Consider the following 72,089-nt stretch of genomic DNA (forward strand, 5'->3'; position numbering starts at 1 on the left):
TTTAGAGATAAAACTATTTACATTCGATAATCATGAAAACAAATCTCAGATAACGGTTGACTAGGTAACAATGTGTAATTAGACCAAAGGTTCATTTTGCGCCGGAGTTCTCCTTTAACCCTCTGGGGACTAAGTCCTTTTTGGTCCGTTTTCTCTATTTTTACATTTGGGCTTATAAACCATATGTAATGGAGATGGATCACTATGTGTTTGGTATCTATGGATTCAGAAGACCCTAAGATAACATAAGCATGCATGTAATGTGTTTATAAAGGAAGTATGAGTGAAAAATGTACTATAAACTAGAGAATTTCAAACACGGAAATTCAATTTCTGAAAATCACACATCACACAAAAATAGTGAACAGTTTTTGAACAAAAAATATATTTGTCAAAGCCTTTCCTTGACAGACATGTGTAATTGTTAAATAAAATGTGTAAAGAACAATGAAAAATTTAACTTTATTTACAAATAGTCCCAGGCGTTTTTCTTAGGAATGCTTAGAATTTAAGCAATGCTTTCTCCTCGTCACTCTCCAGTAATTGTTCCAGAGCTTGTTCCACCGTAAATCGTTTACTGCTTGCCATCATAAAAGTGCTAAAACAATAAATAATGCTATAATTGTATGTATGCGTATATAAATATATATATTATAATTGTTCTGTCTCTCTCTCTCTCTCTCATCTAAATCTCTGATAATCTGCTCCGTAAGGCTCCGTTCGCTGTCTTTTTTTTTTTTTTTTTTTTTCGCTCTCTCTCCTTCTCTCCATTCAACGCTGTTTGCGTCATATCCCTAACTATATAGTACCACCCCTTGCAAAGCTACAGAGTCCTCTGATTTGCTAGAAAGGTCATGGTAACCTTCCTCTGATTGGGTAAGAAAAATATGTCTCCATCGGCAATTTTTCAATTGGTTGTTGTTCGCGGAATCTGCCAAACAACATCGATTTCATTGGCCTTTTACATAGTGGTATTGCGCAACAAGGAAGTGTGTATATTTACAAAGCCGGGTATCACTGTTTTCAGCGGAATCTGAGGAAGACGGTAAAAAAGACCGCAGCTCTCTATCATTAATAGTTTTTAAGATAATTACACATTTGTAAAAGTATGCCATTTTGGGCGGTACCGCCCAATCCGTCCCCAGAGGGTTAACTGCCTTTATATTTAGTGCTTCACTTTGTGCCCGTTTTAATTCAACCTATTTCTGTGGTAGCGCTATTTTAATCCATCACTTATGTTGCGAGCGAACTGATTGCGCAACCTGATGCTCGAGACAGACATCCCAAGTCTCGCGGAACTTCCGGAAGTCATCCGCATATTGATAGCGGCTCCCTGATGCCCGCAGAGCGCGCATGCGAGACAGAAGAGACTGTGCTCCAAACATATAGACTGTAAAAAAGATCTCGGTCTCTGCGCACACGGCAGATCGGTGAAGGGAGAGAGACCTTGCGTGTGTCTCATGAACCGCAGCGCATAGACCAACGCTACTTTTGCGTCATCGAAGGGTAACGCCCCTTTTTGGGGGAAAACAAACGGATTCCCCTGAGAACAGAACTCGCTCTAGATCTGCTAAGTTTCTTGATAGCAAAAATGGCACAAACATACACACTCTCTTTGCCGGACGAGGACCGTGAGCGGTATTTAAAGAAGCTACTGGATACGGGGTTACAGAGGTGTCCCTTTGAAATGGTCGAAAACTGGGTTAATGACCCCACGCAGTGGCCAAATATGGACTATTCAGACATCTAACGTTACCACTATCTCGTGGAATCACCAAGTAAGTAGCCTATTTTTGTTTGTCATTAACACTCACAGTAAGACAAACTAGACGATGAGGCCATGTCACTTGGATCATATTTAACTTGATTTAAGCTATTGACATCGACTAGCTATACTATACTGTTGAAATAGTGGCAGGCTAGGACTAAAGTGGAATTGGCTGGTTTCTGCTTGTGTCTAGAAAGTGCTAGGACTTTGAAAGTTGTAAAAAGGTTTACAGTGTACGGCAAAATATGTATAGGATATGTATAGGACCAATGTATGTATGTACGGGGCTATCAAATTGGATGTTGTGACATTACGCTATCCTATCTAGCCTAGAAGGCTTGATCTACTGCCGTTCGTGTTGTTACATGTAGCCCAGAGCAGTGCTCGTCGAAAAGTCATAGGCCTAAAGCACTTTCTAGACACAAGCAGAAACCAGCCAAGTCCACTTTAGTCCTAGCCTGCCACTATTTCAACAGTCAAATCAGTTAACAGCCAAGGTAGCGAGAGCTAATCACATAACGTTAGCTGCTAGCAGCTTCGTCTTTCTAACTAGTATAGCTAGTCGACAACAAAATTATGTCAATAGCTTAAATCAAGTTAAATATGATCCAAGTGACATGGCCACATCGTCTAGTTTGTCATGCTGTGAGTGTGTTAATGACAAAAAAATAGGCTACTTACTTGGTGATTCCACAAGATAGTGGTAGATGTCTGACTAGTCCATATTTGGCCACTGCGTGGGGTCATTAATCCAGTTTTCGACCATTTCAAAGGGACACCTCTGTAACCCCGTATCCAGTAGCTTCTTTAAGTTTGTGCCATTTTTGCTATCAAGAAACTTTGCAGGTCTAGAGCGAGTTCTGTTCTCAGGGGAACCCGTTTGTTTTCCCCCAAAAGGGGGCGTTACCCTTCGATGACGCAAAAGTAGCGTTGGTCTATGTAAGACAGAGAGCATCGTGATTGGCCTGTTTCAACCAATCACCAGTAAACGCTCCCCGTGACGTAAGCAGACCAACTAATCGATAATCACATTCGTTGACAACTATTTTAATAATCGATTTTAATCGATTCAATCGATTAGTTGTTTCAGCCCTAATGTACAGCCATGGTCAGTCATAATGAAATATTGTTGTATGAAAAAGAACTGTGTGCAAATCCTTCAGAAATTCTCCTTCTTCTACTTCTGTGTCAATAAATGTACCGAACATAGTATTTTCAGTTAAATAATGATGCCTATTAACTTAAGGTCAACTCTGTAATCTGGCTATTTAAAATGTGTTAACGTTTGTTTATGATTAAATGACAAATGATATGACTATTACTTTAACAATAACAGCAACTTTAAACTGTGGATGTTTCCCAGACTCAAAAAGAGCTTGTATTGAGATGAACTGCTCTTCAAGGTACATGACTCAAGTGATTTGGGAAGTGCTTCATCTGCTTTAGAGTGAGACCGAATAAACAGTAGACGAATAAAAGCAGGCTTGAAAGAGAAGTCAAGTACAGGTATGACGGTTATTTTTACAGCGAGTTATACGTGACAATATAGTGTTGTCTAGTAAATGGCTTTCTGTATAAAGGATAATGAAGGTTGATCAATGCCTGCTGGAGTACTAGTGGCCAGGAAAAGTTGTTTAGGATGCAAGAAAAGCATCCAGTAAATGTCATCAATTTTAATCAAGATCAAAGTGCCCTAGAAAGAAAACAATCAAAGCAAAAGCAAGAAGGCTTCCTGTATCCCGCAGTAGCAGAAGGATAACACAGAGTCCTCAACAACCCTGGGCAATGAAGCGCTGAGAGAGAAACTTTATGTCTTTCACAAGTTGTTATCGTAAACCACCAGGGCTGCATTTCAGTTTCTATGCTATAGCCCCAGCCATAGTCAAATCTCATTGGTCCAAAATCGTGTTTAAACCAATGGAAATAATCAGCTTAATCACTGCTTAATCTGCTCCCATGAAACTTTATTCAAACGAGGTTCAAACCAAACAAGGTCTTTGACAGGCAAGGAAATCATGCTTCACTTCACTATATATCGACACTAACGTGAAACAACATTCGCAACACTTCTTACTTCCGTAATGGGACTAGATTTAGATTTGGCAATCATTCAAATAGGTTTATGAAGTCCTATGCAGTTTATGAAGTTTCTTATTTTCACCCTGAAATTAAATTGCATTAGATAATGTCACAGCAAGAACACTGCAAAAAGGGAGGCGGACGTTTCAAAGGCGGAGCAAGTTGTTAATTGTTTTTTGGAACAACACACATGAATGGACAGATCATAATACAACCAGCAATGTGTAAGTAAATAAAGTCACATTTTGATTGTGTGTTGATGCTAAAAAAAAAAAAAAAAAAGTTCTGACTGGCTGTGAATTTATCTGTTTGTAGCATTTTTGCTTTTAACAAAGACAGAGAAACTACTTAACGTTGGAAACCTGATGTGTTGTGCCTGGTTGACGAGGTGTAAGAAAAGCTGGGAGAAACTCACAGCAATCATACCAAATATGAAAAAAAAGGGAAAATGAGTGGAGAGGGGGAACTCAACATGCTGGAAAAGAGCAAGCTGGCAACCTCTTTAATGCAATGTGATAATTAGCTGTCTGTTAAGACACTTAAGCACAGAAGGATGCAGTGAACCAGTCATGAGATCGGCTCAGAGCATCTTGACACCAATCCTGGGGGGCTTCAAGTATCTGACTGCTATCATTCCAATTTCTCCAAGTCTAACCTGCTTCAATTACTGGTGTCATCATTCCGATAAAAGTCATTCATTACATCCCATCTTATCCTTGACACTACGGTCTCTATGACACGGATGTGAAGGAATCTAATGGCTTGAGAGACTCTCTGGAGGTGATGCTGGAACTCCTTTATTTAGCAAGTAAGCGTGACCAAACAAAATCACAACTTACACCAGAGGCAAGGCCTGGGCTGAGACTGTGACAAGAGCATCCTAGCAAAGAACCGGAAAGAAGTGTTGACACCAAAAGAAACTGAAAGAGCAAGGCACCATTTAGAGTTAAATTAGATTCCGGCCCAAGGTGTTTGGAAGGGCAGAATGAAGGGGTGACCGTTTGCAACGACAAAGTGACCAAAAATCTTTGCTTTCAATGAGAATGGTCCATTTAATTTGAATAAAAATGAGCTGGTTAGTTTTGGCACTTACTGTAGCGACTGCTCATAGATACCACCACTTAGGGGTGCACCATATGTATATACAGTCAATCTTCAATATATTATTTTTAAAACAATAATCTCATACCATTGTTTAGTGTAAATGCCATCGTTGACTGTATTGCAGTTTTAATGCATCTAAATGTTTGCTTGCTTTGCCACTTCTCCAGTGCAAAAATGGATTTTGTTGAAACTGATTCCATTTGATTTGTAACAACATAATGTCTTATTCTAATTGAATTTATTGATTAAATGTAAGAATTGTACCTAAAAGATGAGGCATACATCTCATTAGGTTAGAAAAAAATCCCTTATAAGGGTGTCCCTGGAAATCAATGTAAGGTGGCAAATATCGGCCCTTAAGGAAACAAGTTTATTTAATTACCGCACAGAATATGAAAATCATTGGGAGTCACCTTGCTGCTACACCATTATGCAAGCAAAAAAGCATGTTCCTACATTGACGGCAATGCAAAAACAAATTCTGACCAAATATGTTCTGACTAAAAGATAAAAGCATCGCAAAGCGAGGTCATGGGTTATGGGATTCCCAGGGAATGAAAAAAAAAAAATGATGAAATGTATACTTTGAACGCAATGCAAGTTGCTTTGGATAAAAGGAAATACTTATAATTGATGTTTGATCAGTTATATTGTTCCTGATTATGCATTATGCACTGATGCAATTAAAATACAATCACTATCTCCTCCAGAATAATTTATTTTCAGTGGCTAGGCAACTGGTTTGTGGTCAAGATAGACTAACATACTATTTTAAACACCAATACATACAAGATTTTCAGAAGGGAAGGCCAAATCAAATAACAATATAGCCACTATAGTCCTCCATGCAGTGATACAACTGCTGTTATAATGTACCGGGCATATAGACAAAAGTCTAGCAGACACAATATACTGTTGAAAAGCATTATAGCCTCCTAGATCCTTCAAAAATGTCAAACACTTGACATGTTTATGATGATCAAAGGGTGCAATTTTTATTGCATAACATATGCCCACGACAGTGTATTAGTCATCCAAAAAAAGTCAAACATCTAAGAAAACACAACTGAATTTCGGGTCTATGTTTCTCACAGATCTTTTGCCATGAATGAGCTCAAAACAAGAGGTCTGTCTGATCAAATGAAATAATCAGATTTCATCATGTAATATCACAACACACTCTCATATGGAATCATCAAGTCGATATACATTTGGAATGATATAGGTCTACTGCTTATTAAATAAAACAAACACACACACACCGATAGACATTAGAGGATTTTGCATTGGAGGAATGTTTTCATAGTTCCTAGTTTTGCCTTGGAGGAATGCAAAGTTTTAGATTTGCATTGGAGGAAGTCTGCTTTTTGCCGTGTTAGCAATGCAGGAACTAGGGATGATTTTAGTTATAGGAACTCTTTTTGAGGGACTTTTGGCTCCTCCTTCGGAGTAGGGTCTAACTCAGGACAATATAGGAACTACCAGTGACCAGATCGTAAACTAATGAAGATGGAGAATAGGAGCACTGTGTACTCATACGCTGGTGTTCCCAGAGCCGTCAAAATAAAAGTCCCACACTGGCCGAAAATAAAAACCAGAGCGGCAGGACTCAAGTGAAGGCTTACAACACTTCATATTTCTATATGGCATTGCGAATGCAAACAGGAAAATAGCAACCATTCCTAACTACCCGGTGTGAAAGCCCCTATTTAACAACCATATGAGAAAAAAACAATCTAAGAACACTCAACTTAAAGGGGCAACAAACACAACACCACCACTGTAAATAACACAGTGAAATAGTACAGCAATGCATATCAAAGTAGCATTTCCAAATGATTTATGCATGCTTGGAATCCTGCCATAGAAAGGAAAATATTACAACATTATTATGCAGTTATTGTTCCTATACAGTTAATTTTGCAGCTGTACATTAGACTATGTAAAATGAGCATAAAAGCCAATGAAATGTATTTAGTAGTTACATCATTTCTGAAGGACAGTTAGAGGGACAGTTAGAACAGTTAGAGGGTTCACAGATGTGCTGGTTGTGAAGTCCCAAAGCATTAAATTGTCACGATTAAATTGATTCAAATGTCACAAGAATACTTATCTATCTTTCCATCCATCCATCTGTTCTATCCATCGTTCCATCCATCCATAATAATTATACATTTCACTTTTTTTCTAAACATTTAAATAAATAAATAAATAAACATATATTATATATTTATTTAAAATTACATATTTATTTTGAAATTTGAACAAAATCTCACTGACCAAAATAATGGCATCATTTATGTACCCTCATGCAAAACGTGTGCTTGTCCTGAGGCTTTGACACAACGGCACATCTTCCTTATGAGACATGATGCACTCTCTGAGAAATCATCCAAGCAAATAAGCCATCATGTTAAAGTCATGACTGTTTTGTCAAAGCATGTCAGAATGAGTCAGAATGCTGTGATTCACTGACATGATCATCTCATGTACGATAGGGTTAAACCGCACAGGAGAGTCTCACTGAACGGGTGCAGTAAATAGAGAACTGGAGTATTCTATTATTCGCCGTCACAGCACGAGAAGGGAACTCAATATAGTGTAGTGTACATCCCCAGGCAGCTTTAAACGATCCAGTTTATTTTGACCTTCAGTCGTCAGGGCGGAGCGGAGCATCTCAAATGATTGAGGGGAGTGAAGCCCGCCAGAGACGCACGGCACAAGGCTTTGTGGGAATTGATCATGAACCTTCTAAATGCCTTCAAGGCAGAAGAAGGGAAAAGATGATGAGTAGGAGGAGAAAGCTAAACGTTTTACGCCGGTTCTGACCTGCTAACTTCATCGAGAAAAATGACACAAACTGCAAAGGTTTCAATTAGAGACTCACATAACAAAAGAAGTTTGGAATGTTAAAGTCTTAAGGTGTTCCTTCAACTATGGTACTTTTATGTCCCTTTTTTTTTTTTTTACTAAACCTTGTTTACTTTTCTTTTTCTTTTGTTAAATGAAGGTCAGAAAAAAAAATGCTTTCATATATTTTTGCAAATGCCTTTAATGTACGGATTGTGTTGTGATGTGTAAAAAATAAAATAAAAAAAGATATCATACAGGAGTTTCCAATTAAGTTATGCAAAAAGTGTGAGAATATTAAACTGTTATTTGCGAAAATAAAATCATCCTTAGTCTGCCACTAAATGCCAATCCCCCCCACCATCATTTCCATTACAAAACATAAGTAAACTATACATTATTGGAGATGCAGTGGAAAATAACATGTTAACAAAGAAAATAGAAATAAAGACAAGACAAATATACTACTAGAAGGAAAAATAAACTTGTTAAATTGATAAAAGTTCTTATTTTCTAAACATTAACAGGGATAGTGCCCATAGTTGAAGAAACACCTTTTTATGTTTCCTCATAAACAGTTCATAATGGCACGGTGTACAAATTGTGCATGCTGTAATGCATTCACACTGAAAGCAATGCAACATAAGAGAGACATAACTGCTGAATATCATCAATCTAGGCAGATTATCTAATTTCATGGGTTAATAACAATTTCACATGGCTGCACTTTCCATTAACATCAATGACCTCACAATGTGGAATGCTAACCATAATTAGTGACTATTCAGACAATGGCACACAATGCTAACCTTCAGCTAATGGACGTCATGGAGGATAAACAAAGCTTAAAATCACTTACGAGTTCTACAAAAACACTCCATATGCAGATAAATGAATGGTCACTTCTTAAACTCTCCACATGGAAATTAGTGAATTTAAACACGGATGTATTCGTTAAGACCCATTCACTATAATAACTATAATATAGATCTAAAATCATTCTCAATATTAAAGAATAGCAGAGTCCACATCACAACTATAATGATAGCTGCACAGAGAAATTATATCGTTGGAATCACTTTCAGAATTATTTTTTCTTTTTACGTTTAATCAATAAAAAAAAAAAGTTATTGATGAATCGTGATTTGTTCGTGAAATCATTCAGATTTCATGCACAAATTTGTGCGTACGCATAGTTAGTGAATGAGACCCAGTGTGCTTCCTGAATAAATCAGCCCGATCTCATGGCAATTCGTACGAATTTTACGAGGTGGCTAATTCGTACTAATTCATACGACCTCACTCGTACAAATTCGTACGATTTTTGCTAATTCGTACATTTTTTACGAGTTACCAAATTCGTATGAATTCGTACGAATGACCTACCCCTGACCCCGCCCCTAACCTACCCATCACGTGGGTTTAGACCAATCGTACGAATTCGTACGAGTGAGGTCGTATGAATTAGTACGAATTAGCCACCTTTTAATCACTCGTACGAATTCGTACGAATTGGTCGTGAGATAGCGTTGGAAGAAATGCAGAAGCAGTTGTAGCGTCATAGCCGGCGATCTCTGGTAGCACCTAGCAAGCTACAGTTGTTTGTTTTACACATTCCTGATGGACCACAAAAATTCATTATCGGTTGCTGTGGGTTCTGTCAGCAAAGATAACCCCATAAAGCAACTGTTGAGGTGACCATGACAAATCCCATGATTCTACAGTCCGTCACAGCGTCATCAAACTTTTTCTTTGTTATTATTTTGAATAAGCGACCTCTAGTGGTGAAACATACATCATATTGTGCCTTTAAAGTGGTAGTCGTCAAAACTGCAGTCAGAATAAATAAAACAATATTGTGTGTTGGTGTGGATGCTAAAATATTTATCTTAATATTTATCTTTATAGTTATATTTTCCTGGTGTGAACCTTTACGGTCAAATCACATCTCAAATGATGAAATAAAAGCATATTTGAAATTCAACTTCAATATGATTTGGATTAACGAATAAGGATAGTTTTCGAATCGTTTATAGAACGGATCATTTGTGAACTAGCTCTACTGAATCTCTCTACTGAATAATTGAAAAGAGCCAATTTAAGAGAATGATATAATCAAAAGTTTGTCCGTTCATTCGTTCATTAATTAATTAATTAATTCATTAATTAATTCATTAATTCATTCATTACACAAGCAATATCCAGCCAGTATGACTCTAAAACTATAAAAATGTCCATGACTTAATGCCCCGTTTACACGAAGGGAAGACGCAGATATTTCCCTGCTGTTTGGCCTCTCATTTACACAAAAAAAACATTTTTATCACAGAAATCGATTATTTCTAAAAACTCCGGCCAAAGTGGAGATTTCGGACAACGCTGGTTATGCGTTGCCGTGTCGACTGGGAGAAATGGGGTTTTAGGTTCTCAAACATCACATTACGCGCCAGAAAATGTTCCAGCCTGTTCTCACGTAAATGCGTCTCTATAGGACGCATCGTGTCTTATCGTGCGATTTATACGCGAAAATTAGTTTTTACGTGCATATGATACGCAGTTTTCGCGTGCATTTGATACGCAGTTCATTTGCGTGTAATACACACGCACCCCACACCACTAATTCTACCCAAACGTATAATACACACGCACCCCACAAACCTACCCTAACCAACCCATCCGTATCCTATGCACGTAAAAACTCATTTTTTTCGTTTAAATTACACGATAAACACACTGCGTGCTATAGAGACGCATTTAGTGTGATCGGGTTGGCCGCCCATAGGTTTGGCATAGTTATGATGGAGCTCGATGGCGCATTTATGCGGGTTGATGTAAATGACAACTTTTTTGAAAACGATGTTGTGTGGAGAATTATTATTTGTTTCTCTAAATACCCGGCTATGTGTAAATGTGGCCTAAGTATATAACGGAATATTTCACGTAGTTTTTGTCCAAGTCAAGTCAAATCGAGTTGTTCAAAAACTACGATAAAACCTGTTGGAAAGCATCTTTTGCAGCGATTTTTGTGTGAGCATATCAGTGAACACCCCTGACCACTCGGTGTGTTTAACGTCTTTGTGAACTAAAGTGTAATGCGTTTTAGGAAATTTCTCGGGACAGCAGCATGTGTCCAAATTTTAATCTTAACCGTTCTATTTCATCAGAAACAATCTTGAAACAGGGCTTTAAGTGTAAAATACCGAACTTGTCCTTTAAAGGTGCTCTATGTAACTTTTAGCGGCCTCTAGTGGTGATGTTTCAGATTGCAACCAAATTTTACAAGAGCGCTCGTGCTCGAACTCATAGACAATACCGTCTATTACGCAAATATCTCGGCGAATAATAGATGGATTCGGCGAGCACCGAGCTCGTTGGGAACATCTAGTCGAGCTGAAAAGAACCATTTAAGTTCCATAGTTTTTGGTGGTGTTTTCACAGAGATATTAGCAGAAAACCATCGGGCGCCGGTGACGTCACGATCTCAGAAGAAAATCGCTCGTATCTCTGGAACGCAAAGACCCAGAGAGCTCAAATTCGGGGGAGGAGGTCCCAGGGGAACCCTTGCCCGAACGCTAGAGTGGCGGGCCTCGGGGATGCCCCCTACCGGATCGCCGTTCGCTGGGACCCCGATTTCGAACGGCTATAACTCGGGGAGCCGGGCGAGTTGGACCTCGGGGGTGGGCTCGTTCGAAAGGCCCCGTCCAGCACTACGAACGATTAGATTCTTGGGAATATTGATCACAGATTGACTGAGATATAAGCCGAAAAACGTGCGCCTTTAACCGGACGTAACTCCCTGACCGTCTACAATAGACTGTATATAAGGAGAGAGGCTCGGGAGCGTGCATGCACGTCACATCCGTTGGATTTCGCGGTAAATCCGACCTGGAGACTTCACATAGAAATAGGAATACTGGCCTTTAGAGGTAATAGCAAAACTCGACAAGTGGATCATTTTAATGTGTGATTACAACCCCTTCACACACAGGCAATAAAAAAAGGATTAATTTTAGTAGAAGTTACATAGAGCACCTTTAAGTCAACACCGCCATTTTCTGTCAGCTTTGTTGATGAACTGTAAGCTATATCTACTAATAAACCAACCATTTGGCATAGAGCAACATTAATTATCAAATGTTAATATATCAATCAAGCAGACTTGTGACAACTTAATGTTTGTATATTGTTTTTATAAATGAATTTTGCCGGGTTAATGAGGTTCCAGAGTTTTAATGACAGCCTTTCAAACAGAGCTTTGCTTTTACTTTACCTTGATTGATCCCATTTTCAAATTCGCATTGGTTATCAGTCATGTGAAAAGTCTTTGTTTTTAAGTCCATTAATATTTTTTTTCTTTCAACTTAATTTATTCTGCATGTACAATAGTTTGGTTTTTAATTTATGCGATATCTCTTCATTATTTAACACCCACAAACACGCTTCCGCTCATTATATTCTGTCAATCTTAAGTCTCTAAAACTACAACTATGATTTCATATTTAATATTGCAAATATATATGCATCCGCACAAACATCATAAGTGTGTTTGAAAGAACATTCACTTTGATTTTTTCAGAGGCAGAGGTCAAACTAAACTCAGAACACAGAGCAAAAACTGACTCCACATACTGTATGTGGGCAGAAGAATAATTATGTGTGTTACACAATTCAGACATGATACTTTTTCATCACAATGTCCTCACTTTATGATGTCCTCTAATGTGCACACACACATCTTTAAGACGATAAATGATTCGCACACAAGATGAAATTACAACTTAAAGATTGCATAGCAGCCAAACTGCTTGAAGTATGTTTTTAATTAGTTCACTTCATCCAACTCAACATTAAAAAAATAAAATGTTCCTCTTAACTATTTCCAAGACTTCTCACCGCGTGTCTAAATAAGAACTAAAAAATAAAGAACAAGAAGCAAACCGAGCTAAACACAGAAAATGCCCTGCGGTCTTTAAAACACTCTTTTAAGACTCACTAATATGCGATGTTGCAGTGCAGATGTTATAGCTGGAGCACTGACCTAAATTGTACACATAAGGTTATGATTGTGTTATGATGCACTGTCTCCTAATGACTCGTTAGGCTCCCTAGCTTTGAGACGCAGCCACGGTTTCACCCGAGGCTCAGTGGCTTGTTATCCTGACCGACACACAAATGCCTTCATCATCCGGGGAGTTCTGGAATCAAGCAGGCAGAGGCCGCTCGCATCTTACTGGGTTACAACCCAAAGGATCTTGTGTGTAAGTCCTGTTACGCCACGGGGAAGAACGAGGCGCTACGGAAGAAGCTGGCGGCCTGTGATGGCCTCTCATTACAGCGAGGCAAAGCACACCCAAGGCTGTACGTGACACAAAAGTGGACTCTAGTACTCATAAATAAATATAAAATAATAATGAAAAACACATGCAAAAGCCGCATTGCGTGATTCCTCTGATCGTATAACAAGGTGGGAATAAAAGCAATGGTTATGTTGCGGAAAATTGCTGAGAACTGTAAAAATGTGCTATAGTGTTTCTAAGGGTCATTAAACTATTGCTCTCAAACTGTTGTAAAAGTTGTCAAGTGCCTCCAGGATATATGGTTTCTAACAGAGTTTAGCTATTTACAGTATATGCTTTCATGTCCCCCATCAGACATGCATTCAACTCATAATGTTTCTACAATGAAAACTAATTCAAACAATAATAAAATTATATTCAAATTAATGAGATGAAACGTTTTATTTTAAATACAAAAAACAAATTGTGTGTATTTGCATATGCTTTCTTGCCTCCCTCCCTCACAAATGCATTAAACTCATATCATATTGTTTCCACAATGAAAACAACAACAATAATAATAATAATAATAAACAATAAAATAGAAAAATACTATTTAAATTAACAGGAAATAAATAAAATAACCACGAAAACACACCTTACATACATACATACCTAGCATTATTATGCTAGAATATCACTAATTATAACTAATTAAAAGAAAGCACTACAGAGTTGTATAATGCTCCCTTGAAGCGTCAAGAAAGGTTGTATGGGTGTAAGAACAGCCATGTTGGATTCCTCTCAAGGTTAGTGCGGTCACTGTATTTAGTTAACATATAGATATCATATTAGATACAATATATTGTATCTCATCAATAAAGACTATAGGCTAGAGATGTGCTAGAGGCAAAACAATATTCAAGTAATGTGGTTGACCATTTTGAATGTACAGTATTGACATACTGTACATACATATATAGCATTATGCTAAAATATCACTAATTATTACTAATCAAAATAAAGCACTACAGAGTTGTATAATGCTCCCTTGAAGCGTCAAGAAAGGTTGTATCAATGGGTGTCAATACTGTACATTCAAAATGGTCAAAAACATTACTTGAATATTGTTTTGCCTCTAGCACATCTCTAGCCTATAGTCTTTATTGATACAAGATATGATATCTAATATAATATCTATATGTTAACTAAATACAGTGACCGCACTAAACTTGAGAGGAATCCAACATGGCTGTTCTCAAAGTGATGCTGGCCTGGGCGTTGGTGTCTTTTAATATGTAGCTTTGCAAATAAAGGATTTTTAAAGGGATAGTTAACTTTGAAATAAATTTTTGGTATGTTTTAGCTTACCTCAAGGACATCCAAGATGTAGGTGTCTTTGTTTCCGCAGTAGTTTCAATTTTGATATTTTTAGGTCAAACCATTCTTGTCTGTCGGTCATATAATGCAGGCCTATGGTCACCACCTCAAAGAGCATGCACAGAGAAGTCCAAATTAAACATGATTTAATGACTCGTAAATGTAAGTACACATTAATGGCCTAAGACACGAAACGAGCGGTTTGTGTGAAAAAACTAACAGTATTTATATCGTTTTTACCTCTTGTAACACACAGGCCGAAGCGCCCGCGCCCTCAGATCACTTGGACGTGGCTGTGTTTACAAGAGGTAAAAACTATATATATACTGTTCGTTTTCTCACACAAACCGCTCGTTTCGTGTCTTAGGCCATCAATGTGTACTTACATTTACGAGTCATTAAATCATGTTTAATTTGGACTTCTCTGTGCATGCTCTTTGAGGTGGTGACCATAGGCCTGCATTAAATGGTCTGACAGACAAGAACGGTTTGACCTAAAAATATCAAAATTGAAACTACTGCGGAAACAAAGACACCTACATCTTGGATGCCCTTGAGGTAAGCTAAAACATACCAAAAATTAATTTCAAAGTGAACTATCCCTTTAAATACTGAAGTGCCTGGACGTGGAATTGCGTCTCTTTCATGAAGAAGGATCCGCTTATAGTTGTTTACATTTTTGTAAATCACTCTATGCATAGTGTTCATTAGGGAGAAAATAAGAAGCATCACCAACTCCTGCATTCTCAAATGAACTACTGAGCTTAAATGTGATTGCACCGTAATTGCATTGCCCAATATTAATCATGCTGAGTCAAGCAACACCACACCGACCACTGCCCTGTCATTTCGACTATAATGCCTGCAATAAACTGAACAGAAAACAAACAGATGGACAAAAGGATGAAATTCTCGTTCAAGATGTGCATATTCCACAGATGCAAAATGATATCCGAGCTGCGGCTGTCATTGGTGCGACTGAAGACAAACAGCTGCGGCTCTGCTGCTAGGAACAGGCTGCATGGAAATGGTTATTTTGGAAGAAGAAACTCCTGCATGCTGACAATTCCATTAAAGCACTAAATTGGTTTTTGAATCAAAATCAAATCAAATGTTGGTTGTCAAGTGTCTCTCGTAGTTAACATATCAACTAGTTGATCGGCTCCTAATCTCTAATCATTAAAACAATAATTAGCATACACTGCGTGACATTTCATAGCCTTCAGCCTGCACATAACGCCCCTTCCAAAAAGTATGGGGTCGTAAACAACCTTTTCCTTCTGAAAACAATTTGTTATACCTTAATCGCTTGCATGGTTCAGTAAATGTGTGACATGATCATATCTCATGAATATGTTTATCCACTTATGCTTGTGACTAATTTTATCGCTTGATGGAACTCTAAAACCCTTAATCATTTATCCATTATGAACAACTCTTTTTTTTTACGTTAGATAAGGATGTTTATGCAACAATGTTCCCAAACAGGCGTCCAATTACGAGGGAATGGAACAGGAGATATTTATCATAAATATCATTGTGCATATTCCCAAATCAACAGCAATACATGTCTGAGCAAGTCCTGCTAAAAACCCATAATGGCATTTTCTAATAATTATAGCATTGTGCCGTTTTACTGAGGAAAAAAAGAACCATGAAGTGAAAATATTTATCAAAATATTCATGAAAATATTTCAAGCCACTTTGCTCTCCAAGGTGAAATATCATTGAACAGTGATTTATTTCAAATAGAGCCTCATTATTATGAATGATTACAACATTAGCATTTGAAAACGAGGGAAGGCCCTTGCCTTTTTTTCGAGTGCCGTCCTCGGCAAGGTTGAAATGAACCAACCAGGTGTGATACAATCTGTGACGTGGGTGATGATATGCATGCAAATACCTTCTTCAAACACACACACAATCAATAACACAGAGGCTAATTTGTATGTTTGAGGAATTCATAGAGATTTGTTTCTTATTACCGTCCATATCAATTTGTTTCATGTCTACACACACAATTTATTTCACAATATGAGTTTATCTTTTCTGTTTGACACATTTTACTGGAAGCTGCACATAACTCAATGTAGAAAGGTGCCATATTGTTGCTAGGCAACAGCTCATAAAGGACCCAGAGATTATAAGCAATGTTTGCAGATTACAAATTAGCTTCCCTTTGTTGCCAGCAGCAATATGTACTAGCTCGTGGCGTAAGGAAGGTCAGCCAGCGTAATACAACATACACACAAACACACGATCACACACACAGCCTTTTTTTCTGTTTGTGCAGAGATTCCCATGGTCATGAAAAAAAAAAATTTAACCAATTTGTCTGCAAAGCTACGCAAATAATTTAAATCTAAAAAAGTTGCATACACTCAAAAAAATTGATATGTTGGCTTTACTTAACTTTTTTATGTAAACAGGTTCCACCGGTTCCACATAACTATGTTTCGTTAAACAAACATAATATGTTCATGTTACTTCAACATCATGGAATTTGGTCATTTTAAGCGACCCAATTAAACTCTGAGCTAAAGAGTTAATTAAGTGAATAACTGAGTGATGATTGAGCATTATTGAAGACACCTGATGTTAACAAGCAGAATCTCTGAAGGAGAAAACCGGAATGTTTAAGTCACCATTATGGAGATAAGTGTGTGTTTTAGTTGGGCTCTTGACCATTAACTTATTAACTTTAGATTTTGTTTGGTTGCTGTACATGAGTTATAACAGCCGGATGAACAATAAACAAAGGTCATCTGATGGTGTTGGTTGTGTTTTAACATAATCATTATTTCACAATCATTTGACTGTCACTGAACTTATATTAAACCGAATTTCTGAGTTAAGTTAACCTTTCGAATAATAGCAGCATTGTCATTGTAGAGCATACTATTTTTAGACTTTTCAATGAAATTCAAATGATCAAATCAATAAATAAAAAATAAACTTCTTAAAAAATATTTTGCGTAGGCACACATACATCAAGAATCAGCCTGTAAATCTCAACAATGGTGACAATTATAAAGCATGTTGCACTGCATTCTGGGTGCCACCAATGAAAACTCATTCATGGCTCCCATCATGCATTGCTGCAAGAATAAATAATGAGCTTATGATCTGTTTGTCACCATTGCTGAGATTCATATGCTGATTCTTGATGTCTGTGTGTGCCTACTCAAGATATTTTTTAAGAAGTTTATTTTTTATTTCTTGATTTGATCATTTGAATTTCATTGAAAAGCCTAAAAATAGTATGCTCTACAATGACAGTAAGGCAAACTTAACTCAGAAACTGGGTTCAATATAAGTTCAGTGATTGAGGTCAAATGATTGTGAAATAATGATTATGTTAAATCACAACCAACACCATCAGATCTCCTTAGTTCATTGTTCATCTGGCTGTTATAACTCATGTACAGCAACCAAACAAAATCTAAAGTTAATAAGTTAATGGTCAAGAGCCCAACTAAAACACATATCTCCATAATGGTGACTTAAACATTCCGGTTTTCTCCTTCAGAGATTCTGCTTGTTAACATCAGGTGTCTTCAATAATGCTCAATCATCACTCAATTATTCACTTAATTATCTCATTAGCTCAGAGATTAATTGGGTCGCTTAAAATGACCAAATTCCATGATGTTGAAGTTACATGAACATATTATGTTTGTTTAACTAAACATAGTTATGTGGAACCGGTGGAACCTGTTTACATAAAAAAAGTTAAGTAAAGCCAACATATCATTTTTTTTAGTGTAGTTAGCAAACTTAGCATACATTTTTCTAGCTCAGCTGTAATACATTGCATTGCTCTTGATCTCTGAAATATCCAGTAATAACAAGTGAATGGAAAAGCATGTTAAAAAAATGCTCTGGTCCAACAATAAATAAATAAATAGGGAGCTAACTGAAACAAAAACATAGATTGCATAGATTGACATAGATTGTAATGATTTTAAGAATTAGAAGTACATTTGAAGCAGTTGGGAAATGCAAATAGCTTTTGAAATGTGCAAAGGCTATTTGCATTTTCCAACTGTGTCAAATGCTCTCAACTCAAAATAATTTCAGCCCAACATTCACTTGTTTTAAATCTTTCAATCATTACATCACACATTCCCTATGAGTTCCATGCACACGCAGTGCTGAAGCTTTAACATCATTCAAAAGCCCTCCACTGATGGAAATGCTGTTCCTATTTGTTGAAATCTCCTAAGAATGTCTGGGCGATAACAATGGTCTGTTTCGCTTTGACCCCAGGGAATTATTGTTGGGTGCTGTATGAATGTAACTTTGCAAGAAATTAACATGAATTAGCATTTGTCTGGCTTTAAGAAATTCCCTGTGCAATGCGGCTGGCACTAACCTCTCAGTGGATTGGCATAAACCGAAAGGTATAACAAAGCACCGCATTTAAATAAGGGCTTTAGACATGGATTCAAACAGTCCAATGCCCAAATAAACCCTCTACAATGCGAGTAAATCACCTGCATATGCGACTAAATCTTCACACTGGGTGACTAAATAATGTCTATCATTAGACATTGGCTAAAAAATCTTAGATTTTACTCGCCAGTGTGTGTGTGTGCGAGGCTTATAAGTTTAGCATAGATATGTTTTCACTCGCTGAACACTCTGAAAGAGCGCTGTTCTGTTGCCAAGGTGTGAGTAGAGGGTTGCAAATACATAAATATGAATATGCTGCAGTTTGGAAATATGGATATTTAACAGATATACCCAAATCCCAAACAATTACAGACAAATCAAATATGCCTGCTGCTTATAACCTCTGCTTAACTGAGTGTTCATGACCTCATTTAACATCTCTGACAAATTGTGTTTGTGCATGAATGTCTTAATACTCTTTACAGTCCACAGATACTTATTTATTTAACACTAACAACATGGAGCTGAATCTTATGCAAAACCTGCCAAGAACATCTCAAGTCATATGTCAAGGCATTCTATTTTATAAATAAAGTAATTCTATTATTTCTATTCTACTCGATTCTATTCATATACCATAGCAGCCAAGGCAGTATATTTTGTAAATAAAGAGATTATATTATATTATACATACATATATGCACATCCTTTAATTTCTGCAATTCAACAATATGAATTCAACAATTATGCAATTCAACAATATGTAAGGATTCAGGGGCGGATCTAATCCGTGGGGAATTTGCATATCATAATTAATAATTGGTAATTAATAATTATTCATACATGTTTGGAGTAGATCAGTCTTACATGTTAATACATCTCCCGATAAGGGAGGATCTGTCATTTTACCTGCATGCATGCATGTGAATCCCTGAAATTAACCACAAGTTGATTGCAATTAATTACACGGACCACGTTTCACAAAACAGGTAAAATGAATTAGCTCAATTGTCAGGATAATATTTGTGGGGCTCCACAATATCATCTTACTTTATAGGATTTCAGGAAACGCAATTCTCTGGCCAGAAGAATTGGGTTTCCCGCCCTATGAACACATACTCTTTAAACCTTAGTTGGCAAAGTTTGAAACGTTATCCCATTAGAGTTGTCGAGAAACATAGACCAAACCACAGAAAGGCAATTCATGAAATAGGGAACTTAGATACATTGTTCATGCAATTCTCAAGTGGATATATAATAATATATATATATATATATATGAATACAGGATTCATTTCTCCTCCTTGGTTAGAATTCAGAGAGAGCCACAGTTCTGTGAACATTCAATGTGACATGGGCAAATGGACACACATAAAAACACATCTAATATATCTGGTTAAATGTCTTTTTAAAAAGAGAAGTTTCCTTCTCTTGAACATCAAATTCCAAGTCAGTCATAAAAGTGTCTCGTAGCTGGAAACCACGCTCTGTCCTGAGCAGGCTTCACTTGTGGGGGATGTGTGTGTGTGTGTGTGTGTGGTGTGTGTGTGTGTGTGTGTGTGTGTGTGTGTGTGTGTGTGTGTGTGTGTGTGTGTGTGTGTGTGTAAATTTACATTCCAGGCTTTTTGGGTCTTTAGCAGGATGTATTTAGTCCTTTCAGATTCACCCTCGCCCAGTCCTTACAAATATCAAATGAACTGAAGAACTGAAAAAAATCTTTGTATTAGTACATATTACTGCATTAGCACATTGTATGAGTTCATTGTATAAAAAAGTAAACAAACAACAACACAAATATAAGTGCATAACAGTGTTAATATTACTATAACATCAATATTTACATTCATATTAAAAACATGTATGTTCATTGAAATAAAGCTGAAATAAAATTCCATACAAATTACAAAATGTGCCTTGGCAATAAACTGAAATATAAGTTTAAGCTGAAGCACTAAAGTTAACTGGAAATAAATAAAAACTAAAACTATATAGCTAAAAACTGAAATAAAAATAAATTAAACCTAAACAGCAACTAAAACACAGAACTAATAAAACAAAGAAAACAAATAACTAATAAAATGACAAAAGCACATAACGAAATGACTAAAATTTAAACTAAAATTAACATAAAAAAAAAAAAACTATAATAAAATCTAAAATAGCACTGGTACATTGTAAACAAACAAACAATAAATAAATAAATAAAGCAAGCCTATATTGAAGTATTAAGATTACCGTGAAGAAAAATGGAAAAGGGGAGGAAACATTCAAATCAAAATAACATTTTGGGGGAAAATGTAATTAACTGTCCTGGAAATAATAACACAATGTCATTTCTTTTTGTTCTCAAGGTGAAATGTGACTCTTACATGTTTTGACCGCATGCTAGAGCTAGATCAATCATCTGGTTGAAACACGAATAGTCAGTCATGCATCATAAATATAAACTACTGCAACACCGGAGACCGTAAAGCGAAGCAAACATGCAACAGGGTATCGGGATATGCTGTTATAAAAGATGGACATTCCAAAGGTTAAGGCGAAATGTGCACTCTGGACAAACAGAGGTGTAAATTAGACACTAGGGGCGAGAAAGCAAGCAACAATATTGAGCTCATATCGGCAGGAATGCTGTAACTCATGCTGTTTTCAGATTGATGCTTCTCTAATTGCAAGTCTGAGTGTAAAGGTCATGACCTAAGGTTACAGGACGATGATTAAAAGAGCTAAAATTTATCACGAATGATCAACTGTGTCAGTCTTTTGGTCTATGTGCAGCCCTGCTGGTGTCACCTTAAGAATGTCAATACAAAAAAAATGGGAACATTCAAGGACACTGAATTCAGAGGTCACAACAACTAACTATCTGTGCATGTTTATGAACCTTCACTGGAGCTTACGGTGCGCCTCATTCTAATAACTAGTTCCCTGGGTCATTCCTGCTATGCACTACATTTTTATGTCCCCATCAATCTGGTCCACATCAACACACACACACAACTGGAAATTTATTATGAAATATCCCAGGATTCTTCAATTTTACCTTTCTCTCGCTCTCTCTTTGCTTGCACAGTAATTCATTTCTTGTCATTGTTTCCCCCCTGTGTCCAATAGCGGTTCATAATATTAACACCAAAAAGCCGGTTCCTTTACAGTATCTTCCTCCACTAAGTGACATCATCTTTTTGAGGGAAAACGAAAGAATTAGCCCAACATAAAAAATCAATGCCTTCATACACATCTTCTGTACACATCTATACTGTATTCAAAAGAGAATGTAACATTTTTTAACCGTGTTTAATGTTGTTTTTCCACTTATTTTCACCAATCCTGAATTTATTAGATATAAAAATACAGTAAAGCATGTGCAATATTATTATAATAGGCAATAACCATTTTATATTGTAATATATTTAAAAACATAATTTATTCCTGTGACGTCAATGCATGATCCTTCAGAAATAATAAAAAAAAGAAAAAAAAGAAAATCATCAATGTTGAAAACAGTAGCGCTGCTTAATACTTTAGTGGAAATCATGATTCATTACGAACCTGGTCGACTTGTTTTCCCTGCTAACATCATAAAGACAGTGCTGGATAAACACTATCAATATGCATATCAACTAGTCTGCAATCAATAGTGTGCTAAATCCTTTTGCAAACACATGGCCATCATTTGAGAGTGAGAGTGTGTGTGTGTGTGGCTGCAGTCTAGTAAACTTCAGTGGATCATTTACTGATACTCACACATGACAGACACATGAACAACTAAGTTGTTTATTTGGTATGTAAATGGGTCACTAAGTATTAATTGCATTGCTGTGATTTGTGTGGACGTGATAAATATACCAAAGACGTGGTGTGTGGCATTAAGTGGAGCCGGAGTCATAATTCTTCATCTTGCATCTTGTGGCGTGTGTGACAGTGAAACGGCAAGCAGGAGAGAGAGAGAGAGAGAGGCAGTCATGCACATTTCAATGCCAATTCACATCACATTCATCGCATATTCTCTGCGGCATTGGCGAGTTCGCATGACTGACTGACATGAACGCAAACTCAAAACACACTGAAATGAAGCCAAATGAGTATTTCGTAAACACATTTCCTTTAGATTTGGACCGTCAACACTAGAGGGAGATTGGGTTAAGAAAATCTCCACTGTGTTTCGTCGTTTCCACTCGCTGTATCGCTTTTGCCAACGCACGATTGGCTTGGGTGAACTCGAGCCAAGATGAAAATCATTAAAGGCCCTCCTCCGCTTGGACTCGGGCTGTCGGTGTTCATCAAGGGAGTGTCATCATTACAGCAGCCAGTCAAAAGGAATTAGGGTGACATTTGGCTAAAGACGCAGCTCTGCTGGAAGCCGCTCAATGGATAATCACTCCTGTTTTTAGGTGTTTGCAGATTAGCCTCAACACGATCTGTGATGTTCCGGGGACAATGCTGAGATGAATATACCTGCATCCCTCCTCACATGTATATGGTATATGGTCATACTCAGGGATGTAGTGGAGGCTAAACGCACGTAAACGCCGTTTACGCACCTCCCAATATTCGGAAATAGCGTTTACCCACCTCCAAAGTGCGTTTACCCACCTCTAAATTGCGTTTATCCACCTCTAAATAGCTATAAATTAAGCTTATGTCGTTTTAGTTTCATATTGTTCATTATTAGTTTCATAGGTTGTTAAACCTAAGACGAACTCTTTCATATTGCGCTGCATTACTGTCAGTGTTGTTGACTTTTACTGACGGTTGCGCTGTTGACGCTCGCGCAGCCTCTCGAGGAGAAATCTACACACACGAGCGCAGCACACACACTCAGTTAACAACATACTGCCTATAAAAATCTAAATGTGGAGTTTTTATATTTTTAACATATGTTAAGCAACCTCAATTTTTTTTTCCTGAACACCATCACGATTGAAAATGTGACATTGATTTCCTACAACAGTTCAATAAACAGTTAAAATTAAGTCACTTACATTTTAGATGCAATATTGGGTGTTTTTGTTCTGTTTCAGCAGCGAAAATAGTTCCAAACAAAAATCACAGCAGAATTACGGCGCATCTCACAGGAACACTCGACCTGTTTTCATTACTGAATGATTCAGCATTTTGAACGAATCGATTGAATCAAAGATTCAATGACCCATTCATAAACATCTGTTGCCCTGTCCCAAATGGAACCCTAAGCACTCATGGTCTTCCTCTGAGTCCGCACTTTCGCGACGTAACGCCGCTTTGAATGTCGGGAAGAAGTCTGCTGTGGATTCCTCATCAGCGTGGGCTCGGCAAAAGTGCGCATCAAGGGCGCAAATCGACCGCAGAGGGGGCGCTCGCGAGCACCCTTCTGAGATCTAAAAATGACAAATGGGACACACTGCGGTCTCACGGACTTAACGGACATGCGCACGCGGCAGCCATTGTAAGTCCACAAGACCGAAAGTGCACATGAAGTGTGCCATTTGGGACAGGGCCTGTCTCATTCTTGAATGAATCAGCCGTTTGAACAAATCGTTGAATGAATCAATGACTCACTCATTAAGACGGTCGACTGCCGCCACCTACTGGCGGTTTCGTGTTATGTTTAAAAGTAGATCATTCTTTCCAACGTTTCTTATTTGTAAATTTAAATCAATTTCATAACATTATTTTATGCAATTGGAATTTTTCAGTGTAAATGATTTAATTTGATCAGCCCTACAGTGTCTTATTATTCGAAATAATTGAATTTATTGATCAAATTTAGGAATTTAAAATGAAAGATGAAGCATACATTTAATAATATTGGGGGAGGGGATGCCCTTTAAAGGTGCAGATATTACAATATGCCGATTTAAATATCAAAGCTGATGAAACACTGATGAGAATATTGTTTCAGAATAAATTAACAAAAAAAAATAAAAAATCCGGACGAGAAACTTTTTTACTCGGACAAGTGGATGACAGATTAAGCGTATGTCTTATATATTGACATTGCTATATAAGCCCTCCCTATATAGCAATGTCATCAGGAGATACAAATACACCGGTAGGCAGTGGCCCACCTTACCGGGTGACCACGTTGTGGTCCACCAGAATTTATAGTTTACCCACCTCTTTTTTTACCACTACACCTCTGGTCATACTCATAACGTTCTGCTCTGTGTGTCCAGCTTGGGTCAGCTGAAACGAAATACCCAACGGTCTCCACTGTGGTCAGTTTCCCGCTCTAAACAGCACATGTTCATCTCTACTGCACGTTTCTTAAAAAACATCATTATCCAAAAAATGCCTCAGACCACTTTTAAGCCCATTATGCACAACTTTAAATGATTTTTTATGCTTGCTTTCACAATTTATCAGAGATAACAGAACATAAAATAAACAATATTAATGCATTTTGATTACGGCAAAGCCATTGTACACTATACCTGAAGATGGATAGATGGATAGATGGATAGATGGATAGATGGATAGATAGACAGACAGACAGACAGATAGACAGATGGATAGATGGATAGATGGATAGATAGATAGATAGATAGATAGATAGATAGATAGATAGATAGATAGATAGATAGATAGATAGATAGATAGATAGATAGACAGACAGACAGACAGACAGATAGATAGATAGATAGATAGATAGATAGATAGATAGATAGATAGATAGATAGATAGATAGATAGATAGATAGATAGATAGATAGATAGATAAATAGATAACCTATCTTAACCCAAGTCAAAATCTTCTTACTATTAAATAAAGATTTCATCTTGACAAGATAACACAACATGTCCATGTTTGGCAGTTTTTTTCCCACTACTTTACTTTTAAGGAGACAAACTCTTTGATATTTTGACAGTAATTTGCATAGTTTTGGCCTGACGGTGTCTGTAACTGCGCTTCGACATGATGCTTTGGGACACAGCTGTTGCTCCATAGTAAAATAATGCATCGATGTAATTTCCAACATTACCGTGTTCATTCATGGACCCGTGTTCATAAGCGATATGAACATCAGGGTGCATCCTATATAGGGTTGGGTACCGAAACTCGGTGCCAATAGGGAACCGGTTCCGACGTAAACGGTAGTAACCAGACCGAGTAAGAACGAAAATTTCGGTGCCTGATTTCGGTGCCTAACTTCATTAGGCACACACGCGCACACACACACACACACACACACACACACACACACACACGCACACAAGGTCTCTCGCTCGCTCTCTCTCCGCCGTGCGTGTGCTACACAGTTTGGAGCACAGTTTCTTCTGTCTCGCATGCGCGCTCTTTCTCACAAGGTTTGGCTGCATTTCACGTGTAAAATTACGTGTCAGAACGCCCTCTGGGTGTGCCGATAGTCTGAATCCCATATAGAATCAAGCCAATTCATTGGCTGATGGCGCGGGCGCCGCATCGACGTACTTACGTCGTCATACTATGTTACATCTGCTCCTCAGATTTCTTTGCCGAAAAATGAAGCTGGTCGGCAGCGCGAGGAGCTTGGCAGCGTCCCGTTCCCTATTGAGAGAAATGTTACACCAGTAACCAGAGATGTTCTCTTTCATAGGTTCACTCAACGCTGCGTAGCTAAGAAGCAGTGGATTTGTAGGCTGCTGTATCACGTGCCGTTTGAACTGACGCGCTACAGCGATCTGTCACATTTCAAAGAGCCAAAACGTTATTTATTGTGTGAATCTCGTAAAAATATTGACAGAATCTGACAGCTGTGGATTTGTTCCATATCAAAAGTTACCTTCTCTGTCTTGTCTGTCAGTGTCCTCTTTGTCCGCGATTTTTCTGTGTGAAAAGGGTCATTTGCGTGAGTCTCACGGTCAATGCGTGAGAGTTGGCAGCTCTGCCTGCTAGTAATCTCTATTAATCTCCAGTATTATTACATTGTTTGATACAATATTGTTTCATTTGATATTATGTAAATATGAATTTTTATTTTATATTGGTTTTATTACTACCATATGTTACTTGAATTTATATTGTTTAAAGATTTAAGTTAATATTGTGTCCAGTTTGGCCCTGTAAATTAAAGGGTAAAGTGTGTGCGGTTTCATTTTCTTAAGTACCGATTTAAGAACCGTTTAAGCACCGGAACCGTTCAAAAAATACCGAGTAGGTACTGGAATCGGATAAAACCCAAACGATACCCAACCCTAATCCTATAGAGTGAACATTCTGATGTTATATAAGCTAATCATGAACTTTTGCTCTCTTGGCCTTGTGTACTTGAGTCAGGCTTCAGTCTAACATTCCCTGAACGGCTGAAGTGGAATGGGACGGAATGATCACATAACTCAGGGATTGAATTATCGTATAACACAGTGCTATAGTTTGAACACATTTCTGCAATAATTATGCACTGCAACTTCACCCTTGTACTTTCAATTTAAAAGTGGATCTGCAAGGGAAGACAGATGCCTGTAATGTCTGTAATCTTTCATCAAATTATATAAACTTGCTCCACCTATTAATGATTTTCATTTGGGGTTGTTTAATAGTTAACTAAGTATGGTATAAACCAGTCAGCATTAATTAAATAATAATAAGGGCCCCTTCAAGGAGGGAAACTGTCCAAAAAAACAAAGACAAAAAAACTCCTGGTCCATGTGGTAAATGTCGGGTAGGAAATGCAAACATTTGTGCGCTTGAGTGCACAATTTTAATTTTGAAAGCTGATATATTATGGTTTGGAACAATGTTACATATAATATTACTTCTCAGCCCTGAAACCATTTCCCGATACCACTCCCTAAGTAAGTAAATTAATATCATAAACATCCTACTATAGTCAACTAATGGCTTAAATGAGTGACTACTATATAAATGGTCTGTCTTCATATAGTACTGAAACACTAGGGCAACTTTACATTGCATGCTTCAAGTGACCCAGTTCCGAGTTTTCCTCCCATGTGGCACATGAATTCTGATATTCTTAGATCGGTTTCTGGTCTCATTCATAAATAAATCTGATGTGTATCGGATACAAGCATTTGCGTCTGTCATGCAAGCGGACAGATCCGATATTCCGCTGTCAATACGAGTCGTACATCACTGAAAAAGCGAAGGTGGCGAATGACGTCAGGTGGACAGGAACCCACAGCGATCAGCTGCGATCATTGCTACATTCACCCAGGCTGGAACAAGGGCTGTGCTCTTTTTTTCTCCGCTTTAAGAGGCCGATGTTTTGCTGACCTTTAAAGACTGTGTGGAAAGCAAAAGCTAGTATTATCATTTTGTCTGGGTCCATTGCAAATTGTGCTATTTTTACTTTTTCTTTTTTGGTCTATGCTCTTCTGGTTTAGTAAGCCTACCTTGGATTGTTTCGCCAAGTGAAGATGCAGATATCGGATGTGAGTCACGTTTAAAAGATGCAACCTGGACGTCCAAAAAAATCGAATATAGTCAACAAAACAGATTTGGACATCAAGACCTAGTGTAAATGTGGCCTAGCACCCACCAAACCACAAAAAAAAAAAATCCATCCATCCATCCACTTTTATGATAAATATATAATATCTTTCTTTTATAATATATGTTATTTATTATATGTTGCATTTACATATGTAGTTATGTCCTTGGAGATCCAAATATGAGAATCCAGCTCTTTGTGTGTAACTGATCAAGTACGTAAATGCATTACCCAACACTTGTAAGCATGGCGTCTGCTGTACAAGATAATATCAGACTTCTTTTGGAAAAATTGATGAAAGCGGGAGCAAACTTGAAAGCTAAATCATCTTGTAAAAAGGTTACTACAAAGCAAATAGTGTGCTTGTAAACATCCAGTATGAAAATCTTCAATGTCCTTTTCTAAAGGAATCATTAGGGTCTTTCTTTATCAGTCCTCAGTTCCACATAATCATAATTAATTGTATGTGAAGTAGGCAAGAGGGCACCTGCATTATACAAAATCTGATTTTCATAATATCATTAGAGAGAAGCATACTTGTTAGTACAATTAGGAGAATCAAGGACTTCTTTTCCATCTCTGTTTCTCTTCAATGAAGGTTTGAAATTTCATCTCGTTATATCCTATACATACTGTATACATGTAATACGACATTTATAACTACCAAATCCTGTGGTGTATTCCATTTACTTTCAGATTATGTCGTTTTTAAAATAAGCAAATTTCAAATGGAATGTACAAAGCTGGAAATGTCCTCCAAACCATCGTCGTTTTGAAAAGGACTAATAGAGAATGCAGATCCGTGCTTTTGTGACTGAATTGCTAAACTACTCAAAATAAAAAGTTGCACATGACAAGTAGCATTTTAAAGGTAATTAGTCTTCCGAAATGGAATGGTGGACTGATGTGGGCTTTTCAAACATCAGACATCTAAACACCAACATCTAAAACCCTTTAAAAAGTTCCTCCAGACAGAAAATCGAATAAATTCTCGAACTAGATGGAATGAATTCATCTAACATTTACACAAATCTGGTTATAGAAAGAGAAAATGTTAACTCTGAATTCTGTGAAACTTCTTTCAATAACACGTTTTGTAGAACATTCGCATTGTCAGAGTTATATTGGAAAGCCAAAGTCCACAGATGGACAGCGTCTATGAAATTGCCCCTGTCCCTGGAGATGTGACTGCACATGGCTGTCTTTGAATCAGCTGAACTTATGACTGAGTAAGCTGTGCAGCGAACACAAGGGACAATCAGACGTTCTGCACGACCAGCTTAACATTCGCCTCATGTCCGGCTTTAAAGCAAATCGATCTGGGCCAAAAGTGGCCCAGCATTGCTGAAGTTTCTGTCCTTGGGAATTCACAGGATTGAGACCAGTGTTTAAGACCACAAATCTATTAAAGCTGGTAAAACAAATAATTCCATTGCAATTGAAACTCTGATGTTTACCATGCTTTGAGCGCCAAACAGCAGTTTATGGAATAACCATGCTGTGTGTGTATACATTATGATTTTGGTAACACTTTACTTGAAGGGGTGTGCATAAGACTAACATGACACCTTCATAATCATGACATGACACATGTTATGAATATGAAGGAAGTTTTATGCATGTTTGTGACAACTGTCATTAAGTGTCATTCGCTCAATTATGACATTTTTAATGCAAATATGACATTGTTTGAGATGTCTTTGTTATGACACCTTGACATAAACCAATACATCATAACCTGTCAGTGTCTTTGTCATGACAACTTGACATTACTAAGACAACACAACCTGTCATAAACATGACATAGCAGATTAATTATCAAACTTAAGAAAACACTTTGCTTTATGGGTTAACATTACATTAAACTGTCATGTGGTTGGTTTTGACATTGGCTGTCATGAAGGCATTATAATTGTTTATAATTTGTATAGTTGAGGTCACGGAAAATATTCATGACACAGTTATGGCCTTATGACAGCCAATGTCAAAACCAACCACATGACAATTTAACTTAATTTAATGTCAAGTTGTCATGACAAAGACACTGACAGGTTATGATGTTATGGTTTATGTCAAGGTGTCATAACAAAGACATCTTAAACAATGTCATTATTGAGCGAAAGACACTTAATGACAGTTGTCATAAACATGCATAAACCCTACTTCATATTCGTGACATATGTAGTGCTGCCACTAACGACTAATTTTCTAACGACTAATCTTTCGACTAATTTTTCGATTAGTCGACTAATCTAAACGACTAATTAAAAAAAATCAAGTGTTTATTTCGTTGTGTCCATTTTATTTTGAACTCAACTGAAGGGCCAAAACATAAAATGTCACCTGTTCAAAAACATTATGTATTAACAATCTAAGCATTAAGTATCTGCATTTCAATTAGGCTATACCATATTAGTCAGAGTCCTAATCTAATCCTCTAATAACAAACATGTATGTATTACTTAAATTAGCTCTCTGTTCTGCCTTAAAAAAATGTACAGTAAGCTAATAATGATTGATTTATGTACATTTCTGAAAAGCATAACTGATAACATCACTCTGAGTAGTAAAGTAGATGCAATGCATTTTCTGTGAAAAGCGCTATACGAATAAATTGGAATTGAATTGAAAGAGTCTGGACTAGCCCACTATGAGTCGCGCTGAAAGCAGGCAGGCACGCAGTTATGAAGCTCGCGTTTACACTTGCGTGCATGGCGGGCCCGTGCCGCGGTTCGCGTGAATGTGAAAGCAACTCGGACTCGGGAGCGCTTGTTCAGGAAGTTAAGTAACCTGCCTATGCGTTTTAGCTGATTGTGATGCATTTAGTTAAATAAAACACATGTAAGGGATGATAGTGTTGATGATTTACCTTGGATACGCGAGAGTTGAGTCTGCAGTGTATTCGCGCATTGCGCGTGCAATCAGGGCAACACATTTGGAAATCCACTGTCTCCTCAAAAGAGTCCGTTTGAAAAACACAATATATTGACCCACGTTCTGTTTTCTATCATGCGCCGTGCACGTTTGCGATGGCATAAGATGCACGCAAACTCAACAGGAATCGCGCTCGCGCTCGGACCGCAGCAAACGAGCCCACTGTGAAAGCTCCGTCACCTGCCTCCGCAATTTTTCATATCAAAGCAGTGAAGGCGGGCGGGAACGTGAAGGAAAATGATAGCAGATAAACCAGCAGGGTGCGCACGGCGCACAGACTGGTGTGTGGAGGTGAATTACAGTGAGCCGTTTGTGACGGGAGACCAAAAATAAATAGCGGTCAATAGTAAAACGACACGTCGACTAAAAAAATTGCCGTCGACTAATTTGCATGGTCGATTACGTCGACTAAGTCGACTAATCGCGGCAGCACTAGACATATGTCATGTCTTGGTTATGAAGGTGTCATGTCAGTCTTATGTACACCCCTTCAAGTAAAGTGTTACCATGATTTTTGTCCTGTGAATAATGTAAAGCAACACTGAATATATTGTCACCATGGTATACACTCACCGGACACTTTATTAGGTACCCCATGCTAGTAACGGGTTGGACCCCCTTTTGCCTTCAGAACTGCCTCAATTCTTCGTGGCATAGATTCAACAAGGTGCTGGAAGCATTCCTCAGGGAGTTTGGTCCATATTGACATGATGGCATCACACAGTTGCCGCAGATTTGTCGGCTGCACATCCATGATGCGAATCTCCCGTTCCACCACATCCCAAAGATGCTCTATTGGGTTGAGATCTGGTGACTGTGGAGGCCATTTTAGTACAGTGAACTCATTGTCATGTTCAAGAAACCAATTTGAAATGATTAGAGCTTTGTGACATGGTGGAAGTAGCCATCAGAGGATGGGTACATGGTGGCCATAAAGGGATGGACATGGTCAGAAACAATGCTCAGGTAGGCCGTGGCATTTAAACGATGCCCAATTGGCACTAAGGGGCCTAAAGTGTGCCAGGAAAACATCCCCCACACCATTACACCACCACCACCAGCCTGCACAGTGGTAACAAGGCATGATGGTTCCATGTTCTCATTCTGTTTACGCCAAATTCTGACTCTAACATCTGAATGTCTCAACAGAAATAGAGACTCATCAGACCAGGCAACATTTTTCCAGTCTTCAACTGTTCAATTTTGGTGAGCTCTTGCAAATTGTAGCCTCTTTTTCCTATTTGTAGTGGAGATGAGTGGTACCCGGTGGAGTCTTCTGCTGTTGTAGCCCATCCGCCTCAAGGTTGTGCGTGTTGTGGCTTCACAAATGCTTTGCTGCATACCTCGGTTGTAACGAGTGGTTATTTCAGTCACTGTTGCCCTTCTATCAGCTCGAACCAGTCTGGCCATTCTCCTCTGACCTCTGGCATCAACAAGGCATTTCCGCCCACAGAACTGCCGCTCACTGGATGTTTTTTCTTTTTCGGACCATTCTCTGTAAACCCTAGAGATGGTTGTGCGTGGAAATCCCAGTAGATTAGCAGTTTCTGAAATACTCAGACCAGCCCTTCTGGCACCAACAATCATGCCACGTTCAAAGTCACTCAAATCAACTTTCTTCCCCATACTGATGCTTGGTTTGAACTGCAGGAGATTGTCTTGACCATGTCTACATGCCTAAATGCACTGAGTTGCCGCCATGTGATTGGCTGCTTAGAAATTAAGTGTTAACGAGCAGTTGGACAGGTGTACCTAATAAAGTGGCCGGTGAGTGTAGCATTCAACATGTTTTGAATATATTTGACTTTTGACACATTTCTTTCTTCTGTTGTATGTTAAATACTCTAGTGAATGTTGCAAACGTTTGATTGATGCTCACCAAGGCAGCATTTATCATAAAGAGATATTGTGAAATATTAATTCAATTTAAAACAACTGTTTTCTATGTTAATATATTATGAAATGTCATTTATTCCTGTGGATTTTCAGCATCATTACTCTGTTCTTCATTGTCACATGAAACTGTGAAAAGGAGAGCATTTTGTTTTCTTTTGTGATCACTCAAAATGCGGATCGATATCTAATATCAGCCATTGTAACAGTTATCAGCTCCAATATAAATAATTATTGATTGTATGTCTGCCAAATTTCCTTATCTGTGCATCCCTAATTCTTGTTGTTGCATCGCAAATAAACGGCATGCATCGCACTTAGACAGTCTTTCCCTGTCTAACTGGACAGTTCTGGACAGAATAAGCTTCAGTCAGTAGTCTGGCCACCTTAGACTGAGCATTATTACGTCCCAGCCAAATAGTTTGCTATCTGTGGTGGTGAAAGCAAGCAGGCGGCACTTCAGAAATCAAATGCATTCAGTTGTTAGATTGTTTTGGAGATACACATGACTGTTAACATTTCCAGTTGTCTTATCACTCCTTCTACCTACAGTAAAATTTGTGGAGATAATTGAGCAGAAGATTAATTGCTGACTGTCTGAGGAATTCCAATAGGCCTGACTGAAATAAACCTGCGCATATGAAACTCAAATTAATGGTTGCTGAGCAACATCAATCCTGCATGTATTCGCAGTCTCTCTCTCTCTCCTTTTTTAATTTAGCCCCTCTGCTTAAGTTAATCTGTATTTCATGAGGCCGTGAGATAATTAATGCAAATTTCAAATGAGAAACTTATTTAGAACGAACTCTAAGAAATAAGTTAACAAGGCTGTGATGTCCCAATTATTATTATTATTTTATTTCTTCCTTCAGCGCAGCAGGATGTGGTACGTCGAATGCTTTACACGACCACATTTCATTTAATTATTCAGGTGGAAGTGGCATTACTCTGATTAAGATGGTACACTCCCAAAAACATATTCAAAATTAGTTGTGCTGCTTGCTTATGAACTCTATTAGCAAAATGAAAGATTATAGTCCACGTGATCATTTTAGTCTCCTGTAGAAAACGAAATGCTAATAAATAAATCAAACTAAGCCAAATTGGCTGGCTTACTTCCAGTAAAGATCCCAAATAGTTTAGAGCAGTGTGGTCTTCTTTATATTATATTTTTCCACATATTTTGCAGTAGGTCAGACTAGAGGAGATAAATATGGCTGTCTATGTAAATATGTCTGTCGTGTATCCGTCTGGCTCATCAGTCTTGTTTTATATCTCCTAGAAAGAGGCATGTCGCTCTCTACCTAATGCCAAGCTGTAAATCAGAGGACTCTCAGAGTGAAGAGACCGCCTTAGTAGTGCAAATTTATGTAAATATTGAAGTGTACTCCTGGCCCATATCTGTGGTTGCCCATGTTGATATTAAGGGCACCGTTCATGTTTAATTCAGCCTTCCATTTTTGTCTTATTTCACTGGAAATATATATATTTTTTCAAACATTGTGTAAAGAGACGCTAATTACGGGGAAACCCATTGGCATGAAATAATGCAGGAGATACTGCAGAATATGCCAAAATTTCAAGGACATGAAAATTATAACTCTTTATTTATGTATGCATGTATGTATTTATCCTCTAATATATATATATATATATATATATACACTCACCGGCCACTTTATTAGGTACCCCATGCTAGTAACGGGTTGGACCCCCTTTTGCCTTCAGAACTGCCTCAATTCTTCGTGGCATAGATTCAACAAGGTGCTGGAAGCATTCCTCAGGGAGTTTGGTCCATATTGACATGATGGCATCACACAGTTGCCGCAGATTTGTCGGCTGCACATCCATGATGCGAATCTCCCGTTCCACCACATCCCAAAGATGCTCTATTGGGTTGAGATCTGGTGACTGTGGAGGCCATTTTAGTACAGTGAACTCATTGTCATGTTCAAGAAACCAATTTGAAATGATTAGAGCTTTGTGACATGGTGGAAGTAGCCATCAGAGGATGGGTACATGGTGGCCATAAAGGGATGGACATGGTCAGAAACAATGCTCAGGTAGGCCGTGGCATTTAAACGATGCCCAATTGGCACTAAGGGGCCTAAAGTGTGCCAGGAAAACATCCCCCACACCATTACACCACCACCACCAGCCTGCACAGTGGTAACAAGGCATGATGGTTCCATGTTCTCATTCTGTTTACGCCAAATTCTGACTCTAACATCTGAATGTCTCAACAGAAATCGAGACTCATCAGACCAGGCAACATTTTTCCAGTCTTCAACTGTTCAATTTTGGTGAGCTCTTGCAAATTGTAGCCTCTTTTTCCTATTTGTAGTGGAGATGAGTGGTACCCGGTGGGGTCTTCTGCTGTTGTAGCCCATCCGCCTCAAGGTTGTGCGTGTTGTGGCTTCACAAATGCTTTGCTGCATACCTCGGTTGTAACGAGTGGTTATTTCAGTCACTGTTGCCCTTCTATCAGCTCGAACCAGTCTGGCCATTCTCCTCTGACCTCTGGCATCAACAAGGCATTTCCGCCCACAGAACTGCCGCTCACTGGATGTTTTTTCTTTTTCGGACCATTCTCTGTAAACCCTAGAGATGGTTGTGCGTGAAAATCCCAGTAGATTAGCAGTTTCTGAAATACTCAGACCAGCCCTTCTGGCACCAACAATCATGCCACGTTCAAAGTCACTCAAATCACCTTTCTTCCCCATACTGATGCTCGGTTTGAACTGCAGGAGATTGTCTTGACCATGTCTACATGCCTAAATGCACTGAGTTGCCGCCATGTGATTGGCTGCTTAGAAATTAAGTGTTAACGAGCAGTTGGACAGGTGTACCTAATAAAGTGGCCGGTGAGTGTATATATATTAGAGGATAAATACATACATGCATAAATAGTGCTCATAATTGTAATGTCCTCGAAATGTTGGCAAAGTCTGCGACAATAAGAACAATATAAACACAACCTTGATGGATTTTTTTTTTTTTTTTTTTTTTAGTAAACAGAACATTACATAGTGTAAAAATATTATTTTATTTGGTCTCTATTTTTGTATGTATTGTTTATTTAACCAGAAAAATTAAGTGTAACAGAGACATTTATTTACATTTGATATTTTGATTAATGTTAATATATTTGTCCCCCATCCATAATGCCAAAAATGAAGGAAATATGTATTTATATTTATATTCTCAGTATCCCACATATTAACAATCACTGTAAAAAGTGATCAGTTGACTTAACTTTAAAACAAGTGAGGAAACCTGTTGCCTTAAAATTAAATAAACTTCATGCATAATTGGAAAAAAAAATCCAGTTATCTGGAATTGTCAAGTTCACATAACTTTTTTTTTTTTTTTTTTATTACACATGAAGTGTATTTACTTAAAGTGAGGAAACCCATTGCCTTAAAATTATTAAGTTAAGTCAACTGATCACTTTTTACAGTGTTGGTAAGCAGTTCAGGTTAACCATAGTGAAAAATGGTGTGTATCTTATCCCATTGAAACATTCTGTGATCCCAAAACATCCTAAAGTAAGCAGTGAATTGTAGATAAACATTTCCTGTAACGGAGCAGATGAAAGTTGTAGCTTGAGGGCAGCCAATTTGCTGAGCTGGTGCAAGACGCTTCCGTTGTGAGTGCTAAAAGCCATGTGATAAATCATACGCAGCCATGGGACCAGTGGCATCGGGTGTTTGCCTCTTTGAGCGTTGTCTTTGCACACTGATGCCACATATTTGTCAGCAACGGTTATCTTTGTGCTTGTTTACTCCCAACATGAGGCTCGAACTTTCCATGTATCCAAAGCTTTAGCTTCAGAAAGTGTACTTTGGAGGTGATATGTAGCCTCTGGCTGCTGTAATCCTCTGATGGTTTATTTATATATTGTATTACAGTGTCTGATGTCCGGGCAAGCTTTATTTTCTGGCTTCACCCTTTTGTGACAGTGCACAATTATTGCATGACAAATCCACCAAAGGCACAGCTGTCGTCGCACTTTGCACAAACCCGAATCCCAAAAATTAATGGCCCAGAAATAATTTGACGAATTACTGTTTATTTTTAGAGGCTCTATTCACAATGTATATTCATTTTGAGAGTAGAACTGAGCGGTGTGTATTGTAGGTGCAAAACATCTAAATGGACTTAAAAAAAAGGGAAGGGAATATGTTTGTAGTTGCATGTTGGGTTTTTTATATATATTATTGGATATTAAACGAAGCCGCACTACTGTTTTCAACATTGATAATAATAATACATGTTACTTGAGCAGCGAGTCAACATATTAGCATGCTTTCTGAAGGATCATGTGACACTGAAGACTGGAATAATGATGCCGATTTTAAAATATATTCAAATAAAATCAGTTATTGCAAATTGTGATATTATCAATAAAAGCAGCCTTGGTGAGCATAGGAGTTCTCTTTCAAAAACGAACTTTTGAAACATTTACTGGAGTATTTCGTGTCAACAACCATTTAACATACAACAGTAGAAATGTGTCAAGACTATTCTAAACATGTTGCATGTCAAAAAAATAAAATAATAAAGTTTTTTACTGTATTTTTGATCAAACCAATGCAGCCTTGGTGAGCGTACAAGACCTTTTAAAAACATAAAAATCTTGTCAATCCCAAACTTGTGTATGGTAGTGCACATATATGTACAGTGAACAAATTACTTTAATTTAAAAAAAAGGAACAACTGCAGAAAACAACCATATATATATATATATATATATATATATATATATATATATATATATATATATATATATACATGCTGTAGAAAAGAGAATATAGATGATCAATCTGGTCATTTTTTGTTTCCTAGATGGACTGATGAAACCATGTGTCACAAGCTGTGTCGTCAAGCAATCTGACTGGAGCTTGCACCTGGAAGTTCTCGTCTCGTGTGCAGTATGCATGATGTGCTCAGTGAATGGGCTGTGGGTGTTGTGCTTGAGGCTGTGAATGCAATGCAAGCTAACAGCAAAGATGTAGCAAGAAGGGGAAAAAAACACACTTGTTTGGAGTCAATAGAGGTCAGCAACAAACGGTCAGACACATTTAAACTGGCAGAGAAGCTGCAAAGGCACAAGGCAGATGCTTTTACCAAAGCTACAGTACGTACTGTACACTTATGGGCAGCCCCCTTGGAGCAGGCAATTTTATCTAGCAATTTCATGCCATCTAGTCTAAAGACACTGTATCTTCAAGGTATTGTGGTGCAACAGCAAACCTGTTTTTTGTTTTTTTTTAATGAATGCTCTTTGCCCTTTATAGACCAATCCACAGGGCACAGACAGATGCAGACAAACCCGGATAATCACTACTGTAGATCACAGCACACCACTGCTCAGACGTCCCACGACCAGATAATAACCAAAACTACACATAAAATGAATGAATGGATGTAAAAACGAACTACACAACCATTTATGTTTTTTTGGGTTTAATAAAATTGGTTTTCAAGCCTAAATCTTTAAAAAAAAAAAAACATTATTTTCCACAAACACACACACACAGACACACGTCCAATCATTGCATTCAGTCCGTGGACTAGCTTGCTATTGCTAGCCTCTATGAAACTGCACAGTGCACACCCTAGCTTTAACATCATGATTTTCTCTAAAACTGCTTGCCACCAAAATTATCTCTGTCACTATGTACTCAGATACAATCATTTAGGTGACTTTAAACTGTATCACCCTTGTGGAGCGGATCTGGGCATAGGTGTTTGATCTAAAGCCAGTGCTCACACACGTCAGCTCCCTTGTGCTGGGCCTGTTTTGGCTCCCTTCAGTCAGTCATCAACACTGATATCAGCCAGTGTTTGAACAGCTTGACCAACGCGGTAAAAAGTGACCTACAAAACTGGCTTTACATCGCCCAAAATCACAAAATAACCTTTTTTTATGAGCCCTTTTAGGCCCAAACCATACACAAAATTATATTTACATTAAATAATCTATTTAGTAATCTAGGTTTATTATCAAATGCAACATAAGAAAAAGTGAGTTGGAAATTGGTATGGAACTACAAAATGCTGGAGAAAAAAAAAAGGGTTTAGCAACATTTAGTAATCTAGCATTGGCTTTAATCGAAAACAACATAAGGCAAAGCAATTCATCCAAAGTAGACAACACAAGTAGCACTTTATTTTACATTTACATTCATGCATTCAGCAGCTTCTTTTATCTAACGCTACTTGCATTGCATTTCAAGATATGCAATTCATCAGTTCACACATTTCCTGTAATTTAACCCATGATGTTGCCAGTTTTGGCCTACAGGAAAATATTTTTAAAGACTTTTTTGAAGGGAGAAATACACACACGGATGAGCCAAAACAATATGACCAATCACAGTTAAAGCGAATATTGTTGATCATCTTCTAACAAGGCCACATCTTAGGTCTGATTACGTGGTAAGCAAACAATCATTTCTTATAACCAACATGTTGGGTGCAGGAGAAATGGCCAGGAATATAGATCTGAGTGATTTTGACTGGGGCCAAATTGTTATGGCAAGGTGACTGGGTCCGAGTACCTCTGAAACAGCAAGACTTGAGGGTTGCTCCCGGTCAGCAGGGGTGAGAATTTACCAACAGTGGTCCGTGGAGGGACAAACCGGTGACTGGGTGTTGGGCGCCCAAGCCTCACCGATGCATGAGGGCAACGAAGGCTATTCCGTTTGGTCCGAGCCAATAATAGGTCTACTGTGGCACAAGTCATACAACATTTTAATGATGGTTATGATAGGAATGTGTCACAACACACAGTGTATCGCACTCTTCTGCGTATGGTGCTGTGTAGCATCAATCAGAGTGCCTATGATGACCCGGTCCAACGTCGGAAGTGCCTACAATGGGAACACAAGTGTCGGAACTGGACCTTGGAGCAGTGGAAGAAGGTCGCCTGGTCCGATGAGTCTGGTTTTCTTTTCTATCACGTGGACGACTGTGCATGTGTGCACCGTTTACCTGGGTAAGTGATGGCACCAGGATGCACTGTGGGAAGACAACGAGCCGGTGGAGGGAGAGTGATGCTCTGGGTAATATTCTGCTGAGAAACCCTGGGTCCGGCCATTCATGTGGACGTAATTTGACACGAGCCTCCTACCTAAACATTGTTGCAGACCAGGCACACAACTTTATAACAATGATGTTCCCTGGTGGAAGTGTCCTCTCTCAGCAGGATAATACACCCTGCCACACTGCACACATTGACCAGGAATGGTTTGAGAAACATGATGCAACCTACAGGACTTAAAGGATCTGCTACTGATGTCTTGGTGCCAGATACCACTGGACACCTTCAGGGGTCTTGCAGAGTCCATGCCTCGGCGGGTCCCTGCTGTTTTGGCAGCACATGGAGGACCAACAACATATCATTATCATTATATTTTGACTCATCAGTGTATACACAAAATGCTGCTAAATTAGAAAACTCTACAACTTACATTGCATTCAAGACATACATTTTTATCAGTTCATTCCGTTCCCGGTAATCAATACATTAATCAAACCCGGTAATCAAACCCATGATCTTGCCATATAGTTTTGACCTACAGGAAAGTAAAAAAAAAAAACCTACTGTGGGTTTCACTCTTTAGGTGGCAGTTCGTTCCATGATCGTGTGTGATTTCATGGATCCTTGCATTCTGAAACATGTCAAGTCGTGATTCAACAAGTGCTGCATTCATCCACGGTCAGTTTACTCATTCAGGTCAACTGTCGTGGCATTGTGAAGAGAATCCAGCTTAGGTGAAGTCTATTTAGTCCACTGTCCCCTTGAGGACTGAGGTTTTAGAACATTTAGAATGTACAGCAAATCGCATGTTTGCAATGCCTTGGCCATGCATTGACATTTTCATACTTTCGTATGTTTCTAATGTAAAATAGAATCCGTTTTTTATATATATATATATATATTTTTATATCTGTTATTAAAACACCTGGTGATTATGGATATCTCTCTTAGAGTGAAATACGTTTGCTTGTATGACAGCTTGTGTTTGATTGTGGACTGTCTTGATTGTCTTTGGGTTGGAGGAGGGTATATGATGAGATTTATTATGTGACAAACACAGCAGGAAACCAATCAACGGAGTGACTTGTGCCAGCAGGGGTCCTGCAGTCTGAAGGGGTTGGAGCGCATTGGGGAGTAAAAAAAAAAAAAAAAAATAAATAAATTTGGGATTCAGATCTCTATACATTTTATAACTTATAGGCTAAATCTTATAGGCATCCGTATCACATGGTCATTCAGAAGTCATTCTAATATGCTGATTTGCTGTTCAAGAAACATTTCTTATTATTATCAATGTTGAAATCAGTTGTGCTGCTGTATATTTTTGTGCTTGATACTTTTTTTTAAAATTTAAAATGTCTTTATGGTCAGTTTTGATTCATTTGATTTAATGAATCTTACTAGACCCACATTTTGAACTGTAGTGTAAATCCAGTAGGCTACAATAAAAACTAGCACGATTATGAATTAAAAAAGGTAATACAGTATTTGCAATACCATGTGTAATAGTCCTAAACATAGACTTGATGTATTTGTTCTGTCTTTGACTTTGGGGTGAAATATGACCTGTATGATGCTCTCGATAGATTTCGTGACATTCACTATAGCATTTTACTACTTATATCCGCATATCAGGAGCAGCACGTCTAATAATTTGAACTCATTAACCATCCATTTCTGAGCGGTTCATCTCACATGGTATTAATTATTTATCTCACAACTTGCCAGACACCCGCTGTTTTGAAATGGCTCCGGTGTTTCTTGCCAGCTCACTTAGCGTGTGCTCACGCTGTAATTGTTCACCCCATCAAAGGAGAAGACCAAGCCTTCCATCTGCAAATTAATTCAGTATTCACCACTCAGTCATCTGCAAACTGCTGCCATTCAGTGTTTGGCAAAGTTGGCTTGTTCAGTCCTTCAGTTTGCAGGCCAACACACAGAAGAGGAAAACCAGGTGGAAGGTAGACGGCAGGTCAAAACGCCCACAGAACAGAAACACCTTGTTGTATTGTTAGCTTTCAGAGAGTAAAATGTTGGGGCGTTATCATAGTTAACGTCTGCTCAATGGCAAGTACTATAATGGAGAAGCTCAGTATCGCAAATAAAGATTAATATTAGAAGTGAAACCAATGGCTTTGTTTCAGGGAATTACTTAGTTATGTGAAGTTGCCATTATACAACTGCATTCATTTTATTGATTTCTAGGGAAGGGAATTATGACAGAAATGCCAATGAATGAGTGAATGAATGTTTTACATAACATACATATATATTTTTCATAATAAATAACTAAATGCATAAATAAATAAAGTTACAATTAGTTGAAAATTTTTAAAAGTGAACATAGGAAATGTGTATATTCACACACAATAATTCACAGACGTTTATCTGTGAATTAGTGAATAATATCAGGAAATCACTCTAAAATTGCTTAGACAAGCATGATTACATATGAAATCTGACACAAGGTGAGTCGTCTATCATCAATGCCTCATTTATTTTCTTTCATCCTTTGTGGCCTGATAGTCGTGGCTACATGATCTTAATGCCTTCAGATCTAATATCCAGACAGGCTCTTCCTAGAGCTCTTAAGACCATCATCTGTGCCTTCTACTAATAGCACTGATCTGCCAAATCCAATGATGGTGCCTCAAGCCAGGATTTTTTTATTTTTTTCCCACAGTCAGGCAGTTGTCCTAACTCAGAAACTCTGAACCAATGCAATGCCGGCGAATCTCAAGACTGATTCTGAGATTGGACGAGGTAACCATGACTTTGGCAGTGCCGAGTTGCCTGCACGATGATTAATCTGCACTCTGGAGTCTCTGAGGTGACAGACACCCACACAGAGCAGTGAAGTCATTCTGTTACGGGCTGTTTATGACACTGGGTCGTTGCATGTTGGTAGAACTGATACTGTAATAAATCAATAAGCCATGAGAGGCCACGGGTTACTTTGACTTTTCCAAGTTTAAGGGATGTTATTTAACTCTGGCGTATTACTTTTGAAAAATAGCAGCAGCATGAATATGATAAAAAAAAAAAATATTCAATAAATGCTGATTTTGTTGTTAATAATACATACACTTTATTTCTTATTATTTTCTTATTTGAAGGGTAACCTGAACTGCTTAACAGGTATATTATAATGCATGGGATGAAAGAAAGTTACGAGCAGTTAGTCATCCCTTATATCTAAAGTGTAATCAGATATAAATCAAAGTTATTCATTAATACAGAGTGAGACCTCTTCAAGGCAATTGAGGTCATCAATCAAAACCCACCTGTCACATGCAGCATCCCTGACCGAATATTCATCTGGCACATGCATATTTCAGGTCATGACCTGGCATTTAAAAAACGCTGATAGGATCAATTTTGACTCTTATCATTTTAACATGTGATAAATATCACAGAGCACACAACTGAAATTAATTAATCATTCAGACAAGCAATCGATTTACTATCATGCTTTAACTTTACCTGTTCTTGGTGACTTCAACACACAGATACAGAACTTTCTATCAGAGAAACATGTGTACGTACATGTGAATGATTACAGACAATGAATGTCATTAGGCAACATCGCATTGAATCTCGTTTTCAAATCTTTGACCTGAACAATTTGCTCTCCTGAGATTTAAATACAGATTTGGCTGCATTCAATCAATGCCTGTTTGCGTGGAGAATGATGGTCTCGCCATTGACAGAAATATCTTCTGCATCTCGGGAAGAAAGAGAGGAAACACTTTGCATTGATTTTTATCCTCAATTTATCCAGAATGTACCAGGCCTGACATTAAAAGGTCAATTGCTCCCTTCAATCGACTTAAAATCATATTACAAATTATAGAAACAAAAAATCAGTATCACAAATGGCACACGCATTAAGTGGTCGGTTCTGTCACAATTGCTGTCTTCAAGAATGATAATACATTAAAAAAGTGAGAGTATTATGGCATTTGCTGAGTTCGAGATAGTTTCGGTTATTGTAATGTGCATCTGTTTCAACTGTTTCAATAAGTACAGAATAAACACTTCCACAAAATTAATATCGCAAGTGTCTACATAGACTGGCTTTACAATAATGCCCCGATATTTAACATTAGTTAATGCATAAACTAACAAACAATAAGCAGTACATTTGTTACAGTGTTTATTTAAATTTGTATTAGTATTAATCTTTATTAACATTTGTTAAATAAAATACAACTGTTCACTGTCAGTTCATGTTAGCTCAGGTCCTTTAAATAATATATACATACAAATACAAACTTTTGATTTTAACAATGTATTAGCCCCGCACATGACATATACTGTATATACATATTTGCATGTATTTATATGTGTGTGTGTGTGTGTGTGTGTTCTTGTTTTAGTAAGCCGTGGCCACGTTGAACTATTTTGTTACCTTGTTTGGATTAACTAAAACAAGGGAATTATGTATTACAACTTAGCCATGATTAAGTAAAACCCAGAAACATACTATTATAATGTGCCCACATTCGCACAATTTACTTAAAACGAGGGAACGAATAAATAAAACGTGCTGACGTTTTAGTGAGTTTTATGGACGAATTGTTCCTTTATGTCACAATACATGTTTATGTCCAGCATGTCATGTGTGGGGCTCCGTAATATGTAAATGTACACATTAACATTAATTAAGATTAATTTCCTTTGTTAGTTTAACCAGTTAACTAATATTAATATATGGAATCTTATTGAAAAGTCTTACCACTATGTTAAATACATTTTTACTAATTTTCTCATTTGGCAGGACATTTTAAGTCCGATTGTAGTAGTGAAAAGTAGTAGCATCACTCTTCTCTTGGAGCAACGATCACGTCTGTAGCACAAATCAAAATGTGACATTTATTAATCAATTTGTTATGGACAACAGTAATAGACACTAGCCTTAGCAAACACATCAAGCTCTACTTTAAGAGGACTGAGGCTAAAGAGGATTTAACCTGATTTCTATGAAGAGAATGCAAAGACAGTGTAACTTGCAGAACCAATTCTGAGCACAATCAGTTAAATTGGACGTTTTGTGAGAGTGCATCACTAAAACGCCACAATCTGCTTCAAGAGGTTGGCTCAATTGAGGCAGGCACTGCTGATATTTCAGCCAGTCATTTCTCTCTCGTTGAGGAAATTGCATGCAGCCATATTCCCCAAAGCCCAGCACACTGAGTCAATTACCTTATTGGGTTAGAAGCTGTAATGGCCTCTGAAGGGCAATAGAAATTACATCTCACACTTTCATGCCGCTGGATTAGAACAATACAGTGGTAAATGATCACGGGTGCCACATTACTCTTGCCCCATTGTCTAAAGTTGCAGCACGTTGCAAAAGTTTCTAGAACCTATAGCCAATTTTTTCATTTTATGCAATTGTAAAGACTAAATGGGAATAAAGCTCTCTTTGATATTTCTACGCACAGAAACTGAAATGGTTTATTTTAATGTGACTGTTTTATTTCAGAAAATATTCTTAATATATGGGTGAGGATATCTCAGTAACTAAAATGTGTATAATAAAACAAAAAGTTGATAACACGTAAAGCCTTTTATGTACATATGATGCATTATAAAATGTATTATTGTATGTATAATGCATTATATCTTTACAAACATAATTGTAACCAAAGTTAAAATGCATTAACTTTAGCAGATTTCTTGTTGGAAATTGGTTGTGTCATGTGTTTTAATGCAAAATAGTTTCTAAAGGTGTATAAATAGATTAGTGTGAATGCATTAAAATGTGCATTGCAAGGTATAATTAATGCATTGAAAATGCCTTTATAATGCATTATATAAAGTGTTTTTATCTAACAGTCAATTTTTAGGGTAGTTACAAAGTTAAAAATAGATAATTTGTGAATGTTGAGACATTTTTGGTGAAGTAAAAAGTGTGAAAACTTGTCAAGTTTTCTCCTATTTATATACAATATGAGATAGCTTATGGTGTGTGTGTGTGTGTGTGTACAGGTACATCAAGTTGCCCTCTACGTTTGAACTATAACAATAACTAGCCTTTTTTCTGGATAAAAAGGATCATTATTCATGAATCTGAAGGACAGATCAGATGTGAAAACTGAGACAAAAGAAAGAAGATTACATAGAACTTAAAGTAAAATGAATGCATAAATAAGTGGGAATAGATAATTTGTGAATGTTGAGACATTTTTGGTGAAGTAAAAAGTGTGAAAACTTGTCAAGTTTTCTCCTATTTATATACAATATGAGATAGCTTATGGTGTGTGTGTGTGTGTACAGGTACATCAAGTTGCCCTCTACATTTGAACTATAACAATAACTAGCATTTTTTCTGGATAAAAAGGATCATTATTCATGAATCTGAAGGACAGATCAGATGTGAAAACTGAGACAAAAGAAAGAAGATTACATAGAACTTAAAGTAAAATGAATGCATAAATAAGTGGGAAACGGGTGGAAAAACAATATCCTGTAGTTTGAATGTCCTTGAGGGTGCTGTTGGTTTAATTATTAGAAAGTAGATTCTACATTAAATCACCCAGACACTCACAGGAACAGCATTTAAAGAGCAGCAGAGAGCTGTTAAAAGAGGAGCAAACGGTCATTATGAAGGAGCTGCATAGATGAAAACAGAGTAAAAGTGCACCGTCAACCACATTAACCAAAGCCTGTTTGGGGAAAAGTCAACATAAATAAGTTTTGCAACTGATTTTATTTCCATAATGTTATACATGTCTAAATGATAAGATATTCATTCTGGACTCGATTGTATCCTCAGGAAACGAATGTATTGTGCAAAGTGTGTGTTCCAAACCAGAATGGAGCCAGATACAAATTATGCAAAGCTATTTGGCTATTTATTAAAATTAGCTAATAGTGCACATGGCCAAGCTGATGTTGAGCTCTTTAAAATCAGGATGGATTCTGATTGGCTGTCGATGTTCTTAAAAAAAACTCTCTTGTTTCTCTGTGCCGTTGTCGTTATAGGCATTAATTATGCAGTTTTTATGCAGTCTTTAGTAATACTATATTACTAGCAACTTAGCCATAATTACTGGCTTATTCTGATTTATAAACTTGAACATCACTCAATGACTGCCATACAAATCAATAATTATTGTGAATATATTTTTCACTTTAGAGCAGGGGCTCAAACTATCTTTATTACACAATTTTAAAATTCAGTTTACTTAATAGATGGTAAATCACAGGGATATAATTATGTCAGGACCACTATCGTCAAATACGATTGAAAATTAGCATACAGTTAGGATTGGCGGTATGGTTCTGTTATGGGCGAGAACTCCCTGTGCATCCATGCAGCCTAGCATGGATAAGAGCAGCAATAACCCCTCTTGGGGTAAACATGACAGAACCAACATGAATGTATGGAGATATCATTAATTCAAGATTTTAAAGTACAACATAATTTGAGAATGTATTCTGATTCAAGGGGAATCAGAATGCCAAATCCTGACTGACGAGAGGAGGAGCTGGGGAGGGAGGAGGGTAATTCGCTCCTGAGAAACAAGAGGAGCTGGGGATGGAGGAGGGTAATCCACTCCTGAGAAACAAGAGGAGCTGGGGATGGAGGAGGGTAATTCACTCCTGAGAAACAAGATGAGCTGGGGATGGAGGAGTGTAATTCACTCCTGAGAAACAAGAGGAGCTGGGGATGGAGGAGGGTAATTCACTCCTGAGAAACAAGCGGAGCTGGGGAGGGAGGAGGGTAATTTACTCCTGAGAAACAAGAGGAGCTGGGGAGGGAGGAGGGTAATTCACTCCTGAGAAACAAGAGGAGCTGGGGATGGAGGAGGGTAATTCACTCCTGAGAAACAAGAGGAGCTGGGGATGGAGGAGGGTAATTCACTCCTGAGAAACAAGATGAGCTGGGGATGGAGGAGGGTAATTCACTCCTGAGAAACAAGAGGAGCTGGGGAGGGAGGAGGGTAATTCACTCCTGAGAAACAAGAGGAGCTGGGGATGGAGGAGGGTAATTCACTCCTGAGAAACAAGAGAGCTGGGACAAGAGGAGCTGGGGATGGAGGAGGGTAATTCACTCCTGAGAAACAAGAGAGCTGGGACAAGAGGAGCTGGGGAGGGAGGAGGGTAATTCACTCCTGAGAAACAAGAGAGCTGGGACAAGAGGAGCTGGGGATGGAGGAGGGTAATTCACTCCTGAGAAACAAGAGAGCTGGGACAAGAGGAGCTGGGGAGGGAGGAGGGTAATTCACTCCTGAGAAACAAGCGGAGCTGGGGATGGAGGAGGGTAATTTACTCCTGAGAAACAAGAGGAGCTGGGGATGGAGGAGGGTAATTCACTCCTGAGAAACAAGAGGAGCTGGGGAGGGAGGAGGGTAATTCACTCCTGAGAAACAAGAGGAGCTGGGGATGGAGGAGGGTAATTCACTCCTGAGAAACAAGAGGAGCTGGGGAGGGAGGAGGGTAATTCACTCCTGAGAAACAAGAGGAGCTGGGGATGGAGGAGGGTAATTCACTCCTGAGAAACAAGAGAGCTGGGACAAGAGGAGCTGGGGAGGGAGGAGGGTAATTCACTCCTGAGAAACAAGAGGAGCTGGGGAGGGAGGAGGGTAATTCACTCCTGAGAAACAGGAGGAGCTGGGGAGGGAGGAGGGTAATTATCTCCTGAGAAACAAGAGGAGCTGGGGAGGGAGGAGGGTAATTCACTCCTGAGAAACAAGAGGAGCTGGGGAGGGAGGAGGGTAATTCACTCCTGAGAAACAAGAGGAGCTGGGGAGGGAGGAGGGTAATTCACTCCTGAGAAACAAGAGGAGCTGGGGAGGGAGGAGGGTAATTCACTCCTGAGAAACAAGAGGAGCTGGGGAGGGAGGAGGGTAATTCACTCCTGAGAAACAAGACGAGCTGGGGAGGGAGGAGGGTAATTCACTCCTGAGATACGCGATAGCTGCTGATACTGAATGATCTTATGTATACAGTGATAGGCGTTGTATTCCTAGGCAGACGTGGATCAGCTGAGAGTCAGTTGATGAGAGCTTGACTAACGTGACCTGCCAGAACTGACACTATGCAAGTAACTTTGCCACTACATGTTATCTAGCAGTCATTAGAGTATTAGTAGCAGTGTTAATTTCGTTGACGAAAATAACGACGAAAATTATTCGTCAACGACATTTTTTCACAGACGAAAACGAGACGATAACTAAATAAAACCTAGTTTTGAATGACAAAGACTATGACGAAAATCTATTGACATTTTCGTCAACGAATAAAAACTAGACGAAAATGTTAGATAGTGACGATTTGGGAAGCGATCCGTCAGAACTGATGTCCTGAGCGTGTGTGATAGATGCGCACATTTGTAGGCTACTGTAACGTGATCTACCCCGCGGTCATAAAACGTTAAAAAATGTGAACGTCTGGGAGAATGAGTAGGGCAGACATATAGATCTCTGAATAAGAGTGACGATGCAAAAAAGAGCTCTATTCGGTGCGGTTTTCTGTGCGCACACACCTAAAAGCGTGCAGTCATGCACAATACACCTACAGCGCGCGAGTAGGCTACTGAATTGAGCTCTCTTTCGTGTCTGAATGGAGAAATACACAACAGTATGTCTAAATGTCCTTTTTGGAGAGTATTCATGTAAACTATGCTGGTTATGTCTTAAACTGTGAGTGTGTCGGATGTGCATCAGTGCAATTGTATCCGCATGTCATTGGACATGATCCGACGTCTTAAAGTGACAGTGGCAATAAACCTAATGCGGTCCGTGTCCTTAATTTTGATCAAGCAACAAAAGAAAAAGAGAAAAGCATTCACTGTTTGTTAATAGCTTTAATAAGGATTAATTATATTTAATTCATACAAATAAATATGTCTGCTTGAAAGAATAAAGAATGATGTGTAAGTAGTTATAAGGAATGAATATATCATTCATTGTAAAGAAGACTGTGTTGTACTTTAGGAAAAGTGGTTTTATTTCATTTTAAGATATTTTTTAAGTAACAGCAGTTAAATCTGTATCTGTATTGCATGTTCAAACTTAAAAATCATTCATATTAATAGGTTAATAGATGTTTTCTCCGGGAGTATATGGGTTTGGAAATTTTAGAGAAATTCTAAATTAACGCCTTACAATTGAACTAAACCCATTATATTTTAGTCGACTAAATCTACTGTAGATTTAGTCGACTAAAATGTTATTGTATTTCGTCGACTAAAACTAGACTAAAACTAAAACAATTCAGATGACTAAAATATGACTAAAACTAAATGGCATTTTAGTCAAAAGACTAAGACTAAAACTAAATCAAAATTTGCTGACAAAATTAACACTGATTAGTAGACTGTCTTGCTTGATATCTGCTAAAGCTTGATTGTAATGCTCATCCAACAGACATTCTACTGACTAGAAGTAACTTTGCAAGTAAATGTCAAGTTATTCTACTAAATCTACAACTCTAATGAGAGTTAGTTGACATGTACTGTAGTTGCAAATTAATGAAAGTTAGATGGCATGTTGTTTTAAAAGTTTAAAATGTCTAAAGCTGACTTTTGAAATACAGTAATATGCAACCCAAATAAATTGTAGGAACAAGTTCATCTCTCAGCAGAACAGTGATATGCAATGTCAAATTAACATTCTAGCAGCTCAAGAACAAAGAGGTGCGGGTGTCCTACAATGGCCCAGTCCCAGCCCTGATCTCATTCCCACTGGGAGTGTGTGACACTGTTTGCACATCATATGACTAACCAGCACAACCTGCAACAAATCTGGCAGAGCAAAAAGGTCAGTGGAATTAGGCATGTCATTGAGGGGGGAAAGTGGCTCTTCTAAAAATGTGAGAGCTTTTATAATTGAGCCTGAAATAGTCAGGATACTTTCACAAAAACAAAATGTTGGCATCAGCTGAATCATTCAGTGACTTTGTCTCAGATGTTTACTGTAAAGCAGTGTTGTTATTGTTAATTAATACCAAAAAACCAACCAACAAACAAACTAAAAATAATTTCTTGAAAGAAACATTTAAGTAAATATAAGATGAAAAACTTAAAGTCCCGCTGTAGTAAATAATTATATCCTTTAAAACTCATCTTTGATCAACAAAATTACATATTTAAATGTTTTTTCCTTGAAAAAAAGAATATTCATGCCTTAAAATAGCGTGGATGTAACTCATTGCCTTGCCTCATTTAGTATACGTGGTTCTATGAATATGCACATTAGCCCCGCCTCCACTCACTCACTCACTCACTCACTCACTCACTCACAGCAGCTTAGAGATCCACTGCATTCCTACAGCTCAGCATGCCAATTGCACGCTCCCTCAAAACTTGCAACATCTGTGGCATTGATTGTGCTGTGTGATAAAACTGCATATTTTAGAGTGTCCTTTTATTGTGGCCAGCCTAAGGCACACCTGTGCAATAATCATGCTGATATGCCACACCTGTGAGGTGAATGGATTATCTCGGCAAAGGAGAAGTGCTCACTAACACAGATTTAGGCTATGTTTACACGGAAATGATCTGAAGAGAAAACGCAAAAGTGGCGTTGCGTTATAACTTTTTATTCTGCGTTTAGACGAGCGTTATGGTTGGGAAATCTGCGTGCATGGTGACGCAAAAGTGTGTGAAATTCGATGTAGTATGCACTCCAGGCGGCTAGGTGGCAATGTGAAGCACTGCCACACAACAACACCAATATCTTAGAATATTTTGTACAACTGCTAAAAAGACTCTTGTATGTTTTTCAGAGCTGCTAGGGCAACTTGAAGGTCCGAAGTATGGAAATAATCTGACATGTTGGTTGTTATTTTCCTGTACTAGCGCATGCCTGTGACGTAAACACGTACGCGACGAGAGCCACCGTGAGCAGATTTGCGTTTTTACCATTTAGACGGGAACGCGCCGGTAGAGCGTTTTTAAGATTTCCACTCTGGAGGGTGGTTTCACTTTTTTGCGTTTTTAAGCCCCCAAAACGCCATTGCCGTGTAAACGAAAGGCACATCCGATAAAATATTTTTACGTTTTCACCCGGAATCGTTCTCGTGTAAACGGGGCCTTAGACAGATTTGTGAACAGTATTTGAGAGAAATAGGCCTTTTGTGTACATAGAAAAAGTCTTAGATCTTTGAGTTCAGCTCATGAAAAATGGGGGCAAAAACAAAAGTGTTGCGTTTATAATTTTGTTCAGTGTAGCACAAATAAAAATTGACCACTGTAAAAGTCTAAGATAGATGAGAAAGAGAAATATAAACTATCAATACAGAGCAAAATAAAAACATAATTTAAATTAATTAAATGCCTGTGCAAGAAGATAAAACTTTAACTTAGATTTAAATTCATGCACAGAGGACAGGGATCTCAAAGATAATGGGATGCTATTCCATAGCCTAGGTCCGACAACTGCGAAAGCACGATCCCCTCTTGACTTCAACCGTGTCCGAGGCTGGGACAGAGTGTGACTGCTTGTAGACCGTAGACACCTGCCAGGCACGTTCAGATTTAAAAGTTCAGACAAGTAAAAGGGCACAAGACAATTTAGGGATTTAAAGACAAACAATAGTATTTAATAGTTTTTGACACACTGGCAACCAGTTAAGTGACATTAAAATAGGAGTAATGTGTTCACGTTTGCGAACCCCAGGCATGAATCTGGCTGCAGAGTTTAATTGTAAACTTTATTGCTAGCTGAAGTAAAAATAAAGCTAAATATAAATATAAAAAATGACAAAATTACAACAACAATACCATATTAACAATACTGTGAATAAATAAAAACAGACACAAAAGAGACTATTGACATCAGCTCATTTGAACTTTGGAAAATTTCATGAGAAATATTTGAGTTCATATTAAGATTTCAGACATTATATTGCCAACATTGGTATCAGAGGAGACTCCATTTTATCGCCAGTTCCTCGAATTGCTTTCCAAGGGAAACAATTGAGGTATAAAAGAGACCTCATTCATTTGTGATTTTCTTTTGTTTCCTACAGGATAGATGCAGGTTTATCAGACTAAATTAGCACAATAGTAATGCTAATGACATGTTTTGAGCAAACTGTCATGTCTGTCAGCTTAGTGAAGTGTTTTTTAGCACCACCTACAATACGGATATCACCATGAAGAGCATCACTCCAGAATCCTCCTGATGCGAGCGCAGGCAATAAGTGAACAATAACCGTGAAAGTCACAAAAGAGAATAAAAATAATTATAATTGATCAGTGCTCCGTGTTGCCTAAAGCCAAACAATAACGGCTCTTTCTCTCGCTGATTTCCATCAATGTGAGCTTTATTGCCACAATCAAGAGTGTCGAACACGTCTGTGAGCATTTCATTTTACACTGCTTACTTTGTCAGCAAAAAATAAACTGGTTTCTGCTGTGAGTGACAAACAGAAACTATTACATCCATCCAGAGACAGTGACTGTTTCAGAGAGTGTGTTCATGTTATTGATCTGGAGATTGGGCTTCTGAATGGTTGAACACAATGAAAACATGTCACCAAACAAGTATGATCATTATTTTCAGCTTCATACTGCTATGATGAAATATTGCAGGAACATGGGTAACATAATGTAAATGTTTAACTGTCTCAAAAACCTACAAAATAAAAAAAAATACCAGAAAAACTGGTAACTGATAATGTGTTAGTATCAGCTTATTGCAACCGCTGAGAGAATGGGCTTTCAATTAAACTTGGCTGCCTATGCAACAGAAAGCTGAAAAGAAACTGGTGCAACCTGACTAGAGAAAAAAAGGCTGTTGCGTTACCATTTGCCAAAAAGGTAGGAAAACTTCAACACCCACATTGCACTGGGCATCCAACTCCCACCAGTCTGCTTTGGATAAGCTTACCATTCAAATACCGCCTTGCTTAAGTAGGAAATACTTCAAAGTAAACTGTTAGTCATACTGGTGTCGACTTGTATAAGAATTCTAAGAGTAAACAGTAGGGTTGGGAACCGAGAACCGTAGTGTTTTTTTCAAAAATACCGGACCCGTGCGAAATTCCTGAGTTTCGGTTCCGAAAACGGTTCTGATGCGATGTGTGGACAAAGTGCTGGGAGCTTATCCTTTAATAGCGACGTCTCACCACATGAATATTAAAATTGTAATGAATGCACTGTCCCTCGCGCTATTTGTATAACAAGTTACTTTTTTAATTTTTTTGCGTCAGATATCAATGCAGAGAGAGAGAATAAAGACAGTAGAGCTGCACCATTAATCTTTAAACGATCTCGATTCAAACACCCACGCGATCTTATTCATGACAAAAACTTCACACCGGGACATTCAAATCTGTTTGCGCTGTCGCTGACCCAGAGAGAGCAGTTCTACATGAAACAGCTAACGTTAGCTTTACTTTCAGTCTTTTCAACAACACAGTATCGATATTTCTGTGTTAAAAATATTCAAATGATCACAGAAGTACTGAGATAAAAGTTTATAGTTCGAGAATAAACACTGATCTCTACTGTAGCAACCAAAACAGTTAATCACCTTTTGAAAGTCGCTTCAAATAACGAAAATTCGCTTCAGAATTTACAAAATGTATATAATGAGCGATTACATCATGAATGCCTTTTTTCAAAACGTGTTTTTGTCTTATCCTGAATCACTACGGTAAGGCTGTAATAAGCGTTTAGACTCGGACTACTTTACACTGGTCGGTTCGGCACTGCTGCGGAGTAGCCCAGTGCCTGCGTGATCACCCGCGTCATAGACATAAACATAGAGAAGTAGCTCCGGCTACAATGTTCTTCCGCAAGACGCATGCATTTCTGTTTATTAACTGCTAGAGCACTTTAATCCAGTAAGGAAACAAGTGAAGTTTTTATGAATCAATCATTCAAACCGATTTTAAAAATATTATGTTTCACCTGTCTGGATCTTACATGTGTGTGTTCAAGCATATTCTACCCCTTCTGAGAGGGTATTCCACTGCTGGAGATACAATAAGATATAGGAGAGGTCCCAAATTATCCTTGAGAATGCAACATTTTTTATTTTCCTTCAGAAAAAAATATTGCTAAATAATATGTTGCATTTGTTTACATTGCCAGTCTGTTAAACTCATTTGACAAGTATCAGAAATAAAACACAAAAAGGATTGTGTATTTTCCCCGTACTACTATTTGTATTAGTTGTTTTAATCATTTTTATTGAATGGGAACCGGAATCGTTTGGCGGAACCAGAATCGGAACCGGACCCGAAAAATTTCTTACGATTCCCAACCCTAGTAAACAGTTAGCGGGAGTGAGTTACTTCCGGTTTCCGGTGAAGAATCCAGCGCATTATAAGGCAGAGGATAAAGGCTGCAATGAATCGTAAATGACAACGAACACTGTTTTAGACCAAACAGAGGGGACACAACTGAAAGAAATGCCATCACATGCAGCTAAAAAGCTGTTGGATAGTGTTCCATGTTTACCATAATGCGGTTTAAAGAAAGTATGATACAATTTTCATTCTTACAATAACTGTTCTGTTAATAACCCTGTGTCGATCTGACTGTCCGTGGGCGGGGATACAACAATGTGGAAGCATAATCTGTAAGTAAAAGGGCTGTGTCCGAAATCGCCACCTATACGTTTTAATAGTGTAGGCTACTATTTGAGGGAACAGACAATGCACCGCAATAACGAGTGTACAACCTAGTGTACTACGCTCGACAGCTAGAGAATACCCACAATGCACTGTGAGAGTCGCGCGCCAAATTAATTCCCACATCTGCCCTGAAGATGGTGTTCGCAGCTGAATTATCCATTCATACATTTTCCAAACTGCAGGACCAGTGTGGCTAAAGTGTAATATATCATACAGGTATAACTTCCTTTTTAATAGGCTTTATGCACAGCTTCACTACTTCCTGAACTTCAGCCAGCCCTTTGTTTCCTGTCTGTCATTATTGGACAACCTGATTAATCCAGGTGTGCCTGATTATTGTTACTGAGGCCAGGCACACCTGGATTAATCAGTTTGTCCAATAATGACAGACAGGAAACAAAGGGCTGGCTGAAGTTCAGGAAGTAGTGAAGCTGTGGCATAAAGCCAATTGATTATTAAATTGTTTAATTAAGGTTTATACATTCTAGTTTTCATGACAGAGTTCAAGATAAATCTTTTCATCGCTACTGGAGCTGCCAGATTGCTATGTTTTAAATTATTATTAAACCACAAGCACAAATAATGCTAAAGTGGCGCACTCAGTGTCCAAATTCACTCACTCGTTTTCATTCGCTCTTTCAAGGGAACTAATTTAGTGGACTAATTTAGGGAATAGTGAATGAGGGTATAGGCCGCGATTTCGGACACAGCCATGGTAATTTATTGGTCAACATAACACGGAGAATGAGTAAAATTGGTCATTTATTCCACCAATATTGTAACTATAAAAAACAGATTAAAACTAGGAATAGTTACACTTTAAAACAATAGTTCACCCAAAACTGAAGATGCAACTGCAATGGAGACTAAAGCTTTTCAAGCCGTAAAAAATCAAGTCAAAGTATTACACTTCAAAAGACATGAATGATAGCGTTTAAGAAAGCAAATGTACTTTGCAAAGAAGAGAGACTTAAAATCTAAACATAAATAGGCCTACATACAAGTTTGTGTATATTTAAGTGTTGCATTAACGAATCTATCAGATCGTTTACATCAAAGGAACCTAATTAGTTCAGTGTTTCAAGAGGAAAGAATACACCCTTTTCACCCAATAATTGCTCCACCAGAACTGTAATAAGATGTAATTTGAGTAAGACTGTATAATCATAATTGTAATCACACACATTGTTCTGTTTTATAGACATACCTAGAAATTTGAAATGAACAAGGTTCATCATGCCCTTCATTCTGTCAGATGTGCATGTTTGTTTCAAAGTGTAATGAAGTGTTCTTCATACGAACACTTCATAAAAATTAACATCAATTGCAAGCAGTAGCAAGGAAAAGTATAAAAAGTGGCATTGGGGCACTTAAAATATCTGAATGTTACTGCATCTGATAAAGTACCACAATGTTGCATGAGCTTTTCTTAAACTTATCTTACATTTTCGCTAAATGACACGTTTTGATATTTTGTTCTCTAATGACATTCAGACATTTTTAAAGCAACACCAAGTGACTTTTCCTCTGCGGTCGCCCTACAGGTTGGAAGCGGAATTGTCCATTACTGCTGTCGTAAATAATTTAGCCTACCGCATCCTACTGTCGCACGCGCACGCACATGCTCTGTTTATCCAGCACCGGCTTTGGAATCAACAATGGCCACAGACAAGGTAGAGTATGATGCATGGTTTTATGAAAGTGTAGTTGTAGTCTACTGTCGAGTACGCTCCACCTGTCGGCAATTGTAACGCTTGCCGTAAAGCAAGTCAAATTTGTAGTTTTCTTATGTCTCATTCGGACTACAGAAACGCCACCCGCTCTGGCAATCTTACATAGCGTGTATATATCAGATAAAGGACCGCAAAGCGGTGGCATAAGTGCATTTCACCATGTCACGACTTGATGAACCACTGAAACGATTTTGAAAACATTATTTTAAGGTAAAAATTCTTACTTAGTGTTGCTTTAAGTGTCCAAAGTCACTACAGTGTCTGGGTATTTGGACTACTTATAGATTGAGGCCTATTGTTATATTTCTATACAACTGTCTTCAACAAGCCACATGGTTTCAGCATAATTCATCTTTGTAGCACAGATAGTGCAGAAGCAGCTATGCACTGAAATGTGATATTACCAAAAATGAGACGATAATTAGAAAGATGCTGTTCATAAAATTCACACTGCAGATGGGACAATTTCAGCACTCAGTATAGAGAATATTGATTTCAACCTTAGCAAGCTAACAGATATTTTTATGACCAGAATGGTCACTTGCTATGATTCTTCCCTTTCCTTTGATTTGTATCTCTGATCCTTATATTGGTCAATTAATTACCAAAGATGATGTTTTAACATAAAATCCAAGTGTAAAAACATGACGGTCTCTAATGCTTTAATATTCTAATGCTATTCAGAAAGTTAATAAATCATTCGATACAAAGAAAGTCACACTGGTGCTAAAAATATACAGTAAATCGTTGCTGAGTGGACATTAATAATCGGCGAGCAAGAGATTTGTCCAATTTGAAACACAAATCTCCATCGCAGTTTAACAGGTGCTCAGAGACCATGGGACCTCGGAGACCTTTTACAAATTAGTTTTGATGCTAAATTAAAGTGAAGAACAAATGCTGGTTGTAAATCTCTTGTCAAGCCTTTAATAGCAGCACCCAGAGCAATAACACAAACTCCATGTGTAATACTAATGAGGGGAAGAGACAGCTGCACATTTCAGCAGAGATTTCACAGCTTGGGCAGCATGCATTGCATGGACTAAAAAAAAAAGTTTATATATCTTTAAAAAATAAAATATCAAGCCTTAATTAATGTGTACAATCAAACTAGAGTTAGTCTACAAATAAAAAGCTTTAAGTCTGACTCATGAAGACCAAGAAAGAAAAAAAAAAACTTCAAATTATATACAAGCCACTTAGGTTATAATAAGCTTAAATTATTTCTCAGAAATGATTAATATTTTTCAATCCATTTATGATTTTCTAAAATACAATAACATATAAATTATTCAATTCAGTTATTTAACTCAAGTAAACATTCAGAAATGAAAAAAATAAAACTACTTAAAATAGTGGCAGAATCTTTACAGAACCATTGTTATTGTTAGGTAAAACTATTAATACATTTTTTTTGTTAATTAAAATAAAAATATATATATATTAGATGAAAAACTTTAAAAACTTTTTTACCTTGGCAACTAAGTGAAAAAATAATCTTAAGTACTTCAATACTAAAACTGAATTTGAAATAAAAATAAATCAAAATGACAAACTAAAACTTAAGCTAAAATTTTAATTTAGATATGTATCATTTAACGCCAAATCAGCATCAAAGGATGTGGCAAACTAAGGAGTAATACAATTTAAAATAATCATAATAACACTAATATTACACAATTTATTAATGTAACAATATTATCTCTACAAACAGACAAAAAAACAAGTATATAAAATAAATAAAAATAACAACAATAATAATAACAATAACAGTTAAATAAAATCTTTTGATATTTGATAAAAAATCTAATATTGTCCAAGGATAAAGTTTTTTTTTTTTATTCTCCATAAAAGGCCAATATATACGGTCTTGTCATTAACTTTTACATGAAAACTTAAAATATAAAAATAAAAGCTAATTCAAAATAGCAATAAATAATATAATATATTTCAGGATTCCTTGCTTGATTACATCATGTCCGTAAACAAAGAAAAAACAAAAAAAACAAAGATATGCTGGCCTGTACTCGGGTCCGTCGCTCAAACACACTGCTGCTAGTGTTACACATTCAGCGCTCATTCTTTATCTTATACAATATATGTATGTAAATGGAAGCTAATCGCTTAATAAACCATTAGGCCCGAGGAAATATTTAATGCCATTTAACTACTGCAGAGGTTGTAAATCACATATGAATTTATGGGACATTAAAAAAGATTTAGTGTATTAATGTTAGAAAGATACATCTTAGAAAGATATAATTCTGACAGATTTTCACATTAAATACAGAACATGACGGTTTAAGACAATCATTTATATATAACAAAAATCAATTTATAATACATTTTGTGATCATTTTTTGTCTGAGATAAATGGTGATCTTTTTGGTCTTCCCCATTGAATTAAACAGGAGTTGTACTTCTAAATAGCTGCCAAGAAGTATTACCAAGATGGCCGCCAAGCTGACTTGAAAAGCTTAAAAAGGACTTTGCTTCTATCCTCTAATTAAGCCTAGAGAAAAAAATAAGTAAATAAACAGCAGCTTATGAGGTTTACAATGAATGAAGCTCAGTTTTCCCCCTCTTCTTACAAGTTAAATGTCTAAAAACACACTCTCCTGTTTTCTGGTTACATTTATGTCATTACTGGATGTTAAACATGCGTTCATATACTCTATCCCAGTGAAGATTTAGCTTATCTACCCTTTTTAATGTGAAATGTAAGAATATAATAGACATTCATGCTCCACTACTTTTTAATCTAGAAATAGACACAAGAATCTGCCAGGAATAAGCCTTTTAATTTGTCATACACATAAAGCCACTGAATTTTGTCATATTATGGCTGGAATTACAGTATTTATTAATATGCCTCAGAGAGTCAATCAGACTGTATGGTATATAACGTAGGGGGGAAAAAAGCCTTTTGTAGCAACATTATTTGTAATCATTAAACGGCTAGCGGCTAAAGACCTTGTCAAAAGTGATCAATGAAATGTGCCGGCAGAGCAGACGCTATTGTTTTAGTCTCAAAAAGGGCTACAAACAGCTGACTGTACTTTCTCCACCACAGCGTGCTTTGACAAGCATTACGGGATTGAAGCTACAGACATTAGGAAAACAAGAAAGAGAAACTCTCAGGCGAGCGCTCTGTGCTGAAACACAGGTTCCCTTGCTGTCTGTATAGGGATCTTCATCTTCACTGTAGGCTGGAATACAAAACATTACTTTTGCCACGATTTACAGTCTAGGCAAGTTGATGCTAGTTGCCGAAAGTCAGAGCCAGTCTGCAGATTTGAGTTGCCAGATTTCACAGAAAATGGTGATGGTCACAGACTCTGATCTTTTTTGTTTTAAAGTTTGATTCCATCCAGTCGGAGGATATCAAGCACGTTTGATATTTTGAGCCGATTTCAGAACACAGGTTGCATTTCCTAGCAAAGCATGTGTTTCTGCGTGAGTTTGTTCTGTTCTGTTCTTGAAAGTTTGGTAGTATGTGATTCTCAGTCGTTTAGTTAGGGCCCTATGAAATCCGTTTTATTTTTTCCCAAATTCCGTTTTATTTTTTTCCAAATTCCGCTTTTTCCGTTTTAATTTTTGGGAATTCATTTTTTTTTACCCTTTACTGTTATTTTAGTCATAAAGAGTGTGCTTTTAAAGTTAATGATTAAAATGTATACAAATAAAATAGGAATGACCTTAAATTACAGACATTTACTCAGTAGCCTTTTCAGGACAAATACTGCATGATGCAATATGATACTGCACTCTTCAAGTAACAACAAAATATGGTTATGAGCTTTAAACTGTCCAGTAAAATAAATTATATTAGTTTAAAGTTTAAATAAAAGTCACACTCTGTCTCTCTCTCGCCCAGTGTCGCTCGCGGAGTTCGCTTCGCTTTTGTCCAGTCCGGCGCCTCATAGACAGACGCGGTGTTTGTGTGTGGTGTGTGTGTGTGTGTGTGTGTGCGTGCGTGCATGTGAGAGAGACGCGTGCCGTGAGAGATGAGAGAGAGCGGGGAAAGAAAATACAACGGAAAGAATACGCTGCGTGTTTTAAATAGCGTTAAAAAATGAACGAAACGCAATATGTGGCGGCCGGAGTTGATTTTGTGGCCGCGAATTAGTCTATGTGTGGGAAACACTGCATAAAAGTCACGTGCGAACTGCTCGGCTCGGTACTGAGGGCTTATAGCGTCAAGTTTCTTAACTTTTTTGCCGAGGAAAGCAGAGCCGTGGAGAGCAGCTTCGCCATGCTTTCATTGTTTTGATGCCGTCATTGGAGCTGAAATGACGGGAGGGGTTGTGTCGCCCAGATTTGCTTCCCCCGGTCTGCATTTTCACCAGACATACGTTCTTCTCCCACACAAAAACAGAATTTCAATCCAAATATGTGAAATTCCACGAAATTCCGCGTGAACACTAGATTCCGCGTTTATTAGCCAATTCCGTCCGCGATTCCGTGATCGCGGAAATCATAGGGCCCTATTTAGTGTAAGATGTCCAGTTTTTAACTATTTACAGTCGGCAATTGTATGATGACTAGTGTTTCAAATTCTGTTCAGATTTGAAAAGTCCCGTAGTGTTTATTCCAGCCTTAAAGGGACAGTTCACCCAAAAATGAAAATGACGTCATTAATTGCTCACCCTCATGTCGTTCCGTTCAAGTCTTTCGTTCATCTTCAGACTATGAGGTTCATAGTCGAATCAGACCTCTCCGAATCGAATCGTCGAATCTTCGACTATTAGAAGTCAGCCCTAGAATGTACACTGATTGTGTTTAAAGCACACTGCTGTAAGCGTTCTTTGACTAATACAGAGGATATAATTAGCTAAATTGAGCAACAAAACCAGCTTTGCAAGTGTGTTCATGTTAACAGACTGGTAGAATACCTCACTCGCCATATGTAGAATGTCTTTGCCAAATATTGTGTTTATAACCTGGCACTGTTATATCCTGGCAGTGCAGTTAATACTTAAAAACAAGTTGATGATAAAAATGACATTCTGCCAGAGATGCTGTTGATAGAGATTAAGATGAATTGAATCCAGAACATTCATTACAGTTTGGTACAGGCGTCAGAAACGCTGTCTTCGTTTGCGTGCTTTGACTCATTTACACAATATACGCCATTCTCAGCTGGTAAAAATACCATGTGCGCACACACAACGAGATTGTTTAGTCCAGCACACAGCATTGTTTTGGATGTTCGGTAAGTTCCATTGCAAAGGCTCGGTGTTAAAAATGCCGTACTAAGCAACTCATGACTAATTTTTCATTTTTGGTTCAGATCAAAACAGAACTGAATTACAAGTGTGAATATTTAGTCAGTCTGTAATATCATGAATTTCACTGGTGATATCTGGCACGTAATTTAATTAATCAGACAATTCTGTCAGAAACGCCCACATCCCTCAGCACGTCCGCAGGCACAGCGAGGTCACTTCCTGTCGAGTGAGGATATGATGTGTGCGTCACAGAAGCAGATTGCCCTCATTACCTCTACTGTATGCACTCTGGGACGCTGCACAGAATATGTTTAATAAAAATTGTCAGGGCCAAGGTGCTTCAGAGGAGGTCTTACGTTTGATTAAAGCCAGATGGTGAACCATATTTTTTTAAAGCCCGAGTTGATGCATAGAAATTGAGGCTTAAAATAATGCACCATCCCTATTTAGCAGCTGCTGGCAAAGTTTCCCTCATATGTCCTCTACAAATGTATGGATTGCACAAAGAGATTAATTAATTTTGTCTTAATTAGTCTCTGATGTTAATAAAGTTATACGACTTACTCCATACCCTGAGACACAACTATTTTCAGTAAAATATAACTCTAAAATAAAGACCTGTCAATCACCCCAATCTAGCAGGCCAAATACTTTTGGACAATAAAAACTTTAGGTACAACAAAAACAAAGAAAAATTAAAAAGGCAAGCTGACAGCATACATTTTCTAAAATGGACAAGCTCCAATCAAATGTTTTCATTTATAAATGATTCAAATTATGTTATGCGATTTCTGATTTTGAAAGTATTTCCTTTGGCAGACGCGTTTGCAACTAGATTTGCAGTGCATTCTGGGATGCACTAGTTAGGGCAACAGCACAACCTTTGCTTTGAACGCTTAGTTCTGTAACGTATCAATCTGTGTTTTGAAAATGCCTTCATTTAAAAAGACTAGAAGGCAACTGAAATCCTCAGCAGTCCAGTATAAAATGAGTCAGTATTAATAGTGCATTGAGTTGAATCCAAATTTTCCATAATGACATAGTTTTGCTTAGGGCAGCACGCTAACTTTATATTAAGTATGACATAAAATCTCACAAAATCATATCCTACTCGAGTCATTTCCTACTCTCATAAAAAAAAAAAGAAACGTCTTAAGGGTGCAGATTACTACTCAGAGGTATAAAATGCACCTTTTAGGGGTTGATAAGGTCCAAAGGTCAAACAAAAATGGCCTTTTTTTCTCTGACAATGTATGCAGAATATTCACACAGTTAATAGATTGTTACTGTATATAATGTGAACCTGAAATATTAATAATAATAATAATAACTATGATTAAAAAAGATATAAAGTCACACTGTAATTGTTAATAATATTACACCCATAAGTATTAAACCATTTAAAGTTGCTAATTAAATTTGGCTACAATGAATCGATAAATGTGTGTTGCTTCACTCAAACAACCCACGTTTACAAGTGATGTGAAAAACAAGTTTTACATCCTATAGAGCAAATAGTGTTATGTTATATAAGCTGATCTCAAAATGTTGGTCCCTTGGCCTTTGTTCTCGGGTCAGGCTTCAGTCTAACATTTCCTGAACAGCTGAAGTGGAATGAGACGGAATGATTGTATAATACGGTGCTATGTTTTCTCACAAAACACTCAAAAAAATAAAGGTTTTGTAGCAATGCCATAAAAGAACCTTTCAATGAACACTTAATGAAATAACCATTTTCTTCTTAGTGTGAAGAACATTTTGGTAATCTAAAGAACATTGTTCCACTATAGAAGAACCTTTTGTGCAATGGAACGGTTCCATGGAAGTTAAAGGTTCTTCATCATGGAACCATCGATGCCCATAAAGTACTTTTATTTTTTAGGATGTTTTTGGGACGATTACCAAGATGACAGTAGCCACGTGTCAGAATGCATTATCAAAATATCAAAGTCAAAATATGGTTTATTATAAAAGTAAAAAGGAATTCAAATAACATTAAACAATTCCATGCATTGACACCTATTATGGAATAGTAATAATAATATTTTTTTTTAAAAGTCCAACAATGAAGGGTTACAATAAATCAATTTTTTTCTTCTTCTTCAAAGCACAATGAAAATTACAACAAAATATAGAATTAAATCATATGTTACCTTATCCTGGAATCTTCTAGGTATTAATCCGTCCAAAACAATTATTCCCCCCCACAAAAAAATGGTGATACATACAAAGTCAGAATATAAATTCCATTCCATTTTGCTCAGTTAAATTAGGTGGGCATAGGCCCAAACAAGTTTCCTCCAAGCTTTCTGTTTTCAGTTAAAATGGCTTTCCTCTCTACAGGTGCACCAAATTAAAAGTCCTTTTCCTGCTGTCTCCTGGAGCTATTAACAAACAGCAACATTTAAAAGTCTGCCAACCACGTTCATTTCCAAATCTGTTATATAAATCACATTTCTGGCACATAAAAGAATGATATAAAAGTTTTGGTGATGAACAACCAAAAAAAGAGAGAAAAAAATACAGATTTTGAACAACAATCTAACTCAAATGATTTTACACCCATTCCCATTTTGCTGTGACAGTAAACAGCTGATCAAAAATAGCCTCTGCTGCCGTGGATTGCAGAAGTGTATTATTATTGTATTATTATTATATTATTATATATAGAAGCATTTTTTTTTTTTTGTTCTCTATTGCTAATTTGGCACTAAATGTCCTTTAATAGACATGGATTTTTTTTTTTTTTTTTTTTTTTTTTTTTTTATACCATTACCGATTATTTTAGTACTTCAACTATATAATTAACGATACAATGGTATTTTTGCATTTTATGCACACAACTGTTCAAAAGTTTGGGGTCTGCTTGGAGACTTTTTACAAAGTTTTGAAAGAAGTGTCTTACGGTCATCAAGGCTACATTTATTTGGACAAAAACATAGTAAGAACAGTATTATTGTGTGAAATATTATTACCATTTAAAATCGCTGTTTGATTATATTTTATAATGTCATTTATTTCTGTGATGGCAAAGCTGAATTTTCAGCATCGTCACTCCAGTCTTCAGTCATCATTTGAATATGCTGATTTGGTGCTCAAGAAACATGTATTTTTATTATCAGTTAATTGTGTTGCCCCAAAGGCACATAGAACCCTTTGTTTAGCTATAAGTATCTAAAATAACTTTTCAGTTCTCAGGAAGTTTTCAGCAACCAAAAATTGTTAAACCATCCGGTCTCCCAAGACAAAAAAAAAACTGTAATCAGGTCAGAACCTCTCGCAGCTGAGCATCCACCACCCTTCTCCTCCCTGTCCACTGCCATATCCGAGACAGATTGGGTGTGAGGCTCCACATTAGTAAAAAGAACAATAGTGTATAAGGGAAGGATGCTGGTAATGAGTTCGGGATCAGCACATAGCGCACACAATACCCTTAACAGATGGGCACCAAGACGCAGCAGCTGTGGAGGCAGTGGAGTGCGGAAGGACCGGCCATCTCGAACGCTAAATAAAACTCAAAGCCATGAGGTGCCATGTTGTGGATCCCGCATTCTTTATGCCAATCTTATGAGACAAGGGCCGACCTGTCGTGGACGGGTGGCATCAGGTGGAGTAAGAGAGGCAGAAACTGTCACCCAGCCCAAGGACGATGGTCTTTGATCCGATGCATGATTAATTGCGAGGTGGCCGAGGGCAGCTGAGGTAACGCTGCAGGCAAGAGGAGCTCTTGAAGAACATCCCAGACAATATTATCCTCCAGGCTAGCTAGCGGCTCCTGTCATGTAGAGAGTTTTAAATGGCGCATTTCAAACAAAGTTGCTTATATGATTGGACAATAATTATGAAAAAAAAGAATACAAAATTAATAATTATATATATATATTAGGGGTGGAACGGTACATGTATTCGTATTGAACCGAAACGGTACGGGCGTCACGGTTCGGTGCACGAATTTGCACGCAGAATACACGGTACAAATAAAAAAAACCTCTTAAATAGCGATAAATTTCGCTCTATTCGCTTTTGGTGTGACTGTGAACGCAGCAATGAACAGGCTGCGATCAAGATTGCAATGCAGGAGTGTGTGTGTGTGTGTGTGTGTGTGTGTGTGTGTGTGTCTGTGTGTGCGCGAGAGAGAGAGAGAGAGAGAGAGAGAGAGAGAGAGAGAGAGAGAGAGAGAGAGAGAGAGAGAGAGAGAGAGAGAGAGAGAGAGAGAGAGAGAGAGAGAGAGAGAGAGAGAGAGAGAGAGAGAGAGGCGCGATGAACAGTGTGTGTGTGTGCGCGAGAGAGAGAGGCGCGATCGAACAGTGTGTGTGTGTGTGCGCGTGCGAGAGAGAGAGAAGCGCGGGCGCGATGAACAGTGTGTGTGTGTGTGTGTGTGTGTGTGTGCGCGCGCGCGAGAGAGAGAGAGAGAGGCGCGGGCGCGAATCGCGCGATGAACAGTGTGTGTGTGTGTGCGCGCGCGTGCGAGAGAGAGAGGCGCGGGCGCGAATCGCGCGATGAACAGTGTGTGTGTGTGTGTGAGAGGCACGGGCGATCGAACAGTGGAAACGTAAAAACATACTCCGTCATTTTTTTCATACAGGACATCATTAAAACTGCAAATTGTTTACTTATATTTGTGTACACTCGCAATAAAACACAACATTGTGCTTTTGTCACACTCTAAACTCTTGTCAAACTGTAACCTACAACTGTTAACAAAAGTTTTTATGGTAGTATTATTTTATACGGAAATCAATTATTTATAATTCAGATGAGAATAAAGTTAGTTAATTAAAATGAAGGAAAACAAATATCTTGATCTGAAATAGCAAATTAATTTTAAATTCATTCAGGTACAATTACCAAACATATCTCAAGGTCTTTTCGTCTTTTTAATAATTTAATTAATAAACTAATTATATAAAACTACTGTCAGTGCACTACAAATAAACTGGTTCTATGCCTTTATTAATAAAACTTATTTTAAAAAATACAAGGTTTAAGACATTTATAAAAATGCCTTCTGCATTTTTGCTTTGCTTTTCACTCCATTGTACCGAAATCGTACCGAACCGTGATGTCTGAACCGAGGTATGAACCGAACCGTGACTTCTGTGTACCGTTCCACCCCTAATATATATGTGTGTGTGTGTGTGTGTGTGTGTGTGTGTAAAATAATTATTCAGCAGCAAATCAGAATATTAGAATGATTTCTGAAGGATCACTGAAGACTGGATTAATGATGCTGAAAATTCAGCTTTGCGTCACAGGAATAAATAAGATTTTTAAATATATTCAAATAGAAAACAGTTATTTTAAATTGTAATATTATTTCACAATATTACAGATTTTACTGCATTTCTGATCAAATAAATGCAGTCTTGGTGAGCAGAAGAGACTAACTGACCCCGATGTTCTACTTTTTAAACACTATTTTAATCATCAGAATTAAATCAAAATTATTATTAAAAGAAAATGGTGATTAAACGCATGAAAAAACAAAACAAAGCAAAACTGTGAATCTATAAATGTCTGTCTTTTTAATATTTCATATAAATGTAGAAACTCCCGATGAAAGTATTTGAAACAGTGTTCCTCTTATTTTTCAATGTCATTTTGTCATTCTTGTTGTTTAATATACTTTTTCACTCAGAAATACATATTACAGAAGTTAAAGGAGTTGTGAACACCATTTTATGACTTTATAGGAATTAACAAACTTTTCAAAAATACATATACAGCTGTAAAGTGTCTTTCTCGTATTACATGACCACTTAATTCCTTGTTTGATACTTCGTTTGATACTTGTTTTGTATGGATATAATTTCAATACTGACACCTCTGATCCTGTCTGAGGGTTTGTAGGCATTTATCAGATTATAAATAGTAAATAATAAGCATAAAATATGAGTAATGGCATTATCAGTTGTGGCCCGCAACGGGGGGGGCACTCTCTGCTGAGCGTTAATGCACAGAACGCATGAACACAGCCAGCAGGGTAAACAGAAAAGTGCAAGACATACAGAATACAAAGGTCCCTCTGATTAAGGTGCATTTTTAATTTTAGTAAACAATCATTAAAACCCTATAGCCAGTGGCTTTAAAGAGCACAGTTGGCTTTGTTCGAAGAAAAATATAGGGCCTAAACAAACATCCTATAACGTGAGACATATATATTCCTGAGACATACTGTAGCTATATATGCAGACAAAGATGTTCTTTTGGAATATTGTTTTAATAAAAAAAAAAAACTAAACTAAACTACTAAAAGCCACTTCTTTAATGTCATCATTATACAGGAAGTGACATCATTTTGGAGGGAACAACAGCATAGATATAAGTTGGTGTTGGAAATGGATTCTAAGAATACTGATGTTTTGTTTCACTTTACAAAATACAATCCTGTTAACTTTAACTCTTTTTAAATCTAACTTTAGCTCATTATTTCCATTTTTTATTCATTTTCTTGTCTTTCTGTGTTAATAATCCCGTTAATATGAATACAGTTGAAGTGTCTTGACCAGGGCTTACTTCTGAATGTCAGCTGTACACTTTTATTTTAAAAAAAAAAACATCCTTAAATTACAACAAACTTCATTTTACAGTATATACGTTACTTCAAAATGTTCTGTACACCGCAATGACTCTGCTTTTTCATCTTCACAAGCAGGCATGATTTCTGCAGGATCTTTCTAAAGTGCAGTCCATTGCACTGACATCTCCTCCCCACCATACTAAAGCATCTGGAGTTGGAGATTCCCCACGGATGTGCCTCCTTCCTGCCAGGCAGAATCTCTTCTGAAGCTCTGCATGCTTGCAAACTCCCCCCTTCCAGCTATGGACTGGACAACCATCATCCTGTCTGTGTTGTGTTGGCAGTTCAGACACATTATAAAAGTCCAGTAATGAGCTCTGACAAAGCCGTCTCTGTAGGCATCTCCTCCTGTCCACCTGAGAATGCTGGCAGGATTCATGTCTTAAAGCATGATCTGGAAGAGCTGCCTCCTCCTCTGCTGTCTATAGGCACTCAGTGCTGTTAAAGAGTATTTTTTATATCCTGCCACGTTTTTTATTTATAAAGCACATTGTTGGGAATTTGTTTCCTTGTACACAAATCCATATATTTGTCATATGTATACAATGTTTTTAAATATATACACTCACCGGCCACTTTATTAGGTTCACCTTGCTAGTACCGGGTTCGACTGTACCTGTTTGCCTTTAGAACTGCATTAATTTTTCATGGCAGAGATTCAACAAGGTGCTGGGAACATTCCTCAGAGATTTTGGTCCATGTTGTCATGTTAGCATCACACAGTTGCTGCAGATTTGTCGGCTGGACATCTATTATGTGAATCCCCCGTTCCACCACATCCAAAAGCTGCTCTCCTGGATTGAGATCTGGTGACTGAAGATCATTTGAGTTTAGTGAACTCGTCATGTTCAAGAAACCAGTTTGAGATTCAGGGATTCTCTTCTGCAGAACCTTCGTAGTAACAATTGGTTATTTGAGTTACTGTTGCCTTTCTATCAGCTGAACCAGTCTGGCCATTCTCCTCTGACCTCTGGCATCAAGGCATTTTCACCCGCAGATCTGCCGCTCACTGGATATTTGATCTTTTTCAGACCATTCTCTGTAAACCCTGTGTGTGAAAATCCCAGTAAATCAGCAATTTCTGAAATACTTAGACCAGCCCGTCTGGCACCAACAACCATGGCACGTTTCCCCATTCTGAAGCTCAGTTTGAACTTCAGCAGATTATCTTGACCATGCCTACATGCATCGAGTTGCTGCAAGAGGTACATGTGTTCATGTGTCCCAGTCATATTTCACCTGACTAAAACTATAATTTTAATATTGTTATGTAAAATATATCACATTTAAATGCATTGTATGCAATGTAATTCCTTGCATAATGCATCCGTAAGGAGAGAGTAAATGCCTAACATGGCTAATATCCTAAACTAACATCACTGTCAGTTTGTTGTGTTGGTTTATTGCAGCACTGGCATCGAGGTAAGAACAAATGCAACCAGGGAGTTCATAAACCTGAGCCGCTAACAACCAAAACAAAGTGAATAAAGTTGATTTGTTGTTGGGGGGGGGGGGGGGGGGGGGGGGGGGGACCTTAACTTTCTACTGAAACACGTTTGACTCAAGAATATTTCCTTCTCATCCATGCCATAGATAGATATTCATAGAGAGAAAGATCAATTTTTTTTCACTCTCTACTTAAAGCAGCAGTCCTTAATTTTTGCCGCTCTAGCGGTTGATAAACAGAACCTCATGCGTCTTGCGGAAGAACATTGTAGCCGGATCTACTTCTCTCTGTTTATGTCTATGACGAGTCACGCAGGAACTGGGCAACTCCGCAGCGGTACCGACCCGTACCAGTCTGAAATAGTCCCAATATAAACACTTATTATAGGTGTACCATAGCGATTCAGGATAAGATAAAAACAGGGTTTGGAAAATGGATTCATGATGTACTCACTTATTACTTATTATATACATTTTGAAAGGAAAAAAAGTTGCAGACGCACCTTTAACAAACTCAATGTATTTGTATGACCTTACAACAAGACCTTTCTTTTTTTTTTTCTACAGTAGGCTAGACTAGGCTTTTATATAGGCCAGTTCAAACATCTAAATATCCATTTCAGGTACTTTCCAGAGAGGTTATTGCAATGTAGGAATATCCTTGGATCATGAAACTTTAGAGAGTGTCAGAGGGTAAGTGTGAAATGAACATACTGAATTGTTAGCCTTCTAACACACTGGGAAGGTGTTTATAAAGGTCAATACAACTGCTGTAGGCCTCTGCAAAAATATGCATTTTCATTTTATTTTAAGGGGGTCAGTGAGGTGTAGAGATATTCCAGGATCGTAAAACTTTAGAGAATGTCAAAGGGCTGATCTCAAGTGAACATTTCCAAATTTCTTCCTAGCTGGAAAGGCTTTTAAAAAAAAAAAAAAAAACCAAAACAAAGTACGCATCATGATTTTTAGATCCAATGGCTTCTTAAAAACACTTTCAAGTATGAAACGGAAATGCATCATATCAGTGCTTGCGTGTGAAATGAATAGGGTTTCAGAAATAGTTCACCCAAAAAGGAAAATTATGTCATTATTTACTCACCTGTGTTGTTCCAAACCTGTTGAAATCAAATGTTGACTGAAAATATTACCCTGTGCCAAAGGGTCACATCTAGCCCATTTTTTGGATTTATAATTCAAATATGGTGTATGTAAAATGGCATAAGGGTGAGTAAATGATGTCAGAAATTTCATTTTTGGGTGAACTACTCCTTTAAAAAGAAAATAAATCTCCTTTGGATGACATAGGCTTGGTTTCCCACATCCAGAACTTATTAACTGTCAGAAGAGGTTAACCTTTCAT

Source organism: Rhinichthys klamathensis, unplaced genomic scaffold (assembly GCF_029890125.1).
Source record: "Rhinichthys klamathensis goyatoka isolate OS25496 unplaced genomic scaffold, OSU_Roscu_1.1 h1tg000157l_1, whole genome shotgun sequence".
Classification (NCBI taxonomy): domain Eukaryota; kingdom Metazoa; phylum Chordata; class Actinopteri; order Cypriniformes; family Leuciscidae; genus Rhinichthys; species Rhinichthys klamathensis.